Source organism: Paramacrobiotus metropolitanus, unplaced genomic scaffold, assembly GCF_019649055.1.
Source record: "Paramacrobiotus metropolitanus isolate TYO unplaced genomic scaffold, Prichtersi_v1.0 Parri_scaffold0000007, whole genome shotgun sequence".
Lineage (NCBI taxonomy): Eukaryota > Metazoa > Tardigrada > Eutardigrada > Parachela > Macrobiotidae > Paramacrobiotus > Paramacrobiotus metropolitanus.
Window position 1 is genome coordinate 2,397,322 of NW_026570227.1, and position 68,372 is coordinate 2,465,693.

Consider the following 68,372-nt stretch of genomic DNA (forward strand, 5'->3'; position numbering starts at 1 on the left):
GATGTTATAATAATTATGCCATGTAATTCGTTATGCCGTACCTATAAAACCCGTATAACAATGCGTTTTCTTGGCCAGAAGCCGAAGTCAACTGCAAGTTTTGCTTCTGTATGCTAACCAGTTGCAGAGTACTTCGTAACCGACATTAGAGTGCGTATGATGTACTAGCTACAGACCGTTTGGTGTGTGTTGATGAAAAAAACAGACCGAGGCCGGTATTCTTTTACACACAGCTTATGGAGCAAAAGCGATGAAATCATATGGCCGGCAGCTATGGTTCTACCAGGAAACTGAGGAAAGTGAATAAAAATTTCTACCATCGTCTGGTACATCCAACCGCATACCCATAACTCTAGTTTGACGACCAGATTAAGATTTGCAAACGAACCATAATATTGTGTGATGTTACATATAATTATTGGACAGAAGAACTGTTTCATTGTAGTTTACACTATCAGAGTGTGGATTAGCCGGAGTTTGTGCTTTTTCGGCTCGCCCATTATTGTTAAAAGCCTTGAATGTCTAGATGTACTAAAAGGCTGATTCTGCTCCGGTACACACGAAAACCTTGAGTACAAGTCTAGGATACGGGAAAAAATTTGAGATACCGAGCGGAGCAATGACCGGAATGGAAAACGTTATGTTCAGCGGGCAATACAAGATTTCTATCGAATCGGACGAGTTGTGCACGAGTTTTCTTTACTGCAAACGTCACTGTGTCGACGATCGTGTCCGTGAGTACTCTATACGCCGTTACATTAAGGAACTATTCATATACATACGTAGAGATGAAGGTCAGTGGCACTGTGCACCTCTGTATCCCTGTGCACAGGCCCGTCTTTATAGCGAGGGATGACGCGCCCTTCTAAGGGGAGGAGAAGACGAAAACTAGACGCCCCCTAAGTGGCGAGCCGGCAAAAAAATTTTTTTGGCTTCGAGCGCGCAAGCAAACAGTGAGAGACGGAGCTCCGCAACCCAAAGACGGGCCTGTTTATATTTGCAAATTAAATATAATCAGCAGCTTTCAGTAAAGATAGCGTAAAGGAAGACTAGTGCAAAAATACTTTCAGCTTACAGTAATGACTTTCCAAAATCATATGTTGTAAGTAATGTATATCCGCTCAGTTGGAGCAATTTTCCTGTTTCGAAAAAGGTTTAATTTGGCCAAGTGGGGCCAAATTTATTTACACAAATAAACTCTGCCGGTATCGCTTCCCTGTCGCCCAACGTTTCACTAATTTTTCTACAAACACTAACAAGCGAAAATATACTAATATGACATGGTAAGCAGGCATCTCAACAGGGCACATACGCAGTTCAATAGATTCCCCATTTCCAACAGATTCCATTAGGTTCCCAATCTCAAATGATTCCCGTTCCCAAAAGATTCTCAATTTTTTCGCTGACGACAATGTTTCCCATTCGAAGATATCTAGTGCGTCGGTGAAAGGTTCCAGTGCGGTACAGGCGATGGGTAACAAACCATTTCAGTCTAAATAAGAATATTAAGGATCGCTCATCTTCTCTGTAGAGTAGAAGTACGGGTATACATTTTAGAGAAACGATTGATTATGTGAGCGTAATATGGTTTGTAAACATTGTTCTGCAGATAGTCATTCGAGTAAACAATGCCGTCTCAAGGAACTAGTTCCTGAACCTCGACATTGGTTGTTTCACTCGCGACCAGACGGTCAATTACGGGCTGAACAAACCCCGGGGTACATTGTGGATTCAGCTGAATGCACCTGTTGATATGTGCCGATGGCGCAACGCTTCTGTTGTTGGTGCGAGACTCATTCTTCAAATGGTAGGTTGAAAAGCGTCAAGTTTCTGTAACACAGCAGCAAAATGTTTCAGTTTCAAGTTTTGACTACCGATCACTTCGACTGTTCTCATTTCGGCCACGTTTATTTCGGCCGAAGTTCTTCGGTCGCGATTTACTGCGGCCGCCATTCACTTCGGCTAACATTCATTTCGGCTTCAATTTACTCGGCCACAGTATATTTCTGCCGAAGTACGGCTTATAGATGTGCATAAACAATAAACAGGTATGTACATAAACATTCATTCTGCAGCGTGCGAGTTCTCGCTGAACATGCGTATTAGTTCTTTTTTCGATTACTTTTTGCACACACGATTTTGGGAGCAGTTTTTGACGGGTTACTCTCACCACCATATCTCCCTAACCCATTTATTAAAATGAACACCTCGTGCCGACCGTTACAAGGTTGATCAATAATGTCACAGGCCAGTGCTGCAAAGCTACGAAAACACAACCACAAGGCAACTAAAAATCCAAACAAAAATCCTAAAATAACCCAGGAAAACCTAAGAAATTGGACAAAAAGTAAAGAGACTTGACCAAAATAAACTTAAGAAATCTGAAGACACCTAAACATAGCACAAGCCAGTCCCACAGCAAATTTTCTTTACGAAAACAGGACTGATAAAATTAATTATAACAGAAGAAAGTTATTCGGTTTGTTAGGTTTTCTTTGTTTATTTTTATAAACATAAAAATAAACAAAGAAAGCCTAACAAAGCAAAGAAACCGAATAACTTTTTTCTGTTATAGACTATCATTCCTGTTTTCGTTAACAAAATTTGCTATGAGACTGGCTTGTGCTAATAAAATCATCCAGAAACCTTAAGAAATCCTAAGAAAACATAAGAAAACCTAATATGGCCGAAATTTCCGGTTACCAAAATGGGTGTTGGCCGAGGTGAGCCTGTGCGGCCGAAATGTAATGCGGCCGAAGTAATCGGACGCGAGCAAGGATTAAGTATCGGCTGGTTACTACCTGATAAATGGAAGGCAATCACTCCGTTCGCAACCTCGGTTCACAACCTTTCGCCCAACCTTTCACTCGGTCCCCCATCTTTTTACACACTAACTTTAGCTCCATTCAGAACCTTTTTCCACACTTTTCACTCCGCCCACTACCTTTTCAGACACTACGATTCACTCCGTTCACAAAAGTTTTTGAATACAACATAACATGTTGTACCTAGTAACATCCTCCTCCATAACGCATCTTATATGTCCCTATTTACGATAGCTTTGGAAAGATTCTTACGTGGTAGGAAAAATTGGAGCTTTTCAAGTGTTGCGGCGCACAAAATAACGAAAGCAAAGTAAAAACGCTTTGCTATCCAAGGCCAAATAAACCGCAGAGATGCAGATTTCCTGCGTTCAAATTCGCAGCAGAATTAGGTATTTACGGAAAGGATTCAGCGGTGACATCATGTACTGGAAGAGACTTAAGGAGGCCGTTAGGGAGTAATAGCATGCTGAGATCATTAGAGTAATATCAGGAAAGGTTCTAAGCAGTGTCAAGGGTAATGTCCAGAGGTCGTACACAACGAAAGGGTGTGCCTGAAAAGGTCTTGAACGGAGTACAAGGTTGTGTAAAAAGATAGTGGACCGAGTGATAGGTTGTACGAAAGAATGTGAGTCGAGTGGCCACCTAACTAAAAAAAATGCACTGCAATTATAGCAACGAGCTCGTATCGTAGATCCTGACAAGACATTTCCGGTGAAAGCGTTCATTCGTCTGGCGGTGGATAAACCATGGGAATGGCATTCCGGCACGATGGTTATGACGAATTTTACTGGATTTACCGACGCATGCTGTTTTGTCATGGTTGCAGTGGATGGTGGGGGTACCACGAAATTATTTGTTCTCCCGAAAGACCGTGTTCGCGTACCGGTTTCCACGGCCAAACCCATTGAATCGCTTTTAGAGAAAATGGAGTTGCGGTTGAATTTGCGAAAACTTCGGATGTGGAATAACGTAAGTTCGCACATCGTACAATTAATGAAATTATGTTGGATTATCGGTGAGCCCTTCCCATGTCATGCATAATGCAAAAACCAAGTGAAAACCGATTTTTCCACGAAATTACCGTCGTTCGGATAAGCAAAGCGATTTCGAGCAAAATCGTTATTGTAGAGCGGATATACAGTTACAGTACATGGAAAACGCCAGGTTTTGTATTTCTTTTTCAGATAAAATCCTTGCATTTGATAAACCATTCGAAGAATTCACTAACGCAGAAAGACTTCTGCGATCCCTGTACCCAGGAAAAGAAGTATTGGGAACATGTTAAAAAAGAAGAAAACGATTTACCGGTGCTCTCTTCCCTTGTTGATGTAGACATCCAGTGTTTACCGGGTGAAATTATGAAGGAAGTGTTCACCTGCATAGAGACCAGGATACAGAGTAGGCTCCGTTCCGTGTGCAGCGGTTGGAATTCCATTCTCACGTGCCATCCGGTTAGAAGATCACTGATTTTCACCGGGCCGCTGGCTGTTTACTATCACCGCTACTCTACTGCTGCCCGTTTGCATGCATGTTGGAGTCCGCTGATTGTGTTTTCTGGTTGGTGGGTTTCGCACTTTCCAAAAAGTGACAGTATCTTACACGGACCATTTCTTCGCCAAATCATGGAGAAAGGTGGCCATTCGTCTGCCGAGGCTTTGATACTGGGCAGAGTCGTATGGAGTGTGTACCCGAGCCAGGCCATGATGACGTCGAGTTCAGAAGGGTTGATGATGAACTTTTGTGAAAGTTTGTGCCTATTGACAGCTGTATGCCAAACTCTGATCATCAGAGATGGTCATGTAACGAGCGTATACTTTAATATCGAAACTTATCGAGATTTTAGACCGCCGTTCACGAACTTCCATTTGGGACTGAATATTCGAGATGGTCGCTTCCGAGGGCGGCACCTGACCATCGAGGATTGGTGGAATCTGATCGGAAATAGCTGCCCCACATTGAATGCGCCGGAACTTCGGTCACTTACCGATTGGATCGATGACTGGTTACAGTTGGATGAAACGTCTACCGACCGTTGGCAATGGAATGCAAGTTACGATCACAAAAAAAATGGCGCTATTCCTATTGTAAGCATGTGTATTTACAAAGTATATTCGAATTCACGGTTTCACGGTCAGCGATAGTATTGTCCTATCTCCAAAATGTAAAAGTTGCTGTTAAGTGTAGTTACTGTAAATGAGCGACTATTTAAAACAACTTCCCCGCTTTCTCTTCACTTCCCACGTAGACGATCGAAATTCAAGCAATCGCGCAGTACTACGAATCTGGTATTTACGGGTTACTATATCGTTAACTTGGTATCGTTCACTTTTGTTCGCATGTCGTTCGGTTTCAGATATTACAGGAATTTCAAAGGATGGACCCACGTTCTGGTAACCAGCATCGCAATGTGAATGTGGATAAGTGGAAAGCAGTTAGTCCGAAGCTGACGACACTCAACAAGCTCACGCTGCATGCCTTGCGTACGCTACAACTGCAATCGAGGTCACTCAATGCGTTTTCTTTTGATGTGAATGTAGAAATTAACTCGATTTCTAATTAAGTCATGAGCGGCTCTATCAATTTTGCTCATAATTATGTCATGAACATTCTGGAAGCAAAAATGTACGATTCAAGCAGCATTATTTGATTGATGACCGAAGGTTTGGGTGCAAAATACATGACTGAGACATCGGCTGCTGAAGGGAACTCCAAACTTCAAAGCAAGTACGATACTACAAAAAATATAACTTTCATAGCGAATCCGCCCTCGCCAAACGTGCGCACCTGGCGCTAAGGGAAGTGACCCGGTACAGTATATGGTGACAAATCCTGGTACATACACAAAAACTTCCACTTTCGAGCACTCCTTAACGCTTTTTTGGATCGTTTTACTACATTCTGTAAATTATTTACATATGTTGGTCTGAAAACCATTTATGCGCGCAAGCATCCGGTTGGGAAGTTAGGAAATTAGGAGTGAAATAAAATTTCGAAAAGTTTAAAAGCAATAAGCTGCAGCAAACGTCTCATCCTAAACGGCAGGGTGTAAAACCTGGCAGTGGCACCTGCCAATGGCACTGCCAGTGGCATGGCAAGCAATATAACCTGGAGGCTCTGGCAGCCGGCAAATGATAAAATCTGGCAGATGCCGCATAAAATGTGGCACGGTCGCACAATTAAAAAGCGGGTTTTGGAGTTTGGTCAACTGCATAATTCCTGAAAAGCTTGCCAGTGTACCGTCAGTTCTACATATATAGTGTTAACACCCTTACTAGCCATGTACGAAGTTCGAAAGTATGCGCCGGCATAAACAGTTTCAAAAGGTCACATCGCATGTTGCCGTTTGCGCGAAGTATCGCAATTAAGCAGAATCGCAAGGCGAGTTGCAAAAAATACAATCGCGGCACTACCAGATTTAGAAAGCAAACCGCTGGAAAATGATTTGCGGTTGAGCGTGAAGCTGCCTGAATCGGATCGGCTAAGTAAATGGATCTCAGATAAAAATACATGAAATTTGAATCAAATGATAACAACCGGACTCGGTGATCTTCCGGGAAATTGGTATTTCCAGGCAAAATTTTTAAGACAGTCGATCTGCTTTGCTTTGCGTTGCTTATTGTTTATTGTACGGTAGGCAGGTAACCCATTAAAGGCTAGGATCGACATCTAGCATGGGAATTTAAACCTGGCTAAACAACAGGCATTGTAATGAAATTGTAGCAAAAGTCACTAATACTAGAGAGGTACTAAGAAAAGAAAGGCATCTAGTGATGGTTACATGCTTCAGCGCATTACGAAAACAGCAAAGCGAACTGCTAATAAAAATATCGTTTCCGGCCAGGTTTAGCTGGCTCATAACGTTGTTCAGCCTCCACGCCAACAACGTTATAAGCCAGCTAAACCAGGCCAGAACATATTGTAAACCCTTTATGTGCGTTGCACATAAAGGGTTTTCAGGCCACTGTATACGAATTATTTGACTACAGAATGACTAAAAACTAGGAAAAAAAGGTTAAGGGTGCCGGGGTGCGCGAAAGCGAAAGTGTTCGTTTATATACACCAATGTTGCACCATGTACCGGCATACCTTAAATTTCAGTGACACTGCTTTTGTTTTTTTTTTGCCGGAGGTACAAAGGGCGTACCAAAAGTAAGTTTCCCTATTTTGTATCTCCCGGCCTGAACGCTTGTAACTCTTATGAACCATATTTTTAGAACCCTCCTTTATTAACGTACCGAAATAAAATACATATAACTGTACTTAACTACAATTAAATGGAGAAGGACTGCCAAGAAAACCGTCCGAGGTTATCCGCTCCTTGCCACGTGTTTTACCCAGACAGTTTTTGATTTTTTTCTCAGTCTTCTTGCTCATTTTTCTTAAAACACTAAATTTCATCAGATTAGGATTTCTTTTCTGTCCTAATTCCAAGTACGAAACAAAATAACTTTTTCATACTGCTTTTCCAGAAAATTAAAAACTCTCGATGACTAGGTGGGAAAACCACAAATCTGCTCAAGGTTCCAGACGGTAAAAAACTGAAAACTTCTTGTAAAACATTATTGCTGTCGGTAAGACTTCGAAGTGATTGGTGTCTAAGATGAGTATAACTGCTCATAAAATTTCTTTTTCATTGATGCAAAGAACTCTGGATTCATATCAGCAAGAAGGCTGTAAAGGGGAATTCTGGTGTCTTGGAGAAAAAAATGTTTGCTCTACTCTGTAAATTTTTCAAAACATTCTGACATCGCAGTAATATTGAGAATAGTTTCTCAAGCTGTTACTTTAAATTTTCTGTAGAAATTGTAAGAGGGACGGAAGTGGCAATAAAAAGAACGAGCTCCGAAAAAACCCGTGGAAAATGCTGCAAAAGTAGCAATCGCTATTCTATTTTCCGTTTCCCCATTTCTTCATGGAATCTTTTGATTCTTATTTCTTTAGTTAGCTTACATAATTGCTTATACAACAAAAAAATATCAGATGTCTATTACTTCAAATGGCAGAGAGGCAAAAATAGGGAAACCTACTTTTGGTACGCCTTTTGTATAAGGAACGCAACGAAAGTCGAGTAAAAGCAGGACCCAGGTAGTGTGCCAGCTGCAGCGCCTATCGTGCTGGTAGCCTGTTACTGAACTGATCCGTTTGGGTTCAGTCAACAGTCAACACTGCAGCCTACTTTCACTGTTGTTAACTGATTACAGCACCGCGTTCAACCGCAAACCGTATTTCAGCGGCGTGCTTGCTAGATCTGGACGTACTGCGATTATATTTTTAGCGCCTCTTGTCATTCTTTTTTTGTTGAACTCTGCGCCAACGGCGAAGCAGAATGTGACCTTACAAAATTCTGTATGTCGGCTCTTACTTACGCACTTCGTGCATGGCCAGTAATGTGTTAACACTTTATATGAAAAATTCACTATATACTGACAACATTTTAAAGAAGTGTACGGTTCAACCCCGCTTATTAAGTGTGCCATCTTTTATGCGGCATCTGCCAGATTTTATCGTTTGCCAGTTGCCAGAGTCTCCAGGTTTTATCGCTCGCCATGCCATTGGCAGTGCCAGTGGCAGGTGCCACTGCCAGGTTTTACACCCTGCCATCCTAAACCGATCTACTTTAGATTTTGCGCTAAAATGCACATGAGCATAAAAATCGTTTTTGCACGGAACCAGATTTCTCGCAATTTTTCACTTTTAAAATGAATATTCGCAATTTTTAAATGCATTTTAAAATTTGAAAAACATGATGCAAATCTGGTTTTGTCTGAAAACTATCCTTATGCTTATGTACCTGTTCAAAGTTTAAAGAAGTCTGAAAAAGATCGGTTTATAATAAGACTTTTGGTACTCAAAACTTTTTGCTAACGGCTGGAAATTATTTGGCCACAGAATGCAATAAAACGATGCAAAACAGCGTACGGGAGTGCGCGAGAGCGAAAGTTTTCGTGTCTATACTTGAATTTGCCACGATGTGCCAGCCGCCAGGTCACTTCCCCTGACCTGCTTGACGGGGAGTCTTACACCTATCTGTACCATTGCGTACCTATGGTTGTACACAGTACGGTTGCAGTCCACATTAAATTTGTATACAGTACTTCTCAAATTGTTTCTCTGTGCAGTGAGAATGATGGTTTCCATTCTGAAAAATAAATATTTCTGGGAACCAAAGATTCTTCTAGCTGGTAGAATCTTTTACCGGTTGCAGCAGGCAGTTAGAATTTGGCTAATCAAGATCGAAGACCTTATAGACAAAACCAGACTTCTTTTGTGATAATTAATAAGAACAAAGTCAATAATGTGTCCGGCCGTCACATTGTTGTGTTAGTTCATAACTATCAAGCTCATAATTAACGGTAAGCCGGCATCCAGTTCATGATGTATCATTTCGTTTAAAATTCAATCCTTTTAATTAGTGTAAATCTGCGCAGGCATATTGTCATTGTGCACTGGCCAACTAGCCGAATAAAATTATAATATCATTTCGTTGATTTACGAATACTGTACTGTACCGGGTGCGCATTCAGAATCTAGGTTAAAACAAACGTGGCGGTGTAATATCTATCACATCAGCGGTATTCATCGGTCGTGTAGCTTTTCCTCTAACGAAATTGATGTGAAATCGTAGAAGCACTCAGAGTACCTCTTAGCTGTTTGGCCTTATCTGTACTGTATATTGCAACAGCAGCCGGTTAAACTGCTGTTCTAGTGGGATGGTTAATCCACCGTACCACGATGTAGCGGCTGTTAAGGCTAACTGACAATCAAAAGGCTGGCACGGTCAGCAGCGATGCTGACCGGAAGTAAGGTGGCAATTACACAACTACACGGTGTGGGATGAGACGATTCATCTCAACGTGATTACAAACAACAACGCAAGACATGGCAGTTATGGCAAGATTCTTATTAGCAAGTACACAGGGCAAGAAGGCAAAAAGCAAGGTTAGCTAGCTGGCAAGAAGCAAATCCAAGAATGAATCTAGTGCGCAAAAGTAAAAGTCAAGAGCATCGAGATTGTAGCGGTAAAGCGTTAAGACAATGAGATGCTGATTCACATGATCTTAATGAGGAAGACAAGGAACGAATGAACCAATAACTGATGCAGAAAAGCAATTAACAATCCAAACTGGCAGTACTACAATTTTCTATCGTTACAATATGTAATTTCGTTTGTTGAAAAATAAATCAGTTCACTCCATTACTACAAAACAGTATTACATCCCGATAGATTTTTAAAAATTTCTTATGCAGTTTAAAGATTTTTTTTAAATCTCTGTCTTAATGATGCCAGAGGTGCAAGCCGCCAACGAGCTGCCGGTACCGATTAGCCGGATGAGCGCGTGTGTGGTGGCGCGTGCCAGCCAGACGTTGGTAACTGGATGGCGCCAGTCGCGTTGGATCACTGATTCCCACCATTCTCAGTCTATAGTCTTCTCAATTCACAGCTGTTTATGCGAGGTCATGTTTGCATATTCTTGATGAGAAGTGCTACAATACTGCATAAATGGAATGCAGTGATGGTTGAGTCTCGTGGGCTGTTGCAGCGAACGTTTACGTTACGTTTTATGCGTTAGTCAACGAGTATCGGTATGTTCGTTTGATTTGTATGGAAGGATACGTGAATTCTGTCGGTCATTATCATTTAATCGTTTGTAAATGCTTTGCTGCCACACATTACATTTCCTACATTGCACCAAATTTGAAGTCTGTCTGTTATCCGTTAACAACCAGTTATTGCGCAGTGCACTGTACAGATACGAGTCTATCAAAGCGTAATTATGTCAATATCCATAAGAAATTTCTGTTGTTGGGGCTAGCGCCCTGCGCGAGCGCCGAGCCGAGGCTCGGCTTGTGAAGGCTCGCGGCTCGCGAGCCGGAAGAGCGAGCTTTTACCGCTACTGGCGCGAGCCGAGTCGAGCCGAGCGGTCGTTTATCGATGGGTGAGCGAGCCGAGCGACCGGCAGTCCGAATTCGAGAGCAAGCTGAATATTGCTTTGTGTTTCGTACTATTTTTTATAGAATTTCTAGCGATTTTCTGTAGAAATGTGTGTTGGCTTCGCGCTTCGCGGGAAATAAACTTAATTTAAAAATAAACTTTTTAAATTCATGCAGCGGTGCTGGCATAAAAAACCGAACGTGCGTTTTTATAATAAATCCCCATATAATTTTGCTCGCGAGCGATTTGAGCAGGAAAACTTAAGATATTCTACGATCTGAGCAATACGGAATTCGGTGAGCTGAGAAAGATTTTACAATAGCAATAAGGAATCCGGTGAGCTGAGAAAAATTTTACAATAGTTAAAAAGACACGAGCCAAACATCTGACGCTTGCAAATTGCACAGGGCCCTAGTTGGAGCTCGTTTGCCGTTGTTGATCGTTCACTGACAGATTATAATGTTTACAAGCACAGCGCGCGGCGCTTACGCGCCGCGCTGCAGTGCAAAGGCGGTTCTTGTTGGCTGGGCTCTTTTTGCTAAACGAATCAAAGTGAAACGGTTTTATATGCTAAATAAGTCTTACTGAAAAGGGAATACAGTTACTGTATAAAAAACGGGTTAAACCGAAATTCTTCTGTTACAGAACGCTTAAAAGCGTGGACAAATAATGCGTAACCTTCGGTTACCAAAGCTTTAAAAGAGCGGGTACCGCACGCGCGGCCTTCGGTGACCAAAGGCTCAAAAAGGCGGGTACCGCACGCGTGGCTTTCGGTGACCAAAACCTCAAAAAAGCGGGTACCGCACGCGGTGCCTTCGGTGACCAAAGGCTTAAAAAGGCGGGTACCGCACGCGTGGCCTTCGGTGACCAAAGGCTCAAAAAGGCGGGTACCGCACGTGTGGCTTTTGGTGACCAAAACCTCAAAAAAGCGTTACACGCGGTGCCTTCGGTGACCAAAGGCTTAAAGGCGGGTACCGCACGCGTATTCAGTGACCAAAGGCTCAAAAGGCAGGTACCGCACGTGGCTTTGGTGACCAAAGGCTCAAAAAAAGATACCGCACCCGTATTCGATGATAAAGGCTCAAAGACGTGGGTACCGCACGCCTGGCCTTCGGTGACGAAAGATTTGAAAGGGCAGGTAAAGCACTCGGGGCTTTCGGTTACTAAACGCTTAAAAGGTGGGACTTAAAGTTATCAGGTTTGTTAAAGTCAATAAAGATAAAGAACTATGGTTTTGAAGCTTAGTAAGTAGGAAAGATAAGGGTGGGATCCGGTTTATCAGGTGAAGGTTTTACTGGTGAATGCAATAAGTTTCGGGAGCTTAGTAAGGACAAAGGCGTAAAAGCGCAGGTTTAAGGGGATGCAAAAGCTTAAAAGTTGTTGAGCGGGTTCCGGCCAATCACAAACGTAAGGTTTTTTCTGGCCAATCAGGAAACTTTGGAGGCGGGAGCGTCACGGAATCACGGTTCTGCTTTAATATATAGGATTGTTTTCTAATCGTGTAGCAAAAAACAACGTAATGTCAGGCCCTGTGAACGCGATTTTGTCACGTCCCGCTCATCTGGCTTTTACGTGCGCTAATGCTGAATTTTCAGTGCAGTAATACGCCGTAGGCCCGTACGTCAGCCGCGCGCCCAATCACAGCTGTCGTCCTTTGTCTTGGCTGTATGTGCGGCTGCAGTGTGAGTCAGCTTGATAACACGCGGCAGAGCGTTTTATCCTGCCTCTGCTGCAATTTTCCCATGCCGAGCGACGGTTTGACAGTCGATGTTTTGGGGATGAAGGCGTCGCGACTTTCTTCAGCTGAACAGTGGATGACTTTAGAAATTTCGGATTTTTGTGCTCGTGCATTTTAACGCAAAAAGTTTCCTTTAATTATCCACAGTGTTGCCATCTGGCAGTCAGTTTTCAGTTTTAAAACCCTTCGCTTGTTCAGTGCGTCGCTTTGAATCGGGTCGGCAATTACCGAGGCAGTCTGCGTGTTTGTAAACGAAAGGTGAGTACGGTACGATCAATGCTACAACGTTTTACGCGTTTTACAATGAAGAACTTTACAATTTACACGACATTTAGAGCCTCTTCTACTCGTAACTGCAGACACCAAGTGCTGGAAAAAATGTTTGAGCCGTTGATTAAGAACCCCGTCGACGCGCGATATCGCCGCTATTCCAACCGGCCATGTGGCATACTGATCGGGCAAACCGGAGTCGGGAAAACCACCTTGAAGAACCGGCTGTGTAATACCAACCATTTAGCTGGCGCATCCGAAGGCAGCGTAACCCATCAACTGATGAAGAACGATGTCAGCGTCGGAACGAATTCCTTCTCCTTGATCGATACTCCGGGAACCGATAGCAACACTGACACGTTCAAGCACGCCCATCTGCTGCGCGCCGGACTGACCGCCACGGAGCTGAACACGCTCTTCATCGTCGTGAAATACGAGAACAAGTATTTCAAGATGGTCGACAACTATCTGCAGGCGCAACAGCCGGTGGTGAATTTCATCCGGAAAATCGTCATTCTCGTCTCGCATATGGACCATGCCGGGGATCCCGGAGCAGAGTTTCCTATCATCTGTCAAGCGCTGATGGAAGGCAGTCCGCAGGTGGCCAACATTGTTTTCTTCTCAGATCGCGGCGATCCCAATGCTGTTGCGGATTTAATGTACGCTTGTATGTCTAACATGGAACCGCAGTGGCTGGCGATCTCTGAGGAAGATTTCCATTACAATTTCACCTTGTATCAAGTGCGGATTAACATGCGCAAATCGTTTGAGCTGTACAAGAAGCAGGTGGAGGCTTTCTTGGGTGGTTACTCGCGACTCCGTGACCGCGTCGAAAAGGAGCTCGACGAAGACAAGGACGAGCTGTTTCACGTCATGATTGTCCAGTTCAAGTACGATCTGGATGATCTGTACGATGAGTTTGTGGGGAAGCATGGTGCTGCCATGGGGGAGATGGACTACTACGCTCTGTGCATTGAGATGCAGCGGGAGAATGTCAAGATCTGCGATCGCTTCGTCAACTCCGTCACCCCGCTGATGACGTACAATCTGTTCGATAACACGGATCCGCGGAATCTGATTAAGGCGTGCCCATTTTGTGGGCTGGTGTGGTGGAAGACGGAGGGCTGTGATGGTGTGACCACCTGCGGTAATCGAGTTAGTACGCGGTTTGACTTTCGACCTAGAGCCATGTTTCGCTACGCTTTGAAATGGATCAACGGCGAACTGGTCCACAGTAAGAAGGCAGTGGCCAGACCTTCGGTCGGAACTGCCCAAGCGCCACAGTCAGCCGTCGGGAAGGGATGTGGCCGATCTATTACCTGGAGCGAAATTCCCAAACTGAACGACGAAGTCCTGTACAAAATCTTCGAAGTGAAAACCATGGATGAAGTGAAGAGCATCATGCAGAATGACGGATACAAGAAAGCCAGAGACAGTTATGTCAGCAGCATCGACACAACCTTCCATTCCTGAATCGTCTCCTATCCGTTGGTTTATGGACATCCGATTTGGCCTTTAATCATTTCAAATTGGTTTAGCGTCCATCGTCATTGCAGAATTTAATGTGGTTTGAAATCGTTTCTAAAGACTAAATCCTATGAGTCCTGTCCAATATTGTCATAAACGTTTTGCTTTATCAATTTTTGTCATCCTGTATAGCAGTTCTTCTATTTGCTAGTAGGTTAAGCGCATCTGCTCAAAATAGTGGAACTTTTATTTGGGCATTTTACCAGAAAAGACTGCGACTGTTTGTTTTCCACTGAACTATAATCCATTCATTTCATTCCGTTCCCGAAGCATTGCAAAACGCTAATGTCAAATCATAGCAACGCCTGTTGCAGTATAGTACTTAACTGTAAAAACCAGACGGCCGTTGTTCTGTTGAAACGGCTGTTGAAAAACAACTGGCACGTTAGTATGTAATTATTATATGGGTACTAATAGTCGTAATAGATAGTAATCATACAAAACAAAACGGTTTCGGATGCGGTACAGAAACATGATTTCATAGCTGTGGCTTTAACAACTGAATGCAAAAATGCCGGCTGCATTCCGAGCTTATATTGGCAACGCAAATGATAACACATAGTTAAGGATTTAACACTTGTTTCAGTCAAAACCAGAACTGGCAGACTGCCACTGCGCGCTGCCAATGTGAAAGCTGGTCGTGGTTATGGTAGCCCATATGCAGTGTCACGGGATAGACAAGGAGCGCCAGTGAAACCGGGCAGTTGGCGATGTGGATGGCATTGCACGGCAAAAAAATCATCATTCGCCGACTAATTCTCACTTGCCGTTCGTTGGAAGGGTATTTATAACGCGGCAGTCGTTCTTTTTCTGTTCACTTCATGCAGACACCCAGTCGTAGCCAGCCAGAAAACCGGTTTCGGTGGTAAAGTCAGTCAGCTACGTGGAAGTCACGGTACGTCGGTACCATCAGGCGTGCCGAAGGTTACGTGACGCGAGCGCGCCTAGAGCTTGTCATGTGGAATGAGAGAATTGTACTTTTTATTGGTCAATTAAAAACGCAATACATAAATAGAAGAAGTAAAAAAAGCACGATAAACTATATGAGAGAATCCGTTCGATATCCGTAAGATTGTTATGGAATGTTTATCGGTTATATCCGCAGCAAGCGGCAAATTATGTACCCGTAGAGCCAGCTACTACCGCGCTTACTATCCGATCAGAATATGGGTGGTACAGCTAATTTATGAAAATTCCTCCACAACCAAATCGTATGAGAAAACACATAATATTGACTGCATTGTTCGATCTGCAAATAGAATTACAACCCCGGTCATATCGCAAAGCACGCAGCAAAAAAGGAAAGAGATGTCGATTTCGTGAAGAAAATAATCAAGAAAAAAACAACCCCATGAAACTGCGGCAGTTCCAGCCACTGGAAATTCTACAGCGCTAACTACAATCTGATCCACATAATTATTATGACGGTGTACGATGAGAAATCCGTGCAGCTGAATCGCGCAAGTTCTCCGTACAGGCTAGCAGAGCTGATGGCAAAAAAGGAAATGGCGGGCAATGCGCGGCAAGGTGTCCCACTGCAGTTGCAGCTCTCGCAGACCGTCCACGCACCACTTCTTCCCGCGGTAGGGGGAGGATGGACGCGGATCGGCCGATGTCAGTACAAGCTTGTCCCGTAATTTCCATCGCATCAGAACAGCGAACATTACAAATTTACGTGTTGCGCGTAAATCCGTACTACGGCGCGCCACGCCACACTGTTTAAACACGTAACATGCATTTGGCTGGCTGGTGGCTTGGTACACGCCATATAATTCAATGAGAATAACAGTAACTGCCTGGCGTAAGATGGCTAAGAAACAGTCGGTGTGGTAATGGACCATCTAACTACGGAGCGGATTTAGGCAATCAGATAAGCGTAGTGACGTGGCCATCGTTTCAAGCGCAAATTTCGTGCTAGCTGTACCTTTACGATGGAAATTACGGGACAAGCTTGTACACATAGTATCTGCAGAAGAAAAAATTTGCGCAAGTGTTATTCCAAGTACTTATGTACCGCCATCGAATGACTGTGACTGCATTCCTACATGGCAGGTGACAATAGACAGCTGGCTCTTCGGATCCCGGTCCAGGCTGCGTTTCAGCCGTCGGATTAGCGCGTGCCCTTCTTTATCACGCACCAACGGCAGCGCCGTCTCGAAAGCATCACACAATGCGCAGCCGTAACCGTCAGTCAGCGGCAGCTGCGCTGTGCCGATGGTGAATTCGATCGCCGTTGCCGATATCCTCTGCACCCCGTTGAGGCGCGTAGCGCAGCCCAACCAAATACACGTCGCAGTTGGTCAGGTGAATGGCATCACACGGCACACTGCGGCACGTGGCCATCAAGTCTTCCAACCAGAGACATTCGTGTGGCGCATTGGACTCCGGCTGCGCCGGATCCGACGGATGCAGGCCGCATTCGCTATCTTGAACGTCCGCGGCAGTGCGGTTAATCAGCAGTTTCATGCGGACGCCGTGCAGGTACACGGTGCGCAGGTGGATGCCGGTTCGCTGCTCAGCTACGTAGCGGATGATGTCGCAAAGCAACATCGGGTGTTGAGCGTAATCCCAGACTCCCTTCGCGTATGTTATGGCAACCCGCTGCGTGTCGGAACGTAGGCACTTGCCCACCGTCGCCAAGCAGAGAAAATAGTCAACTTCTCGGCGGATGACGATGGTGGAACGCAGCGCGGGAGCATCCATGATCCGGTTCCATGTTGGGCACCCGGTGCGCAGCTGCGTCTGCGTCAGGGTGTCCAGATGGGAAAAGACCTCCTGCCACAATTCCACCGGGAGCGCCATCTGCGCCATGCTGTTATCTGCGGCCGAAGCCGGTTCGTCAGGGATTGACTTGATCAGACTGACCAGTCTCTCGTTAAGGGAGTTCATGAGTTCCTACAAACAGTCCCATTGCACAGCACAAATACCTGCCTGCAGAAAAACGTTCTCTTACCGACACGTTGCCTTCGGACACTTGACATTTCTCTGCATCACGGCGATTGTGAATGTATGTCAACTCGCCGTCCACGAAGTCTATCACGACAACTTGCGTTTCAACACGTCGGGAGGCGCCGTTCAGTCGGTTGACGAGCGCCGTGGTTGCTTCGGTAGACAGCGAGCGGAATTCCTCGCCCAACTGCACATGGCCTTTGATAAAGATGCCTGGTCCGATGGTATCTCCGAGGACGGCATCCGTAACGGGGCGAAGGCGCTTTGTGGGGACGAAATCGGTGCACGGTACTCCGGAATGCGGACAGTGCCAACGGACATAGCCCCCTCCCAACAGATATCCCATGCTCCCTACCACCATCTCCCCGGCGGACCACATCCACGGGCCCGCTGGCGTTTCCGGCACGAGCACCCGCACCGGGACGACCGATCCTTGCTGGGCATGGAAATCTTTTAGATCGATGGTGTCGATCACTCGGGTCAACGCGACACTACCAAACGGTGCATATTCACGTCGCCGATGGGGACCGAGCAGATCGACGAAGAGACGATCGTCGGCCACGTCCACAACGTGTCCGAAGCGCAGCCGCTGATCCTTACCCAGAACGTTCACAGCGGTGTCGAGGTCCATTCGGCTGGGCATGGTGGACAGTGTTGAGCAGAAAATGTCCAACGGAGTTACTGCGGAATGAGATAATGAAAACGGATTGTCATGAACGGAAAAGTATTCGTCCAAAACTATCCCACATAGTTCAGAAGCGCAGTAATAATTATTACTAATAGCCGAATGATTTTACGAGTTAAACAAAATTTAGTCGGCTATCTTGAAGTCTCTCCTACTGTCCATTCCGTGATCGCCGCTGTCCAGGATAGATATCACGCAAAATATAGCGTCTGCAGAGCCTTTTATATTCAGTACTTGTACAGACTCTGTATATTTATACAGTACTTGCACTGGTACTTACACTTTTATACAGTACTTGCATTTAGGCGTTAAAGCTTTAACCGGTTTCCTGGGGAAAGCCAGTTGTGTTTGTTGCCCGAGCGAACGGAAAAGTAGTCAAATGCGATATACTGATACCGCTCACTGAGCGCTAAATGCGGAAAGTGGATTCGACGACACACAAACTGGACTAGTTTTCATGCCTGTCAACTAAAATTTGTATTGGTTGCTATCAAAAGTAATGTCTTTCTGACTTGTGTGCTAAGAGGTGCATCCAAATTCTGTTAACTGCAATGGGAATTCGTACCCTTGCCATCTTAAATGCATCAGAATTATGCTACTACAGTATTAAGCTGTTGTTTTGTGTCTGATACAAGTGCGTTCGAATTCTGTTCGGTGCAGTCCGTCGCTATCGTCAGCTCTTGCATACCTGTCAGTGATCGTTCGAAATCGCCCGCGGAATGTTCCCGACGCGTCGTAGATGTGGTCGACGATGGTCTGTTCATTTATCTGCGCTGTCCGATTGACAACCCGAATTTGCACCATTCGACAGTCTTCTTTCCATCTTCAGTGGAGTCTTACGATCTAGACCGTTTATACAGCAGAGAATGGTTAAGCGCCCGCCCTGGAGGTTTCGGTGCAGACGCCGTCGGGTCCCTGGATTTGGAAGACAGGGGAAGTCATCTCCGCCCACCGTCTGCGCCAAGTGGCCGTTGCTCAGAGTGGCGAATTTTCTGGAAGGTCAGTTATAATCCCTCTGGAAATGACCACTACCCCATCCTCGTTTTAACCGGTTGGCTACTTACTACCCCACCCAGCATTTCAAATTTTAGCATATTCAGATCCGCAATAAAAAGTTACTCCAGAAAAGTTGCAAAATAAAAAGTAAAAACCAGTACAGAAATATTTTTAAATTTAATTTGCGCAACTGTCCGAACTTGTCGCGGCACCCCTGTAATATAGGCCATTTTAAGTCCATAATTAATAAGTTTCACGTCTCACCAAGTAAGACTGCTTCTCTAATGCAGTGTAAATGGTGGTTTCCAAGTGGTTAAATAAATATTGCTGCCGGCCGCAGCTTCTCTCAGTGAGCAATTAGATTTGGGAAACAGGGATCGAAGACCTTAGAAATTAGAGACAAAACTTCTTCTGTGATGAACTTATGAAAAAGAGGCCCATAAAAAAGGTATTGTATCAAGTGACAACTGTCATTCTAAAAAAATGCGAGGCTCCTAATTATTAATCACGTAAACTACGTATCTCGGTATCCGGTTCCATGTGACGGAACCATTCCTTCACTGTATCGCACCCGTGAAACATGCATTGACCGCGATGCGATTATAGCTCATCAAGCTGCCTGACGCTGTTTTCGCCTTAAAAATGTCCTCGTTGGAGTGAAAATACAGAGCACCGAATTTTGTTAGATTAGAATGTGTTTCAGCATCGATTAAATAACGTTTTACAAATGATTGCATGGATGTTGCTGTAACAACTGATTGTGAAATGTGCCGGGGTGAAACCATAGTCACTAACAAACATTTAAAAAAATCCACGGCTTATTCACGAATCACAATAACAAAAAAATCACAAGATGTACCCTTGTAAGCATCAGTTCGACAGGGTTTTCCGCATAATATTCGCCAAGGTTCACCCGAAAGTTAAGTCACAGTAAAAATGCTGCACTGCAGCACAAAAACTGCTTGGTGAGCATCGTCACGTAAGGCTAGCACTGGTTGAGTGAGCACGAGCCAGTGGAAATCAAATTTGTTACTGTGTAATAAATTATCACTTGGACAATATTGTTCCCGTCCACTAATTCGGCGAGACCCTAGCGCTTTAGCCATCGTTAGAAGGTTCGGTTGTTACCGGTGTATTATTCCGGTTTACGAATGGTTTGACATCAGCCAAAGCCCGCTTTCTCACTCATTGTCAGTATAATTTTCCGCTAAAAGTCTTCGGCAAGCGAGCAAATTATGTCTATCTTGAAAGTAAAATCTCAAATTCTGGCCTAATTAAAAATTGAATGAATGTACACATCCACAGGATATACAGGCAACCAACTAGGTGGACATGGTGGTTGGAGCTGCAGCGTACGTAATGCATATAGCGTCAGCTTGTTGAGTTTGTTCACTTGCAAATTGACCGTTTTCCAATCATCCAGACCCACAGGCTGATACCGATTTTTCGGACGTGGATCCATCGCTTGAAATTCCCGCAGTATCTCAAAAGGAATGAAATAGGGTTAACATACAGTACGTAAACAGGTAAACCTTATCCGAAATGGCTTTAATAAATACTGCACGGCAATCGAAATTAAAATGCGTATAAGAAGGCAGTATTCATTACGTTTTTCCGCGGTGCGAGTATGCAGGCTACCAATTTGTAGCAACGCTTTCGCGATTTTCCTAGCTACACTCATGGCACGTTTCGCATGTGTTAAAATTTAAATATTTTCGTATAAGTATATATAAATATTTCCGTACACGTAAAATTTGTATAAGGGGCCTTCAAAGGCAAGCAGCCCCTGTACTTGCTGCCGTCACCCGGCTGGAGTTTTTACGTTATGGCTAAACATGGCGCTTATGTAACGCGCCTTATTTAACCATATTTAACCAAAGCCGTAACGTCGCACTCGACGTCGCACTCGTGACCGCAGGAAGTGCTTGCCTCGGCCGTTGAATTCCTCTTATATCTTCTTTGATTTGGATTGACTGTATCAAACCGCTTTTTACAGTAAGTATCCTTCGCGTTTTACCTCATGTTTCCCTTCAGTTTTCTAACCCTCTTTTTTTCACTGCCATATCCCAACGTATTTGTGGGGTATCCTTTATGTATCCCGGATACCAAAGAATACTGCTAAAATATGGCGAGGTACGGCAGTGGGGAAAGGGAATGAAAAATTACGAGAATACGTGAAAGATACGTAGAGTTTACTGTGCGATGTAAGTCCAAACAGGTAGTCCATATCTTTCTCCGCAAGGATAGCTTGGTTCGTTATCAAAAACATTGCTTGCACTAACCTGGTGCTCATTTTACCGCAAGAGAGTTCAGGAGACTGCTTTCGTTTTGTTGGATGCGGATTACAGAAAACGGTGGAGAAACTTTTTTTTCTTACGGAAATAAGGGTTAAAGCTTATCCTTACAATGGGAATGGCGCCATTCCTAGTGGGGTCGTAATACTGGTTCCGTGGATCGGGATCCGGCATGTCCATAGAAGTTTGATCGGGTTGTAGCCAATCATCGATCCAGTCAGAGAGTGACTGGATTTCCCATGCATCCAATGTGGGACAACTGCTTTCGATCAAATCCCACCAATCTCCAGTGCTCAGGTGCCGACCTTGGATGCGTCCATTTCGAATCTTTAGCCGCACAAGGTATTGCGAGAACCACGGTTTGTCGGTATCTTGTTGAGGTTCGGAAACTGATATGATCTGATGAAGATTCGTTGCTAGGATATCTTTGAGAATCAGAGTCTGGCATACAACGGCCATTGCGGAAAAACTTCTGCAGAAAGGCCGTATCAACCCCTCTGGGTAATCCGTTACCCAGGGAGAGCCGTTATTGCTAAAGTCCCAAACGACCTTGCCCAGTATTAGCGTATCGGCGCAGGGATGGCCGCCCTTCATCATGATTTGACGAAGAAATGGCCCGTACAAAATGGTTTTGTCGGATAAGTCGCACGACGCCTTACAGCAAGAAAATACAATCGCCGGTCTCCAGCATGCATGCAGACATGCCGCGTTATAGTAGCGCTGATTAGGTTTAATCAACGAACCGGCGAAAATCAGGAAGCGCTTAATCGGATATGTCGTGAGAATGGCATTCCAGCAGCTGCATACCGAACGGAGAACGCTCTGTTGTATCTTGGTTTCTATACAGCCAAACACTTCGCTCATAATTTCAGCCGGCAACCACTGAATGCCCACTTCAACATTGGCCGGGATTCCCGGGAAGAAGTTGCTTTCTTCCTGTTTGGAATGACACCCCCAAAGCTTCCTTGCCAGGGCAATGGGATTACAGAGAGGTTGCGGTAACTGCGAATTCTTCGGCAGGGTGCGTTGGCGCAATGATTTCATCTGCAATGCAATTACAGTACAAAAGTAAGAAAAACAACAACTTTTCCACATTCCCAACAAGATTTACAAGTAGAACACCGGTTTTTTTGATTTTTTATTTTTCTCGCGTTGTCCCATAACATGCACATATGGAATGGAATCGCTAAATATTGCACTATAATGGCTATAAAGTAAGTAACTATGGACGTACTCTATTCAGTATATCGAGCTTGCGCAAATCCAACTGCAAATCAATCTTCTCGTCACGGGAAGCAACGCAGCGGCTTATGCGATCCCGTACACAAACACGTTCATTGGGGACAATAAACAGGGCTGTGGCTCCGCTACCATCCACGGCGACCATGACAAATCTGCATGCGCCGGCAAATTCCTCAAAATTCGTCATGACCGTCTTGCCGTGATGCCACTTCCATGGTTCATCGGAATTTAAACGAAGAAAAACATCCACCAAGAATGCTCTGTCAGGATCTACAGTAACGACACAACTGTGATGCTTGATTTTAGTGTCACATCAATCATGTAGAATTCAACTAGACAAATAAAATTTATCAAGGTGAAATAACGATAATAAAAAGTTTATTTAACTGATTTTGTTTGAATATTACATAATTGTAATTACTAACACATACAGGGCAATTTTCATTATTTTTTGTTAAAGTAAATATAGAATTTAGGTACTAATAATAAATAAGCGATTAACATAATTTACGCACGTATCTACATTGATGAAAATTCGATTAAGCTGGTTGCCGGCAATTGCGTTCTACGGTACAGCGATCTTTTGCAGCGACTGACTATAAGAATGTCGTCGCAGTGCAATTTTAAGCTCATAATTATTAGTAGAGAATTCCTCCAGCTAACCAGTAATGTGACCGCCGCGATTAGGGAAACATTCCCTGGAATCGCGCCAATGGCATATCTCAAAGGGTGTATCAAACGGTATCCACGTTTTCATCGGTCTGCGCGGAGATCCGAAGTCCACAATAAACCCAGGAATTTGCTGGCTCTAACGCACACCGACAGCTTTCCCGTAGTGCTACAATCCATCTTTCATTTTGACATGCACAGCAAATCGCTCCGGCTGACGGTATTCTAAGTTAGTGTAGATACTGTCTTCGTAAATACATTCGTGAACAGCAGCCATATTGCTTTCAGGGACCGTACTAAAATTTCTGTGTAGACGAAGCGTTCGTGCCAAACATAAATCACAAAATGTATTATGCCGTTAAAACAGCTCACCGCTCATACTGTATCACCATGTGGAAGTCACCGTCACAGATAAATGAATTGTTTGCGCCCCTTTACGATATGCGGTCTGTGCCACGTTCACAGTAGATCAGGCATGTCTCGTTTCACGGAATTGCAAGTAAAAAAACATTGGTGGTATTCAAAACTGAAAAAGCGACTGAATACGCGGCGAATGCATGGAGGCGCGAAAGCTGAGTGAGCGCGCAGGAGATAAGATAACGCGCACATGTACGTGCCGTTGTATGAAGATTCACGCGATACGCGGCCAGAAAAGCTACTCCGGAGTAGCTATTCTGGCCGCGAATCGCGGGAAACGGCGATTTCTCTCATACAGCGTCACGTATATGCGCGCGTTATCTTATCTCCTGCGCGCTCACTCAGCTTTCGCGCCTCCATGCATTCGCCGCGTATTCAGTCGCTTTTTCAGTTTCGAATACCCTTATTACGAAAATTCAGACATCTTTCTCTGTTGGCTGGTATACGGCCAGTGCAGCGCACTATGGTGCATAAGTTATGATTCATAGAGATAAGGACGGGTATGTTAGAAAACGGAGCTGTGCAGCGCGGTATCTTGAATACGTGCGGTATAGTTGTTTTGACCATTCGGAGCGCAGATAAGCTCCGGATCGTGATGACACACGTTACCCGTCGTTATCTACTGCGCATTATGCACAAAAAACCTACATAGGCGTTGGAAGATACCCGAATGTCTGAATCTGAGCATTATTTATATTTTCTTTGAGTCTTGTGAGTGTGCGCTTTCACGATATACGAGTATTTGTGCATTCACCTTCTTGATAGCGCGGACCACCAGCTGCTGGCGATATGATTTCATTGATATTGCTTTAACAACTGAATGTAAAAAATGCCGGCTACGATTCCGACTTCCGAGCATATCAATGCATCCTTCAGGTTTCTACATTATTGTGATGAGAACGAGAGGCAATAGTGCATTGGCGTTGCTACTTGTACTAGTATGTATACAAATCACGCATACGGTATATCTATGCAAGTAGCGCTAGCCAGCCAATGGCAATTGCGAAAGCGCCTAGTTGCGGAAATTTTTAGCTCAAACTCACTGTAGTGATTGTGGTTGTACGGCCCGTACTACCAGTAAGAGTCGGTTTGCGATCAGTCCAGAACGGTAATGCGTGCTTAGTGTGTGTACCAGTGTGCATCGCAGAGTATTGTGGGCTCAGAAGATATACTTCCTTTGGGCGTAGCGAAGACCAAGACAGTAGCTCTGACCGACATACAACAAAACAGTGCGGCTTTAAGCCAACAACAGCAGCAAAATAAAAAGTTATGAAAGCAAACGTGATTAGTGGAAGTCTGGCCAAATGGCTTTATATAGCAACCTACTATTAAAAAAACTAGGACACGAAGCAATCAGGATGTTATTTACGGCTGTCCATCTCCTTTCGAGGAAGAGTGAGGCAGCTATTGTCCACATCGAGCAGGCAGGAATCCGATGGCCATTGTCCAGCAAGAAAGTAGGACACGCTACCGTTATAGTTGGATTTCATCAGAAATCATTTTCATTAAGTTTAAGTTAATATTTATAATTAAATTGACGCAAGGGTTAGTTTGCGGGAGTAGTTGCACTGTGCGTAAGGTGTGCAATGTAAGCTTGTTAAGTTTTGCAAAGTTTAGATTAGTTGTTTTCCACTGTTCCCGAGACAGCTGGCCATACGGATTGCTAGCACGAGGATCCATCCTTTGAAATTCGTAGAGCACCTTAAAATGAAAGGCTGTTAGTTCTCAAATACGAGTAAATCAAACCATGTAAATAAAGACCGTATTAATAAAGTTTGTAACCGATCTCTGTTGTTATTTATGGTGGGTTCGACTCAAAAGAGCTTGAAATCTTTGCAACGGCGCAACAGTTATTGGCACAAATTTGCAGTCTATAGGGTGTTTCGTTGCAAATGCACTGTGCGTCCTATTTTTCACACTACAAAACCACTCTTGTGCCTTTCCGAATTTTTTTCCACAGTCTTCTTACTGTGTAAATAAGCTGGCTTTTTCGACGGAAATTAACTGGGTCCGATCGTGTGTCCATCAGCTGCCAGCAGGTAATATAACTGGATAAAGACTGGAGCTCGCTGAGCGTCAGCGTCGGACAACAATGATCTAACCAATTCCACCACGTTTCGTAGTCACACACGCTCTTGATTCGCGCCGCATATATCCTCAGCTGGCATGTCCACGTCCACTTGACATATCCGGGAGCGCAGGGTGTGGAAATATTGTCAATATCATATTCGTCAATGACGCTGCAGTCCTTGATAACCAAAGTCTCACACACCGCTGCAATAGCGGATAACTCCGTGAAGAATGCCAGCATCAACCCTCTGGGATGTAACCTGACCTCTTGGTAGTATGAGCATTCGTAAAGTTTCCAGCAGACATTAGCCAGCAGTATGGTAGCTGGACGGACGTAACTGCCGGCGATCACGACTTGTTGCAGAAACCGTCCATCTACGATGGTTCGCCGACCGTCCTGAAAACCGCTAATTCTGAAATGAGCGAACACTATCATCGGCCTCCAACAAGCCAGCAGACAGGCTACGTCCGCGTAACGACAGGATTCGCGGAAACACAGTAAGCGTGTAACAGCCGGCAACGATGTGAGAAGGACATTCCAACTGCTGCACACACGACGCAGAACGCTTTGCCGGGGTGTATCCAGACAGCCGAGCACTTCCGTCATAATTTCATTTGGCAGAAACTGGATGCCTTTTAACCTGGCAGCGGGGGAATAGTACCATCTTGTCGTTTTTTCTGTGTGCGACTTCCGTCTAGCAAAACGGAGTTTTCTCCACTGGGCGGGACGGCTTTTGAGTGTTGACAACGACAGTTGGTTTTTTGATAGAAGATATTCATCCCAGACATCTTTCTACAAATTACAGGCGCATTGGTGAACATTGTGCAATTTCCAAACAAAACAAGGGAACGATAACTAGATGACTGCATTTATGTCTTCGGCGGAAACTGTTAACTTGGGCTTCGAATCGAAATTTACAGCAGAAAAACCACAGCGACCAAACAGGTTTTCCCGACTCACCATACTCCATTTTGTAGAACGTATTTCTTCATATAAATTAAGCTTTTCTTGGTATGTGGCATAAGTAATGCAAGGAAGGCGGATGCAGTTCCCGGGTAGAGCCAAAAGGACTAAGGTGGCATCCAATGAAACCGTGGCAAAGCCGCAACTGTCGATACACACTCCGAAGCCAGTTAACCGAAGCTTTCCGAGACGCCAATTCGGCGGTCCACTGGGTGTTAAACGAGTGAAAACTTGCACGGGCAACCCTTCATTACGACGATCTGAAAAAAACTGGAAACTGTAAAGACTGATAGATTGTCCCGATGTATACGGTAGCCTCCCGTATAGCTTTCTATGGTCAGATTTTTTTATAGATAGGTTTAACCACTGCTCGCTGATTAAACTAAACGTTTCTTAGTATTTCTACTAAGTTGTTATTACAACAATTCGGTCGGGATGTCATATGGCTGGGCCGTATGGGCCATGACCAAAAAGGGGTAAGGTGTGGAAGTAATGGGAGAAAGCAGAAATGGGCGGAGGCGAGGCCGAATGGCTCGCACTCGTGGCTATCTTTGGCAAGAACCTTCGCAAATGCCGGCGCACCATAAATCAACGACATGAAGGATAAAAAAATACATACAATACAGTATACTCAAGACGTACATACAACAATATACTTATACAAGAAACAGCCTCGGCTTCGCCTCCGCGTTTCTTGGGTTCTAAACTCCTAGGCCGGTTTACGGATTGTTAACTTAGAACGGATAAATCTGAAGAGCCCGATAACAAAAATTGTATAAAAAAATGGATGTTTTGGTTTCGTGCAGGCGAACGCAATTACTTTGACTTTACAGGTCATTTTTTGTTAAATTTTCTTAGCGAAAAACCATCCGAATCTAATCACCCACGAGAGTACCACATTACAAACTAAAAGGATGCTAAGACTGGACAGTGGTGCTAGATAGGTCACCCATTAAGAACTTAGCGGGCCCTGCTCTAATTTGCTCAGTAATATTGCAGTTTGGTCATACGCTCACCTAACGGGCTCTGTGCAATGGATAGCATTGTTAGCTTGGTCACCCATCTACTTAACGGGATCTATGCAAAGGACAGTACTGGTAACTCGGTCACTAGATCACTTAACGGAGTTTATGCGCTGGACAGTAGTGCTAGCTCGCTCATCAGATCACTTAACGGAGTTTGTGCACTGGACAGTAGTGGTACCTCGGTCACTAGATCACTTAACGGAGTTCGTGCACTGGACAGTAGTGGTAGCTCGGTCACGCGTTCACCTAACGGGCTCTGTGCACTGGACAGTATTGGTAGCTTGGTCACCCATCTACCTAACGGGATCTATGCACTGGACAGTATTGGTAGCTCGGTCACCCATCTACCTAACGGGATCTATGCACTGGACAGTAGTGGTAGCTCGGTCACTAGATCACTTAACGGAGTTTATGCGCTGGGCAGTAGTGGTAGCTCGGTCACGCGTTCACCTAACGGGCTCTGTGCGCTGGACAGTATTGGTAGCTCGGTCACCCATCTACCTAACGGGATCTATGCACTGGACAGTATCGGTAGCTCGGTCACCCATCTACCTAACGGGATCTATGCACTGGACAGTATTGGTAGCTCGGTCACCCATCTACCTAACGAGATCTATGCATTGGACAGTATTGGTAGCTCGGTCACCCATCTACCTAACGGGATCTATGCGCTGGACAGTAGTGGTAGCTCGGTCACTAGATCGCTTAACTGAGTTCGTGCACTGGACAGTAATGGTAGCTCGGTCACCCATCTACCTAACGGGATCTATGCACTGGACAGTATCGGTAGCTCGGTCACCCATCTACCTAACGGGACCTATGCATTGGACAGTATTGGTAGCTCGGCCACCCATCTACCTAACGGGATCTATGCGCTGGACATTAGTGGTAGCTCGGTCACTAGATCACTTAACGGAGTTCGTGCACTGGACAGTAATGGTAGCTCGGTCACCCATCTACCTAACGGGATCTATGCACTGGACAGTAGTGGTAGCTCGGTCACGCGTTTACCTAACGGGCTCTGTGCGCTGGACAGTATTGGTAGCTCGGTCACTAGATTACTTAACGGAGTTTGTGCACTGGACAGTAGTAGTATCTCGGTCACTCTTTCACCTAACGGGTTCTGGGCACTGGACAGTGGTGGTAGCTCGGTCACTTACTCAGCTAGCGATTTTTTGACGCACTCAATCACTAGGTGAGTGACTGACCGAGCTCCACCTGTCCAGTAAAAAATATCGCTTGGTAAGGAGAAAAATCGCTAGGTGAGGATGTGACCCTGCTACAACTACTGTCCAGTGCACAGAGCCCGTTAGGTGAGCAAGAGCAAAGCCGCTCGATGACTCACTCACCTAGAAATTCCGCTCATTGGGCAGTAATAGTGTTTCGGTCACTCACTTGTCTAGTGATTTTTCTTACTGGTCAGTGGTAGTAGCTCGGTCACCCACTTTTGTAGAGATCCCGCTCAGTGGTCGGTGATAGTGTTTCGGTCACTCACTCGTCCAGTGATTTTTCGTATTGATTTTATATTTGATATTTTTACATTTTATATCGGTTGATTTTAAACGTGTTTCGAGCTCGGCAACACCGGCAGCAATGTTTTGAATAACGCGAGTGTTTGAATAAGTACAATAATTTATTTATTTTTCGGTTTAATTAGTGTAATAATTATGTCAATTGGTATTTTGTATTGTATCTAGGCAAATATTTCTAAGTTTCAAGGTGACCTTTAAGATGGGTTGGATCAATCTGGTCTTGATGCCGGCTTGATGCCGGCTCGATATTTTCATAAAAAAACACATGCCGGCCACTTCTGAACTATCCCGGATCTAATGGCGTTGTCCGTTTTTCCAGAAGTTTTATGGTTATAGAGATCTCAAAACTATGGGGCGCCGCGCGTAGTATAGATCTTGTACTTAATATTCGTTAAAAATATAAAAGGTCTGACTCGCTTTACCATAAGTAATATGCAAAAGCTGCTCAGCTTGTCAACATACTGTACTGCAAGCAAATTCGTTCACGATTTCTAGCATAAGTAAAAAGTCAGCGCCGCTGTTCGGCATGAGGTTGGTTGTGGTGATAACCGGAGCGGAGCAAAGATTTTATAAGCTGCCGGTCCAACTGGCTACAACGGCCGGAAAGGGAGAATATAATCGTCCCCACCTATGGACGCCCCTATACGGATCAAGTTCAACGTACCGTTAAGAAGATTATTGTAATTATAGCCCGGCGGCTGATTATCGTAGCAACAAATAACGTCGATTTCGTTCAAGGAAATCCAGGTCTTCATCGGTTTATGCGGAAACCCGAAGTCGACGAGAAAGCCCAGCGATTGGACAATTCGACGTATCCCGGTCACTATTCCGCAGCGCGACATTTGATCACTGCTTCCTTGAGTGCATACAACCGGAAATTCATGATTGTGACGGCGTACCGTATACATGGTCGACGACATAATGCCGTTTGCAGTAAACAAGATTTGTGCATAACTTTCCTGATTCGAGAAAATGCTTAGAGCGCTCACTGCACTGAACTTTTTCCATTGTAGTTATCGCATCGCTCGGTCCGATAGAAACTTTGTGGCACCCAGACTCCCGGTTTTCTGGTGTATCGATGCAGGATTTGCATCATAAAGCCACTGATACAAGTAACCGGTCCAACATCAAGAGCGGTGATACCGGTCCAACATCAAGAGCGGTAACATTCAGTCATCGTTAACTGGCAGCGAAGAAAACAAACGATTCTCCAATTAACAATGCGCTCATTTTCATGTGTCGTGGTTAGTACTGACTGTACTCGCAAAGAGTCATACACATTTTAAACATGTTACCGACATACATTCATGAAGACGACGATCGTATTTTTGTTTGTTCACCTTCTTGGCGGAATTTTAGCTGCTGGCGATATGACTTCATCGATGTGGCTGAATTTTAGCTGCTGGCGATATGACTTCATCGATGTGGCTGTACTTAACAAGTGAACAGCAGATTGCAAAAATACCGGCTCCGTTCCGAGCCTGCACTAACGCAAATAATAATTCAGCGCCTTTAGAACTTGTCGTTAGCAATAATTATATACAATACTGAACTGTGGTACCAGCGATGAAGCGGCATGCATAAGAAGGAGGCAGGTCAGTCATTTAGAGACTTTTGACGTATTTACAGTTAACGTTAACTCCGCGTTGAAATGTGGCAAAGAGCGGGGAATCGACCATATAATTCAATTTGCTCACCTGGAAATCTTAAGGTAACACCTTGATAATAAAATTTCAAGCCGTATAATTAATTGGTTCAAAGCCCAGGAAACTTTATTGTAATTATTAGTTACGGATTGCCTGATTATTATTCCGTTTTTGATGATCATCCATTATACAGGCTTCTGCTGCAGATTGGTTGATCCGACATCGGTAACCCAAACAACCGTGAGTCTGGCTTGTTGAAACTGCGAGAAATTGTTGGGTTACCAAGTGAAGCGACCGTTGGAATGGAAGATATCAAGTACAGTATGCAGCACAGCTGTTTTGTCGATCGCGATCCAAAAGCTGCGGAAAGATTATGATCACAGCAAACGAAATGTTTTTCAACGACCATAAACACAAAGCAGTCTGTCACCTAAGTGAAAGACTGCTCGTACATTTGAAAGGAGAAGATGGACTGGAACACTGCGGAATGGTGACAGGTGCTTGTCGAGTTTTTCAACTGCCGGGATTTATTGTCGACTTTGGGTTTCCGGGAAAACCACTGAAAAAATGGATCTCCTTGTAAGGATGTTATGATACTTCTCGCTGTGCGAATCAGGCGTTTGCTCATCTTAACCGCAATAGTCTAAAAGGTATGTTAAAAATGCACCTAACATCAAAATTGTTGGTCTGTTTTTATAGTGTATAATTTTATCATCGCCTCGGAACGTGTAAACCAACTGGAAACCGTCGCTCTTGTGACATTTGAAGCAGTGATATTCGACACAGATATCCATTCACGGCTTTTACAGTGCCCGGTAGATATTGAAGTTTTTAATGTATAATTAAATCACTGTATTTAATTATGGTTAATTTCCATGAGCGGAAGTTGTATAGAAGTACTGCATATATACAATCCCGGTGCCTGTCACCTTAGTAACAGTTACCTCGCTGGTTATAATCAGAAATGTCTCATTATGCAAGCGATTGGTTTTCAAAGTTTCTTCCAGCTGCGGCTGCATTTGTCATTTTGATGCTTAAACTGAATTGTTCTGAATGGTTCTGATGGTTCTGAGTTCTGAACTGTTGAATTTTACAAATCGGACATTTTACGATAATCGGTTAACTATTGACCAGTTAATTTTCATCATCACTCTCAATCATGGGACCGCCGTCTATACGTGGCAGTTCGAATCGTGGACGTGGACGCGGACGACCTCGAGGAACCAGCCGTGCCAGTTCCAGTAGGCCGGGCGTTAACACCCGCAGCATACCTAATAATACCGGAACAACTAAAAAGAAATCGGTAGCAGATGAACTCGCTCAGTTGAAGAAACAAATCGCAGACCTTTCGGCTTCTGTTGCTACAGTAATCCCTGCAACAGATCAAAGTACCCGTTCATTTTCACCAGCAACGCGCCGGGTTCGAATTCATGATGCCGGGAAATCCGACTTACCACATTCACAAGACCAACACCTTTCCCCAGTTTCAGAGCCAGGTAAAGATTTCACTTTAGACGGCACTAAAGGCATTGACTTTAGTAGTAATAATACTACTGCCGCTCTTAACCGTAAGGCCGTTGTTATCCTGGAATCGTTGCCGGAAAACGTTAAGACTTTATTACCACCGGTTGATGATAATGCGCTCCTGTTCAAGTTATTCAGTAAAAAGGAATTCGTGAATCTTAACGACCTTTTATTGAACAACCGCACCCCGCATGCTTCCTCCAGTTCCAAGAGCAATGCCTCAAAAATTGAGCAGATTCGCGATCACCACCAGTGGTCGAGAGCTTTTAATGTGCTGAAGATGTACCGTTGCGCCATATACCCGGAACTGTGGCTACCGATGACCAAGTATATGGACCACATCGCCCAAATTGCGGCGCCTAAAGGAATTACACCTGAACAGTGGCTTGCTTATGACCGCCAGTTCCGTTTAGCGATTTGTCGCAACCCAGACGACGCCATGCAGTGGTCTCGTAAAAATGATGACGCTTATGCTGAGTACTTGTCACAACCACTCGGGCTTGATTTTGATCAACCTGCAGTCGGTGTGGGCAAAACTATTATTCAGTGTTTTCACTGCCTTGAATACGGACACATCCGGCCGGAATGTCCATTGCTGCGTAGTGCTACCAGCAATCGTCGGACTTCATGGGTTGGGCAGTCGTTTCTCAACTTCCCCGCCGGCAACGGGGGACCTAAACCTGACGAAATCTGCCAGTTGTGGAATAAAGGACAATGTACTACCGGCTTGCTCTGCCGATACGGCCGCCAACATCGGTGTGCAAACTGCGGTCAACGCGAACATCGAGAGCCACAGTGCAAAGCGAAAGTGCACAGCAGTAATTCCTAAAAATATCGCAACCCCGCTGAAGGCAGATGCATTCGCTCATTTCCTTAAAGAACATCCTGATCAACAGTTCGTATCATATTTACTGAACATCTTACGATATGGCGCCGACATTGGTTATCGTGGTCCGAAGCGTAGTATGCGCACACCAAATGCTGCATCTGCTCGTATTTATGCTACGCATCTTCAGTCGCAAATTGATTCAGAAGTGTCGCTATTACACTCTGTCGGTCCATTCAGCAGCCCGCCTTTTCCTACATTTGTTATAAATTCGCTCGGAGTAAGACCTAAACCGGATGGGAAATTTCGCATTCTCATGGATATGTCGCGCCCAGCCGGACACAGTGTGAACGATTATATTAGTAAAGAGGATTATTCCTTAGCTTTCTGCAATGTCGACGATGCTGTGAATATTCTCCTGCAATTGGGTAAAGGTGCTCTTATGTCTAAATTTGATATTCAGCATGCGTTGCGTTTTGTGCCAGTCAGACCGGCTATTGGTATCTGCTTGGCTACCAGTGCAATGACCTTTTTTACTTCGACATTGTTCTACCTTTCGGCTCGCGTTTTTCACCTTTTTTATTCTGTTTAATTTCGGATGCAGTTCATTTGGTGTTTGTGCATCTTACTGGGCATAAGTTCATGTTACACTATGTTGATGATTTTTTCCTTGCAACACATTCTAATCAGCAACTCTGCTCTGAACTCATGGATAAATTCTCCGAACTTTGCGTTTCGCTAGGAGTTCCGCTTGCTACTAAAAAAACAGAAGGCCCGTCAACAAAACTAAAATTTCTCGGCATTGTACTTGATTCAGTTGCTCAGACTTTAAGCTTACCGCATGGCAAGTTGAACGATATCATTTTGCTATTTGGTGTGTGGAAACAAAAGACTGTTTGCAACCGTACTGAACTTCAAAGTTTGATCGGTTCCCTTATGTTCGCTTCTAAATGTGTACCTGTCGGACGACTCTTTACAAGACGGTTAATTGCAAGTTTGTCTCTGAGTAAGAGCACAACCGACTTTGAGATTGACCTCGACGACGATTTCCAAAAAGACATTGACTGGTGGCTGGAATTCCTTCCTAAATGGAATGGCACTGCACAATTTTTAGAAATTAACTGGACACGCTGTGATGCGATCCAGTTGTTTACCGACGCATCAGCCACGCGCGGGTGTGGGGGCTATTTTAATGGTCACTGGTTTCGGTTACGCTGGCCAGTTTACATTAATGATGCACATTTTTCCATTGAGTGCTTAGAAATGATACCCATACTTGTCGCGTTGACATTATGGGGAGCACAACTGGTCGGTAAAAAAGTTATCTTTCATTGCGATAACCTCCGTGCTTCACAAGCTTGGGAAAGCTACAGGTCACGCAGCAGGATTGTTTTGGAATTAATGCGGCGCATGGTGGCCATTGCAGCACGGCTTAATTTCACTATGACAATTAAGCACATATCGCGTATTAATAACAATATTGCTGACGCTTTATCGCGTTTTCAGATGGAGCGGTTTATCAGTCTAGCGCCAAATGCAGATTCCGTGCCGCAACTGGTATCCGAAAGTGTGCTTCTAGATCTGTACAATTATCACCTCATGCATCCTTAGCATCTCTTGATATTGTTGTTGACAATTTGCGCTTTAATCATATAGCGCCTTCGTCGAGGAAAACTTATCGAAGTGGAATCAATAAATTCTTTGAGTTTTGTGTAAAATTCCGTTTATCCCTTTCTCGTATAACTCAGTCTACAGTCTCACGTTATATTGCGTATCTGTTTGAGAGAGGTCTACCTTATTCATCCGCGAAAGTTTATCTGTCAGCGGTTCTTAATTTACTTAAAGAAAGTGGTTCCACTTTTGACTCTAATTCACTTAGTTTAAGACATTGTCTTACTGGATATAAGCGTCTACGAGGTACAACGGTAGATCGCAGATTGCCAATCACCATTGACCACATGCGAATCATTAAAATTAACATCGCTAATTCTCAGACGCTATCATCCTACGATAGGCGACTTTACTGGAGCATGTTTACCCTGTGCTTTTTTGGTTTCTTACGCATTGGCGAAATTATCCCGACAACTAGCACCCATTTTTTATTTTTATCCGATGTCTCACTATTCAGAGGGAAAGTGATCATTAATCTGCGATCATCGAAATGCGACCAATTTCATGAAGGATGCCGAATTTCTCTGCTAGCCACCGGGCGATCGGTCTGCGCAGTACGGGCATTGCGACAATATTTAACACTGAGAAAAAGTCTAAAATATTCGCACACCGCGCTTTGTTCGTTTCCTCAAACGGTTTGCCTGTATCCAGATCAGCTTTTGTTCGCATGCTGACTTCAGCATTAAGTGGAGTTTCGAACATCCATTTATACACACCGCACAGTTTTAGGATCGGAGCAGCCTCTTGCGCAGCTGCTAACGCTACTTCGCTTGAAGATATTCAGCGTGCTGGTCGCTGGACATCAAATGCAAATGCTTCGTACATTCGCACGGACGTTCCTCTGACTGGCATATCCCTTTATCCCAAGGATTAATTTGGGGCCGTTGTTTGGGGAGGTTCGGCTTGCACGGGATCGGTCTGATAGCCAGCTCCCGCACACCCGGCCGCGGGCATTCGGGGCTGCTACTCAGAAAGGCTGAGTGCACGGGATGTACCTCAGTGACCGCTTCCCATACAACCGGCATCTCAAAACCCCAAAAGTCATTTTGTTCACCTGGTTCACTACTAGCGAAATGGAAATTAATGTATAATTAAATCATTGTATTTAATTATGGTTAATTTCCATGAGCGGAAGTTGTATAGAAGTACTGCATATATACAATCCCGGTGCCTGTCACCTTAGTAACAGTTACCTCGCTGGTTTAATCAGAAATGTCTCATTATGCAAGCGATTGGTTTTCAAAGTTTCTTCCAGCTGCGGCTGCATTTGTCATTTTGATGCTTAAACTGAATTGTTCTCCCGTCCCGCCCGCCCTTTGCGCGGAGGCTTTGTCAAGCGGTGTCTGCTTTACTTGTTAAATAAAGGGGAGGTTCGGCTTGCACGGGATCGGTCTGATAGCCAGCTCCCGCACACCCGGCCGCGGGCATTCGGGGCTGCTACTCAGAAAGGCTGAGTGCACGGGATGTACCTCAGTGACCGCTTCCCATACAACCGGCATCTCAAAAACGCCCAAAAGTCATTTTGTTCACCTGGTTCACTACTAGCGAAATGGAAATTAATGTACGGTAATTATTATTTACTACATGGACGGCAACACCGGACCTCTGCAGTTACTGTCGGTACAATTTTTGACTAGTATTCACTGTTTTCCAGTTTATGAAGAAGGGATGTCCGTGGAAGTTCTCCTTCGTTTGAGTTCTAAAGAACCGTGGAAATGGCATCCCGGAGAACTACTGATGACCGATTTCTCGGTTTATCTCGACAGTTACCGCATCGTTAGAGTTCGAGTGTATGCCACTTCGACTCTAATCGTACTCCCTGAAAATCGCATTCGCCGAATGCCTGTCCACTGCCTCATATCAGGAAAAGCTTAATTTGTATAACCAAATAGACACGACATGGAGTTATGTGAGTCGACAAACCGCGAAATCGTTGTAGGGTAATATTTGTTGTTTTGTACTGAAAACCACTTATACAGCATACTCGTGTTAATTTTTGTTTGTTACTTATTAAAAGTCGCTTCGAGAATTACCAAACTAATGTGCATAGTGAAGACTGAAGCCATACAGAAATTGATTTCTGGTTTGTTGGAGAACAGAAATGTTGCTGTAACAATGCTCATCAAATTACTTAAGGGATGCGACCCGGTATATTGTACCAAATTGGCAGTGCATGCACGAAAACTCACTTTCGCGCAGTCCCTTACACTGTTGCATATTGTGTTATCATTGTTATGAGAATCTCTAACCAAAAGATTTGTATAGGTTGCCGTGTGCGCGCAAAATCCGGTTCTGCCGTTGCGGCAGTGATGGTGTTCAAAAGTTAAAACGCGTTCAGGTGTACGAAAAGTCTCAGTATAAACCGATCACTTTCATATTATGCACAAAAACTCACATCGGCATGAAAATCGTTTTTAAACCGAACCGAGTTTCCACCATGTTTTTGAAATTTTGAAATGACTTTCGATGATTTCAAAATTTAGTTCGGTGTACAAACGGTCCTCATGCTAAGGTGCGCCTTTACTCAAAATTTGAAGAAAATCGATAATAATGAGACTTTTAGGTACACCGCTGCGCGTTAAACTTTTAGATTATAGTACTTCAGCTATATCTGTCTCCTCAACCAGATGCTGCTCACGCAAATGGTTTTATCGCCCATGTATACAAATCATTTGGCTATAGAATGGCATAAAACAATGCAAAAAAGATTTTGGGACTCCAAAGCGAAAGTTTTCATGCATGTACTGATGTACATATGTAGCCGTACAAATGAGATCTGTAGTGAAGATGTACATCTCATTGGTGCTAGTTCAACCGGAAACATCTGAATGTGTACTTGTACGAAATGACCAGTTCTAACGTGGATTTTCTAGACTTCTGAGACTGTCTGAATGTTCTGAAATCATTCTTGTTCTTGCCCTTGCCCTTGCTCTTCCCCAATGACTTTTCGGCTGATTAAAAATGTTTGTGCACTTTGACAATCGCGCCGGTATCGGTTAACATGTTCGCAATTGCATAACTGACTTTTGGGTAATTCGCTAACTCGTAACATCAGCGACGGTCACCGACGAACCATCAAACCTCGTTTTATCGTGGTACGGGTGGATTAACCCACTCCACTAGTGGCAGCTTAGAAGTTGCCGTTGCAATACACTAATTAGGTGCGATGTACCTGTCGCTTTCCTTAACTGCAGCAGTGTGCAATTTTGTTGCAGAAAGGTGTCTTGAATGAGAGTGACCTTTTGGAAAATCGGTTGTGGTTACCAGAGCCGCAGATGCACGCCAATCGTACCTTACAGCCGACAAAGCAATTTTTGGCTAGATTGAAGATGCACATAAGAATAACGAAACGCCGGAAAAATTCCCTCGCGGAAATAATAAGCAGCATCCAGCATCTGCCCGTTGAAATTATGGCAGAAATATTCGGCTGTCAGGAGACGCGCAGTCACAGCGTTCTTCGTAGCGTATGCAGCAGCTGGAATATACTTCTCACATCGCTGCCGGTTGTAAACCGCTTGCTGTGTTTCCGCAGCTCATTTGGTTATGCGGACGCGGCGTGCCTGTTGGCTTGTTGGAGACCGATGATCGTGTTCACTCGCTACACAGTTATCGGTTACCCGAACGGCAGAAGAACAATCGATTGACGGTTTTTACAGCATGTTATGATCGCCGGGAATTATCCCCGTCCCACTACCATACTGCTGTCTAATATTTGTAGGAAACTGTATGAGCACAATCCATCCATGAAAACTGTTCGCTTGCAACCCAGAGGATTAATGATGGCATTCTTTACGGAGTTATCAACGCTTGCGTCGGTGGGAAAGACGTTGGGTATCAGAAACTGCAGCGTCAGCGACGAGTACTACAGCAACAACGAAGGAATGCTGGAGACGTTCACACCAGGATGTGACAGGTGGGCGGTGCAACTGCAGCTTTCGGAGGCGCGAATCAAAACTCTCGATGACTATGAAGTGTGGTGGAATTTGGTAGATAACAGCTGTCCGACGCTGACGGTCGAGGAGCTCCATTCCTGATCCGACTGGACTATGTGCTGGCGGCTGTTTGATACAAGAACGGTGGACGCAGCAAGTTTCCATCACCAAAGCCGGCTTATTCCCACCGTAAGAAGTCTGCGAAAGTTTGTACATAGTTAACGTTGAAGTGACTATCGGTGCCTATTCGCTTGCCGCTTTGTGTTTACAACATTTCATTCGCATCCACCATTTTATTGTCAGGTACTGCATGAATTTCAACGGATAGATCCACGTGCTGGAAATTCTTATGACCAGGTATCTTGGGAACAATGGAAAATGATTGATCTGGATTTGGCGAGGCTGAGCAGGCTTACTTTGTTTGCTTTACGCACTGTACAGTTGCTGCCTACAAGTAACCTTTGTATCAATGTAACTGTGGAAGTTCATGTGAAGTTTGCATATTTAATGTAACCATGTTTGTACCGTATTTATTGCAAAATAGTCGCTAGTAGTCAGTTCGGGGTTTTGTATTCCGTGTATTCATTACAGTTTTCGTATGCTGCTTTGTCCACATGTGTTTTATCATGAGCGGCAGTTTACAGGCAGTTTACCTCGAAACTTGACGACGGTTATGTTTCTGCAGACAACGGCTTCCATTAACGACTGCATAAACCTTTGCGCTACAGAACGTTAAAATCACTGAAATATCTCGTTAAGTGTGTTATTATTTTTTGCACGCTGGCATTTTAGAGATTTATTTTCGTCTTTTAGCAGCTTATTGTGCGCCGACGCGCCGTTATATGTATATCGAGCAAATCGAATAAAATTATCAACGATACCGCCAACAACAACTGTTTTCCCGACTTATACAGTAACAGAAGAACAACCTAAGTAAAGATGTAAACCATTAAACTCTTTTCCGTGCATGAGTGCCGGCTGCAACGCGCTTGACTTGTGTAGCATCGCCTGTTTCAGTCTTAGATTTGTGTGGTTAATTCGACGAACAACGTGGTCCAGCTTTGAACAGTGTTGACAATCCATTTAGCAGCAAATTTTGAAATGTTAACACGTTTCAAGCGGGTCGGCCTACTTTACCTTTGCCGCCCCTTTGCCTTTTCACTTTACCTTTTTCAAGTTTACCTTTACCTTTGCCTTTGCCGCCATGAATACCTTTACCGTCTCAATTTACCGTTGAAAAATGTCGTTCGAAAAACCTTTACCGTTAATTAACCGTGGAAAAATAAATTACCGTCGACACTTTGCCGTTTCTAAAATTTCGCACCACTATTTGTGTGGTATATGTACGACCTTCGTATATATGTACGACCTGTATATATATATACGACCTGGTCGCGTGTAGTCCTTAATTTAATTCCAGACTCATTTGGTTAACGATATGTGCTCCGTACAAATGCCCCGTACAAATGCACGTATATACCCCGTATTGTACACATGCACGTAGCAGGCAGTACGCATACTGGCTGCTTACGGTTAACATAAAGTGTTAAATAGAAAGGATGCGCACAGTCAAAACGCGGACTTACATCGAGTATCTGCGACTTACATCGAAGCGAAAAATAGGCGTACCAAGTCTCAATTGGCTGGGCTTCGTTGTAAGTCGCTTTTCGCTCGATGTCTGTCGGTGGGCGTCGACGAAAACCGTTACCAACATGGGCGTACCTTGTAACGGGTCTAAGCGACGCCCAGCGACTTACAAACTTCGTGTTTCTGCGATCTTGATTGGTGGGTCTGCATTTTGAGTTAGATCGAGGCTGCCCACCGCCAATAGCAAAATTCCAAACCACGTGATCGTTTCTCTGTACTTTGAGCTTACGGCGACGGTTAAACGATAAAATGGTAGGGCTTTATATCTTTTTTTGAGTTTTGGTTCTTTCCTTCTTGTTTGTTTTTGAATTTAGGATTGTAAAAACTGATAATTTTTGTGGCATTACTGATGCATCTATAGTGCAGGGATGCCTGCATTTTGGGAATCCAGATTGGACTGCGCAAGATCAGTGTTGGGCCAGGTGCGCCCCTGTTTACTGATTACTTGTTGTATGATAATTGCTCAATTTATTTTTGATCCCATTACAGCTGACTAGCGTATTACAAATTGATTTCGACTTGCCAAAAGGTTCACAAATTCTTGTGGCTGTCTCTAACAATTTGTGGTATACTTGTCATGTAGACCTGTATCGCAGGGAACCCTGCGCGCTGGCTACCCAGCTGCTGGTGCTGTTTACAATACACCCCGTTCTGTGCTTGATTTCTTAATCTAATTTAATATCCGAACTTCGACTAATACTGCTGGACAGCCTTCCATCGTAAGTCAGAAATTATTTTTTGATACCATGTTAATTTAACGAAGTATGAGTTGAATGATTTGTTGGTCGCATAAATTTAATTTAATTTATTTTAATTTCTGATTTTTCGTCTGTATTTTACGAAAGAAGATTGTATACTTGTTTAACATTGTGGCGGGGTTCCCGCTTTGGTCTGGCTACCCAGAAGTATTGTTAACCGCAGTCTTTTTATTCATTTTTAACTGAAAAGAATATTGCGCAGCAATACTCAAGTGCATCTTGCTTTGATACTTTTCAACAGGTTATATTTTTAGAAATTCAAATGTGGTGATACAATTTAGTAGCATAATGTCTGCACGCATAATGTCAGTCTGTATGTCATAACAGTTATGCGCATGCGGTCGAGTTTAGCCCGTACATACATACATGCAAGACGTGTAAAAGGGCGCGGTTTTGCGTTCGATGTCTGTATGTCAAGGGTAAAAAACGTTGTAAGTCCGCGTTTGAACTTTGCGCATTTTATATAATGTACGTAACATTAAACATACATACTGCAATTCTTCACAATTTGGCTATTCGCACCACCTTTGGGTCCTTCATAAAATGAGCTTCAGTTCACCTTTTGACTGTTGCCACCGCGTTTGAACACCTATTTGGCTTAGTTCTGATCCTTCATCGTCACTCTCATCATCGCCTGACATATGATTTAAATTATCTTGGGATGGTAACGGGAAATAGTAACGGTATTGGTTCCGCATTTTTTTTTGTATCAGATAAGTATATGAGTATAAAATAAGCAAGAAGTTTTAGAAACGGCAAAGTGTCGACGGTAATTTATTTGTCAACGGTTAATTAACGGTAAAGGCATTTTGAGCGGCATTTTTCAACGCTAAATTGAGACGGTAAAGGTATTCACGGCGGCAAAGGCAAAGGTAAACGTAAACTTGAAAAAGGTAAAGTGAAAAGGCAAAGGCAAAGGGGCGGCAAAGGTAAAGTAGGCCGACCCCTTCAAGCGGAGAACTTGTTCTAACTTGCCGTTGTTGCAACAAATTAACTTTCTGCTGCCTGGGTGATATGAATCGCAAATCGGTACATATACAGAGCGGATGTTTTTATAAGTACAGTAATAAAACAAATTAGGCGCAGTATGATTTTCGGGGAGGAAATTTGCGAAGAAACCCGTCAGACCACTAAGGGAAAATATCCAAAGGGAAGATGGATTGTGGCATTATGGAAAAGCTGTCTGTGTGCGTCGTATTGCACACACTCCTGGATTCATGGTGGACTTTGGGCTTCCACGCAGGCCGATGAAGAAGGGGATTCCGTCGGATGCACGCTTTGATATTATGCGTCACTGGCGCGATGCTGGTCCTGCTAGTCGGCCCATTTGGAGAGATTAAAGTTTCGACTGCCACGATATGCGAATAACCGGAAGATTGGCAAGAAAGAAGAAAGAAGAGTTTTATTATTTTCATACTTCTATTAATTTGTGAGAGCTAGCAGAGACTGATTTGGCTTTCCATCCGCAACCGTTGTTCTTTTACTGGTACTCTGCACTTCTGTAGCCGGCAAAAATGTTGACATGTTCACGGTTCACGGCGTAAGCATATTAAATGACTATACAGATAAATTATATATACAGATGTACTTGACATAATATTATGTCAAGTATTGTTACTGTACATAGAACTACTCACCAGGTTTTGTCATTTGCGTATGACAGAATTTCAAATAAACGTCACGATTCTTTAGTATTCGTGACAGCAGATAGTTCCCAGATGAAGCGTTCCTTCGTCTGAATTTTGATGAACCGTTCAACTGGCACCCCGCAAAGCTGGTCATGAGTCATGACGGACTTTTTCGAATTCGAAATGAGATTTGTCAAAGTTCCCGTTGATGATAGCGGTACTACTGTCCTCTTTGTCATCCGTTGTAATCGCTTTCGTCACCGTGTTCCACATCTCAGCCTGTTGCTTCCCATCAAGAGAAAGCTGACTTGAAGCGAAAATTGCGAATATTCTGGATGTTCCACTGCGTAAGGGCGCACGTATCCTGTAATTTTCGGCTTGCATCTTCAGTCTAACCCAAAGATCTTCTGCCTGTACAGAGTACGAGAGAAAAATGGATGTTTTAAGCGATACGCCGCAAGTAATAGTTTGCACAAGGTTCCACTTGCGCCAGTTGAATATGTGAAAAGCTTTGTAATGAGATTATTTTGTTTTATACTCTAAATCTACATTTTGATATGATATTGATAGAACACCCAATTATTAACGCATTCATTAATTGATTTATTGTACTTTCAGATAGAGCATTTAGCAAGTTGCGGAAACATCACAGTTTCAAAAACAGTAAATCATAATAACAAAATCTCATTTAATGCTGCCGCTCCTTCCATTGTCCCTAGCAGCGTTGCCTCGCTGGATTTCCAGTGACAGTCGTTGCCGGAGAAACTCGTGAGAACGAGGCTCTCCCATGTGCTGCTGTAGCCGCTTGCCGATTTCTTTCGCTAATAAGGTAGCTGACTTTCCCCATGGCCCAAGCGTTTCAAAAGCCTACCCTACGGTGCGAAGATGTATCTACCCTCAAGATATGCATAGAAACGAACTTTCTTCTCTTCGGCTTGTGTTGCGGCAGATCCCGCGGTCGCGGATGTTGATCGCAGGTGCGACTTGGTAACAGTGACCACACACGTCACGTCCCATGCTAAGCACATCCCCCGTTTCCAGGCGAAGGTGGTGCAGCCATCTGGACGCCGGTCGGACGTGTGGGAAGTTCCCCTGGGTTCCACTTTTGCTGGGATGCCTGCTGACACTAACGCTCTACAAACGATGTTGTTTAAGCCGCCGTGACGTGCGTGTCTCCCAGCTGAAAAAGAGCAGGACAATCCGTGGTGGCCGTACACATCGACCGGCTTGTTGCATTTGGTACAGAGGTGAGGTTCACAAATTACTGCGCCCAGTCTCAATCCGACGGATATCTTTACGGTGTCAGCGTCGAGAAAGTTACCGACGTGCGCCTAGGGCAGGGCATTCAGGCATAGGCCAGCTTCTGGAGTTGACTGAGCCAGGAGTCGGGCGTGGATAACGATGCGTTACACAGCGGCAGGTCCCATGACCGTTGTGACTTCCGAAAGTTAGACTCGGGAAGATCGCTTAGGCGCGCGTTAGCTAGTTGCGGAATAAGCGAGAAGAAACCTTAATGGTACGAGTTAACGACTACAGAATACCACCGAAGTACTCGTATTTGTCGTGCTAACTGGGCCTCCCGTATGAAAAATTTGCCGGTTGATGTTATCAGGAAAGTACGTATTTAGTTGTGTAGAAACGCCGGTACATACAGTTCTTCGTTCCGTATGCAGTGGCTGAAATTTCATTCTTACGTCAGCACCATTTAACCGCTTACTGATTTTGTCCTCACCCGGCCGGAAATGTTACTGTAAAGGTCGTTATTGGGACAAATTATGTCTCTTTTGTGGCGCGTTATGTCTGAACGTATGCTGGAGATCGACGATTGCATTTTCGAACTTCACACTCCATGGCTATTCGAGCGGCTCAAAAATCTTAAACGGGCAATTTGTATATGATTTAATGAAAAATGGTGGTCATACACGTGAAGATGCCTTCCTGCTCAATAATGTCACGCGGATTTTGAATGAAGAGACTGGAGAGTATCGTTTACGGCCAAGGGATCTAGGTCTGATGACGGCCTTCTAATCAGGAGTTGGCTTCGTTTGGGGCTGTGTGCGAGACTTTTATTATGAAAGATATCCGCATCGAAGGAAACACTACATTGACAAGAACTTGCAAAAAACATTCTGATTCACAGTATATCAAGCTTGTGCCCAGTGCGGTTTTGACTTTGCGCATTCGCTATGGCCGCATCAGTGGTCCCAGATTGGTCAGCCTTTCTATTTAGGACTGGTGGGATTTAATCGACAACAGCTGTCCATCGGCAGATCCTCAAGAATTTCCTTCGATGTCTAACTTGATTAATTGTAGCTCACAACGGAAAGAAAACTTGGCGGATGAAGATCTGCTGCAGACTTTCCAGCGTAAGGCTATTCCCATGGTAAGAATTTGTACTAAAACTAAAATAATGAGAATTCGTAAGGAGTACTAACGACTCGTAATCTGCGAGTTACGAGTACGTATCCCGCTTCGTTCGTAACCTTTCAATGTTGATTGTTATATGTGAACCGATCTATACTCGTAGTCATTGTTCCATAAGTCATTTGCTTCAAAGTGCAAGTAATCAGATTAAATTTTACTCAATTTTATCAGCTCACACGGGTGAATCGGACGTCTTGCATATTCAGACTTTACATCGGGCTTTTTGCATTTCAGATTTCACATCTTTTTCAAAAAATGGATCCCCGTCCGGGTAATCGTTTCAGTCCAGTGGATTTCGAAAACTGGACAGCGGTTCAGCTGGAGCTGATGACCCTTAACAATCTCACTCTCTACGCTTGGCGGACATTACAGCTGCTGCCAGCAGCTCTCGGATATCCGTATTTCTCTGTAAATATGTACATTAACTTGATTCTTGTTTAATGCTGAGTTGAGTACACATTTTGCAGACTTCATCATAATTTTTTTACAAGTGACCTTTAAGTGCAAAGGGCTGCAAAGCGAGCCTTTTGAATGCGATGGTCAGGGGAAAGGAAGACAAACCAGATAGTGCTGTTTCCTAGAGGAATTGTCGTGAAGGAACATTCCTCGTAATAGCTCATATAAAATCGCATGTCACTCCCACTGTGCACATTATTTCAACTGGGGTCAACAGTTCGTCAAGCGCCACATGGGGGCCGGTTATTCAAAATGGCTACTTCGTAGTATAAGTGACCGGCTGTTGAGAAATGCCAAAGTATTGCTGGAGACGGAGCTTTGATTTCGCAGTTGCAATTCAAAATGATTCCGCATTACAGTGAGATTAATGTACTGTAGATCGGTGGCAAAGAGACAGTCACGAACTCACGGTGCTTCTTGAGAAATAAGTACCTAAAGCAAGAGCCCACAACCGCTACCCGTAGCGATTATAATACAAAGTAATAATGAAGTTCATTGTCCTTAATTGCAACGGAGCGGTTGCCCACTCAGGGCTTGCGATACCAGAACGAGCTTGCAAAAAAAGCTGTTTTACAAATCAAAGAAACCGCTTAGTACACTGGAAATCTTATCAAGCTATTAACAGGATTAAGGCGTCTGCATGTGCATCCGACAAAACAACACTTCCATTCCTTTTGCACACGCATTACGTACTAACAGAAAAATTCATAAAGCAGAAAGGCGATGATTTCGAGGACTTTTCGGCATAACATACCAGCATAGTGAGCATACTAAGTAATCTGTACAGTAATGGCGATGAACGGTTGAACCAGTTTGACATAATCCCGCGTTACCCGGTTACCAAGGAAAAACGGAGGTGAGGCCATTCAGGAATGGAAGGTTGTATCGATGCTGCTGACATAATTAGCTCTGGCTTTCTTGTACCCGTCATTCTGCATGATGCTCTTCACTTCATCCATGGTTTTCACTTCGAAAATTTTGAACAGAACTTCATCCTTCAGTTTGGGCAACTCGCTCCAAGTAATTGGTCGGCCACATCCAACTCCATCGGCCCACTGAGACGCCTGTGCAGGTCCGACGAAAGGCCTGGCCACTGGCTTCTTGCTGTGGACCAGTTCGCCATTGATCCATTCCAAGGCATACCGAAACCAGGATCTGCGATTTGGTCGCGAGTCAAAGGCGGCGCTAACGCGGCTACCGCACCTGGCGACGAAAATCAAACAGTTTTAGTTCCGTTAGTGAAATGCAATTTTTGAAATCAAACATTCAGCATTTTCTGAATTTTATTCAACAATTTCGTACGTTAAAAATTATGCATTATTCACAAAACTTGTTAAATAAAAAATTCAAAAAAAGCTTGCGTTATTTTTTCGATTCTGGTTCTTATTTTTTTCGTCCTAGATGTTAATTTTAATTATTAAGATTTACCTTACGAAAAAGCCGCTCTTTTTCTTTCAAACCGCTTCACGTGCAAGGCGCGCCGTGACTGCGAACTGATTTAAAGTAAAAATCGAATCTAAAACTGCGATGCCACTCTAACCGCACCTGGTTTCACCGTCGCAACCCTCCGTCTTCCACCACACCAGACCACAGAAGGGGCACGCCTTAATCAGATTCCGTGGATCTGTCTTATCGAATAGGTTGTACGTCATCAGCGGGGTGACGGAGCTGACGAACCGATCGCATATCTTGACATTCTCCCGCTGCATTTCAATGCACAGAGCGAAGTACTCCATCTCCACCATGTCAGTACCATACTTCCCCACAAACTCGTCGTACAGTTCATCCAGATCGTACTTGAACTGCACAATCATGACGTGGAACAACTCGTCCTTGTCTTCATCGGACTCCTTTTTGGTTCGATCACGGAGTCGCGAAAAACCGCCCAACAGGGCCTGCACTTGCTTCTTATACTGCTCGAACGATTTGCGCATGTTAATCCGGACTTGATACAGCGTGAAATTGTAATGGAAATCGTCGTCCGAGATCGTCAACCGCTGCGGTTCCATGTTGGACATGCAGGCGTACAGTAGCTCAGCAACAGAATTTGGATTGCTTCGCTCCGAGAAGAAAATCACGTTGGCGACATTCGGACTGGCTTCCATGAGCGACTGGCAGATTTTTGCGAACTCAGCTCCCGGATCCCCGGCATTGTCCATGTGCGAGATGAGGATGACGATTTTCCGGGTGAAGTTCGCCACCGGCTGTTCCGCTTGCAGATAATTGTCGATCATCTTGTAGTACCGGTTCTCGTATTTCACGACGATAAAGAGCGTGGCCAGGTCCGTGGCGGTCAGTCCGGCACGCAGCAGAACAGCATGCTTGTACGTGTGAGTTTGGCTGTCGGTTCCTGGTGTGTCGATCAAGGAGAAGGCATTCGTCCCGACACTGACATCGTTCTTCACCAGCTGCTGGGTTACGCTGCCTTCGGATGCACCAGCCAAATGGTTGGTGTTACACAGACGGTTCTTCAAGGTGGTTTTCCCGACGCCCGTTTGCCCGATCAGTATGCCACATGGTCGGTTGGTGTAACGGCGATATCGTGCGGTACCGGGGTTCTTAATCAAAGGTCGAAACATTTTCTGGCACGGATTCCCTGCAATTAGAGGGCGCTCTAGAGTTCTCATCTCGCAAATACTCAACGCTTAATAAGATCCTAAAAATCCTAAAACCCACTGTACTCACTCACTTTTCTTTCACAGAAACACTGTATGCAATAATAATCGGTGCAGACTGATTTCACAACGACGCACTCAACAACCAACTCCCAACAGATGCAACACTAGCGCTTTAAAGGGAAGTTTACTGCGTTAAAATATGAAAATAATGTAATAAGCACAGAGATCTGAAATGGTTAACAGACGACTACTGGCCAACTGGAGAAAGCAGCGATGAGTCGTCTTCATCGGCCAAACATCGACTGTCGATCCGCATGGGAAACCTGCGGCAGCGGCAAGACGAAACGGTCTTGGCGTGAGAACGCGCTGGCTCATACTGCAGCGCACGCCCATACAACTTGACAACAAAAGCCGGCAGCGGCGATTGGACGAGGCTGACGTTCGTGTCCTTACCGTGCTGACTAGTGTACGGCTGAACCTGCCCCCGAAAGTTCAGCCAACGCATTTGCAGGGCGTTAGCGTTGCAGGAAGGTAAATGGGTTGATGGTCACAGGAGCCGCGTCAACTTTTTGCAAATTTTTCAACCGTTCTGCCGGGATTATGACAAGCAACGCATAACGAAGCCTCATCCACAGGGTGACAGGGCCTAACATAACGAACCTTTTCGATGCGCGACTGGAACACCGCGAATTTCGTTTGTGGACCCAGTGCGATTAGCTTTCATAATTTTGAAAAGTGTTTTGGAAGTTTCTTTGAGGAATATGCGAAACCTTTGCTTAATTTTCCGTCTTCCTGCTTGAGTCTAAACATAGTGTGTGCTAGTATCGTGGTTTAAACTTTTAAAGTACGTCGTAAGTAAAATAAATGGGATTAGATATAAAATAAGGAGACGTCTTAATTTGAAGCTCCTCAGGTCATGTGGTGGCCTCGAGAACTAAAAAAATAAAAATGGTACAATAACTTTCTTTTATTTGCTATCCACTGTCTGAGTTCTTACATTTTACGGCGTGCCAGAACCATGATGTTTATAAGTTTAAAAATCCGGTCAGGTATGATTCAGCACTGGTCTATCGAAAAGTGATCATAAGAAAAGTGAACGGTTGGACATAAGAAAATTAATTGCAGTGCAAATTCCGAAAGTCCGGCATCAACAACCGCATCTGCCAACGTTATTCCTTGGCTTTTGCGCACCATTACAGCCCACGATAGTGCAACTGCAAACTGAAAATCATAAAATCTATTCACGAATTCCATATTATGGTGTAATATTTAAATGATATGTAATTATTTTAAAGAAATCAGCCAAGTAATACCATAATAATAATATGATCTTTAGTTTAAGTGTGGTCAGCTGTACCGATAATCTGTATAGACAATTTTGCATTTCTATACAGAAGGTTTCAAGCCATTCAAGGTACGCAAAAATGTTAAGTAATCCTGCGCGTATACTTAATGTTTTTAGAGAGCCAAAACATGGCTCCACATGCGTGTTAGTTCGATACGGCACACGGGCACATAATCACGCCAAATCAATAAAGCACCTATGTAATTATCTTATCCAAATTTGGACATTCCTGCAAATCGTCAAAATAAGCGATCATCTGAAAATTATCAGTTATTCTCCAACCAGAAGTACTTGTACCGGATGTTGCGCGCCCAAGCTGTTTTCACGCCAATAAATACACATCAGCGTGGCTGCAGGCTGCAGAACACCATAAAGCAAGAGGCGCACGAAAGCAAATTTGGTATACGAATTTGGTACGTCCCATATACCGGCACGCTTCCCATTGATGATACCGCAGGCAACAGCCATTCTTCCCAGCAGCAGAACCCGCACGTAAGGCATCAAAAACAATCAACCGCTTTTTGTTATGTTGGTGGCCATTGCCTAATAATAAAAAAAATCAACCGCTTACATGTTTGCACCGCTGCCGGCTACAACGCACATGGCTCGAACATCTTGTAGCATTTAATTTTGTTTAATCGTACAGTTTTATTTAGCTTTACTCAGAAGTAGACAACGACAAAGCGCAAAACGGTACAGACATTCATTCTTTCATAACGGTTACTTTCCGCTGATCATTAATGATTATGTGTACAACTAAAACAATATTTTAGCTTTCTACCGAAAATACGGCCGCGTCCACTTTTATTTTGGTCAGGTCTACGCGCGAGAGTACTCACGCGCGTAGAATTTGTCTACGCGCGAGAGCTCCTGCGCGTAGTAGTTTGACTACGCGCCAGAGCTCTCGCCGGTAGTAAAAACTGTACAGAATCAGCTACGCGCGATAGATTTTGTTCCTTTTTATGCGGATAGACAAAGCAGTAATCTACGCAGCAATACTAAATTACAATTTTGATGCAGCAGCGTCACGGATATTATTTCTCAATAACAATTCGAATTTAAATAACAGTGTCTCTCCGCTTAGCCGGCAGTTTCACTGCTTTCTCCAACGCTTCGGCATCTTTTGCGGAAACGCGAATGCTTTGAAAGGTGATCACTGTCTTAGTACGGGCATTTCGTCCCTGAGCTCTTGGCGGTGGCTTTAAGACTCCCGTGACAATGATTTCGCGAAACCATTCCCGAAATTCTCGGTCAGGGCTGTAATTCGCAGTCTGGATGGTTTTCCGTAGCATCAAATCATAAGCAAATGCAAACGCATAAATTAAGCAATTGTTGCTTGCTGGCGACTGTCCATAAACAGGGACGTATTCGATTTCGACCTGTCCATTTGAGTCCGGGAAGCAAAACAATCGAAACAGCCGTAACTTCAGCAGATCTGTTGGCTGTTGTCCCGTTGAGCAGTAGATCCGTACGACGCCAGGTTTCATACAATCGTATAGCGCGCAGACATAGTGATTTACGCCGTTAAAAGTGGCTGCACAATATCTTTGTCCATGTTTCGTTGGAAGCGTGTTCGCGGTTGGCCAAATCCGTTTTCGTCCTGCGCGAGCATGGCGTACAAGGTGTAGTGCTCGATGTTAATCCGATAAGTGCTGTCGAGAAACAGTACCTGAAAAGCACACATCTATGCAAAATTTTACAAAGATGGACCGATGGTTGTTCAAACGTGTTATTCGAACAGACCTGTGGGTTACGAGCAAAGGTTTCTTTCATGGTTGTTGTTTGTAAGAAAACGAGACGTAGGGAATTGCTTTCTTCCTCTGCTACGGAAACGTCGTAAGTACCGGTTGGATCGTTTTGACGAAGTTGAACCAGGAACTGGGTAAGAATCTCGTCCTCCCGACGTCCCTGTCGTTTTTCCTTGCGAATTTTGGTCCCTTGGTTGAATATGTCCTTTGTTATGACTGTCCCGAACATTCCCGTCGACCGACGCGTCGCGTTGATGGTGCCCGTGATGATCCGGGGCGGTACGCGATTGGTAAGGAGCTGTTCCACGGTGTCAACTTCCGTCGCGGACAGTCTTCTGTTTTCCGGGATGTGCTGGGCTACGATGCTTGAGAGCTCATGGTTATGATCCTCCGCGGCTGGTAGATGCACAATTTCCATCATGCCGTTGACAAGCTTGAGATGAACGTATGCTTTACAACCGCTTTTCAACGTCGTTGTGATGGACTTGTGGGTTATCTGCTCGTCCTTCCGGTGAGGACGATATTCGCCTCCCTTCTTGCAGATAAGTCGGGCGGAGCTGTACGGGAAACTTACATGGTGCGGATGAGATTTCGATGTCCGGGCATTGCCTCCAGGGTTTACGAAGACCTGATTAGTCAGTATTCCCCAGTCTTTGACAGCTTTTACAGCTGCTTCGTAGGACATAAAGCAGTCGCCAGTTTTGAGCAGGGTGGAGTCCATTTCAGAGGAGTAAATAGTACAAAATTTACAGCTATAACCGTTACGAACACCGGTAGGTAGCTTAACTCTGCCGGCTAGTACTGTAATACGAAATTATGCCGGCTAATACACAGTACCGGTATAATACACAGTTTTACGTCCTAGAAATTATTCGGACAATTGACCTTGGTTGTTATGGTATTGATTTTGCTTGACACATTACTGTTTATTCATAAATCGATTATATTTTTCTAATTTCGCTAACTCGCGCGCGTAGTCATTTGACTGTGCGCGAGAAACTCTCGCGCGTAGTCAAAGTACTACGCGCGCGATACTCTCGCGCGTAGCCATTTCGTTTTATTTCTTTGTGACGCCCGGATGTCATAAATGATTCATCTGTCGGAAATTTGTTGTAGCCGACCCGCTTGAGCGGAGTATGGATGTTGTTAAGGAGTACTGTTATGAAACACGCAGTTCGGCTAAAGTTTATCCACTGCCACAAGCCTCTGATGGCAACTGTAAGCGCAAAAAGGAATATTGTTGCAAAGAAAATCATTCAACCGAATATGCGAGATTTGCTGTACATGTCCAACTGGAGGATGGATTGTGGCACTACGGAAAAGCTGTCGGTGTACATCGCATTCACCAAGCACCGGGATTTGTTGTGGATTTTCGATCCACCGGCACGCCGATGAAAAAGTGGATTCCATTTGATGCCCGTTTGGATGTTTGGATATAGGCCACTGGCGCAAATCGAGGCAGTATTTCCGGAGCCCAGACAATCGCTCCGCTGGTAAGTCCGAAATACCAGCATTAAAGTTAGACGGCTGTTGTGATTTCACGAGCTTGCTGCTTTCGAATTTCTCTGCAATGGCGTCCTTACAGCCGGCCGGCTCGTAGGTTCGCATTATGCAGTAGTGTTGTGGCGCTTTTGCTGGTTATCTAATGAACGAAGCATACGGTTCGGTTGGTAACAGTCATAGTGACAACTACAAAGTACAGCGGTATAACGTGCGCAGCGGCAAACAGTTCGTGCTGTCCTGCATAGCATAGTGGCGATTACGCATCGGGGTTTTGTCGTAGGCCCTGACGAGGAATTCCCGGTGGAAGCATTCCTTCGTCTGAATTTGGATAAACCCTGGAAATGGCATCCCGCCATAATGGTCATGGAGAACTTCATCGCATTTGCCGGCACATGTCATTTCGTCATGGTGGCTTCTCATGGTGCTGGTACCACGGCACTGTTTGTTCTCCCGAAAGAGCGTGTCCGGTCACCGTTGTCCTCAACCAAGCCCGTTGCTTGCTTTCGTGAGAAGATGAAACTGCAGCTGGAATTGCGAACGCGCGGGATACTTAATAGCGTAAGTTCAACTACAATTAACCGCATACATACAAGTAACAGTTACGAAAAGCCGAAGAACGATTACGTTACAACTAACAGTCATCGGTTAACACTAACATAGCTGCGCGGTTCTGCGCAGCTATGTTACTTCGCTTAGTGCTAACACTGCAGTAGCGCTGTACAAACTGAATTTTACTTCTGAATGTCGAACTCAACGCCGTAACAAAGCGGGCTTTAGAACATGCGGGGTATCCATGTCAAAGCGAGCCACTGGGACTGTCCGGTAAAGATAATACGCGGCCAGACGGTGTGACTCTCGTGCCTGTACGTGATGGCAAAGCGCTCGTTTGAGACGCTACATGCTGGGACGCGGTAGCCGTATGGCATGTGCGGGCAAGCGCGAGTGCATCCGGTAGTGTTGCACATTTGGCCGAAGACATTAAACGTCGTGAATACGCCTTTGTGGAAAGAATGGAATATCTCTTTTATCCCATGACGGTCGAGACCTTTGGCACTTCTGGTTCGGAATTTGCGGAACTTGTTCGTTTCGTTGGCAGAAAGATTCGCGACCTGACAAGGGAGTCTCGTTCTATTGCATTTTTTGAAGCAGAGATTAAGTCTAGCTGTTGTGAAAGGAAATGCTGCTGTTTTGGGCACTTTCGGTATGCGTCCTGAAAAGACTGACAGACCTAAACGATTTTGGTTGTGGTTTTAACGTTTAATTTTAAATCATTTTGTGTAGTATTTCGCGAACGCACTTTTTGTTTTACAGTATTGATGGCTTTTGCCCAATAAAGAGAGACATCTTACTTTCATGTATGGTGCGAACAAAGCGACTGCTGCACATTTGAAATCACTCTTCAACTCCTTATGTTTCAATAAATTATTAAGTTTGCTGAGTAGAAGTATGAAGTTTCAAGGGTTTAAATGGCTTGGGGTTAAGGTAACTAACTGGCTTATGCTGATAAAGGTTGTTTCAAGGGTTTAAATTCTTGCATTCTGGTATTTACATATTTTCTAATATCGCACTACGTATAACTTATAACTTACAAGCATATTAGCTGCTTCAATGAGAAACATCTATCAGAACCACTGTTACCTCTACCCGTAATCGCTGTGCTGATTCTGCGCACATTCGCATTAAAACTGTGAGTCACTGACAATATGCAGACCATAAACCGGTCCGCATGCCTGCCGGCACTAGCGCACATGATTTGGGTATCATCGAATGTCTGATTATATCTCTACGCTTGTACTCGTAGTTGCGCATATTACTGCAAAACACCTTTACTGGCATCCTGGCTTAGCGTAAAGCACTGAATACAATTGGCGTTTATTTTGAAACAGTGACGTTTAATCCGTAATACATGTCTTTCGTCTTCTCATCGAATTCTCATTTCAGCTTTCTGATGTGCGGATGGGGTGAAATTTTTTTATCTGTAGTCTGTAAATAAAATTTGTGGTAGCTGAGCCCTTTATTGATGCTGTTTAGAAGAATTAGTATGAGGCCACTGATTCGACTAAAATGAATCGCAATTCGGAGCGATTTGCCGTGCATGTCCAAATGGAGTATGGGCTGTGGCATTACGGAACAGCTGTCGGTGTGCGTCAGATTTCACAGAATCCTGGATTTCTTGTGGATTTTGGATCCCCGCGCATACCGATGATCAAATGCATTCCGTTTGATGCACGCTTTGATATTTGCCACTGGCGCCACGCCGGAGAACGTTTCCGTCGTCCCAACAGTCGTTTCACTGGTAAGCTACACCCTGTAGAGCCAAGCTTCCTGAAGCAGCGTGTGCTTACTGCTTTGATACTTTGTATAAATTTCCTGCCACGGAATTTGGAAAACCGCCCAGTTTACTAAACATAGCAGCTATGATCGTTCGAGCTTGTTTTCTAATGTCATTGCAAAATTTGCAGTTATCTGGCTCCGATTGCATGAAGCCTCTATGTAATAACTGTTACAAAAAAATAAATAAGTACACATAATTTGGCAATTGGCACCAAGGTTTAGTCATGGGCCCTGAAGATGAATACCCGGTGGAAGCGTTCCTGCGTCTGAATGTGGACGAACCGTGGAAATGGCACCCCGGCATGATGATTATGCTGAACTTCACAGGATTTGCCGATGCATGCTGTTTTGTCATGGTTACAGCTTACCTTAACGGTACCTCAAACCTTTTTGTCCTCCCAAAGGAGCGTGTTCGTTCACCGGTTTCCACAACCCGCCCCGTTGCTTCCCCTTTCGAAAAGACCGAGCTGCGCTTTAAATTGCGAATGCTTGGGATGCGGAATACAGTAAGTTAAACATGCTTTAATTTATGATACCAGAGATACGATTGACTAATGGTACTGGTTTGTCCACGGAAACGAAAAACCTGGCTCACTACCCGACGTGAAACAGTATTTGTACACCGCAAATGTAACGGCGACGTTTCGATGCTCACGTATTTGGTACCATGTAGGCATGTACAGGGTCACTTCCCTTCCATATGTCTCGAAGTGTCTCGCGCAAAATTTGTTGTTATGTACGAACATTCGAAACTGAGAGGGGACTGGGCGATGCTTTTGCAATGTCCTATTTTTCTGAGTATTATGGTACACAGATTCAGTATGTGTTTAAGAGCTTTTTGGTATTTGAAATCATGGAGCATGGACGCCGTGGAAGCCCACAGACGGTCTTGTGATTATATACCGAACGCAGGATGCAATATTGGTTTTGTAATTATTTTGCACTTACAATATTTTGGCAGATACAATCCTGGCGCAAGCTGAACCTTCCGAATAATTCGCGATCGCCGCAACAAGACGCCCAGAATAATGGAAAGCAGTTGCTCTTGTCTCGTGTCAAAATCCAGAACCTTCCGGCTGAAGTTATGATGGAAGTATTTATTTGTATAGAGACCACTGCACAAAGCCGGCTTCGCTCTGTGTACAGCGGTTGGAACAGCCTTCTGACGTCATCTCCCCTTCAACGGTTCCTCCTTTTCACCGGGTCGACAGACGATCCTAGTCATCGCTATTCAAACATAGCTTGCCTGCATGCCTGCTGGCGACCCATAATTATATTTGCTGGCTGTAGTGCTTCGCGTTCTCCATCCGACACGACCATCTTATCCGGGCCATTACTCCGCCAAATCATGGAGAGAGGCGGTCATCGGTGCGCAGAGACGCTGATACTGAGCGGGGTCGCATGGAACTGGTCGGCGCCCAGTCGTCCGCGGACCACATCGGGTCGCCGAGATTTTGTGATGACGGCATGCCTCAGCCTGTCCGTACTGGCCGCTGTATGCCATACTCTGCTTATCAAGGATATCCACATGATCGACTTGTTCTACTCGTACAGTAAGCCGTGCTTTCCAGCGTGCGAAGATTATAAACCGGAATTCACGCGGTGTATTCTGCGATTGAGAATTCGCGATGGCCGCATCCGTGGTCGAGGCTTGACCATTGAGGATTGGTGGAATTTGCTAGAAAGCAGTTGTCCCTCGCTGAAGGCCTCGCAGGTCCAGTCGCTCTCGAACTGGATGGAGGAATGCTTGCAAACAGATGCAACGTCTGTGCTTCGTGATCAATGGAGCGATGCTGACGACCGCAACAGAAGTGGCGCAATTCCCATTGTAAGGATACATGTAATAGTCACAGGCATGGTTTTACCGTCGCCTGAAAAACTTGGACCCTTCCGTCAAATTGTAACTCATAAACGAACATTTGGATATACCCATACGGCTACCAACTATTTTCGAAGCACAGAGCCACGTAAAAAATTACAAGTTACTGCCGTCAGATAATTACTGCAGTCTTTATTACGATGGACGCCGAAGTTCTCTTTACGCTGAAACCGCGCACCCAACTACACATCCCCCGATTCTTTATTCCTTCACATTATTCTATACTAACCGCGTGCCATTTGCTTCTAGATATTACAGGAATTCCAAAGAATGGATCCCCGTGCTGGTAATCAGTATCCCCATGTGAGACTGGATGAGTGGACGGAAATTAAACCGCCGTTGGCGACACTCAGCAAACTCACGGTGTACGCCTTACGTACGCTACAGCTGCAACCAAAATCCCCCGCTACGCGTTCTTTCTGTATAAATTTAGATATACCTTTAATTTCAAACGAAGCTTCCTAACTTAATTTGAAGAAATTGCTGCTTTTGTTTATTTATTCGGAGACGCTGGGCACGAACTAAGAACTACCCGTTGAAGATAAAATCATCGTCAACATCATTTGTTCGCTAACCGGAAGCACATTGATGAGATTAATAAGTTTGACGCTTAGAATTTTATTTATAATGATGGTAAAACCGGAGTATTTTGTGACGGAGGTCACGGAGCTGATATAATCAAATGACGTAACGCTGCAATGCAGGAAGAATTTTTGTTCTGCTTTGACTTTGCTGCGAAGCGGCGCGATCGTCGTACCAAAACGAGAAGTCAGAAGCAAACTCTGTCATATTCTTATAGAGTATTCGATCAGTTCGTACGAAAATTTTTCGACACGACGTTGTCTCGAAAAAACAATAATTTCAATAACGATTCGAATCAGCTGTTCGGACTTTTCGGTTTGACTCTCACTATAATAACACTGGCCAAAAGCAAATGCACACTCCACCAAGGCCTTCTAAATGCAAATTTTACCATCCATCCGTCCTGGTGAAGATCTGGTACCTCTAGATCTGGACTAATGACGATATCGAAAGCGGCGAAGAATGGGCATTTGTCGGTCCGGTGTTACCGGTTTTGTAACCGGTATACATACTATACTTAAACGTTTTGCGGAAAGGTTTGTCCAGTTATTTGGAGGGAACGTATGCCACGTACCCGTCGTACCGCAACGATGGATCGATAATGTGGCTACGGAAATATCCGGACGATTAGTTGTCATCATCGAACAACTGTTGTCTGATGACAGCCAACTGTCCGCAAACTTCCGTGATCACATTATCGCAGCTCCTGCATGTCCTCAAGGAACTGGTTACAAAATCTACACGCACTCCTTAAAGCGTGAAGCCGTCGCCAAATTCCATCGGGCGGCCCTTTATTCTGTGGAGCTGTTAAAACTAATGTTTACCCAGCATCGTGTTTAGAAAGGTTAAAGTGCAGTAATCAAGCGAGCGAGCGAGCGTTTTTAAGTTGTAGTGCGTCACGCGAAGAGCTGGGTCCCCGGGGTCCAGGGGCGAAGCCCCTGGCCGGGGTTTGGGGCGGAGCCCCAATAAGCAGGGGGTGCGGGGGGCGCAGCCCCCCGCTGAAACAATTGAGAAGGTACAACAAAATTTATCAGTACTTACCGGCCCAGGCGTAGTGTTTTGGAAGAACCGTCACACGGAGAACCACCCGGGCATTATTGACGAACCCGCCGTACGAATGTATGGCGGGGGCGTAAATTTTGACCCGGTCCGGAAATTTTCACCGGTCCAGGTGGGGTGTTTTGGAAGAACCGTCAAGCAGAGAACCATCCGGGCATTATTGACGAACCCGCCGTACTAATGTACTAATGTATGGCAGGGCCGTAAATTTTGACCCGGTCCCAAAGTTTTGACCGGCCCAGGTGGCGTATTTTGGAAGAACCGTCAAGCAGAGAACCACCCGGGCATTACTGACGAACCCGCCGTACTAAAGTATGGCAGGGCCGTAAATTTTGACCCGGTCCGGAAATTGTGATCGGTCCAGGTGCCGTGTTTTGGAAGAACCGTCACGCAGAGAACCACCCGGGCATTATTAACGAACCCGCCGTACTAAAGTATGGCAGGGCCGTAAATTTTGACTCGGTCTAAAAATTTTGACCGGCCCAGGTGGCGTGTTTTGGAAGAACCGTCACGCAGTGGACCACCCGGGCATTATTGACGAACCCGCCGTACTAAAGGATGGCAGGGCCGTAAATTTTGACCCGGTCCGGAAATTGTGACCAGTCCAGGTGGCGTGTTTTGGAAGAACCGTCACGCAGAGAACTACCCGGGCATTATTGACGAACCCGCCTTACTAATGTACTAATGTATGGCAGGGCCGTAAATTTTGACCCGGTCCGAAAAGTTTGACCGGCCCAGGTGGCGTGTTTTGGAAGAACCTGGCAGGGCCGTAAATTTTGACTCGGTCTAAAATTTTTGACCGGCCCAGGTGGCGTGTTTTGGAAGAACCGTCACACGGAGAACCACCCGGGCATTATTGACGAACCCGCCGTACTAATGTATGGCAGGGCCGTAAATTTTGACCACGTCCAAAAATTTTGACCGGCCCAGGTGGCGTGTTTTGAAAGAACCGTCACGCAGAGAACCATCCGGGCATTATTAACGAACCCGCCGCACTAAAATATGGCAGGGCCGTAAATTTTGACTCGAACTAAAAATTTTGACCGGCCTAGGTGGCGTGTTTTGGAAGAACCGTCACACAGAGGACCACTCAGGCATTATTGACGAACATGCCGTACTAAAGGATGGCAGGGCCGTAAATTTTGACCCGGTCTAAAAATTTTGACCGGCCCAGGTGGCGTGTTTTGGTAGAACCGTCACGCAGAGAACCACCCGGGCACTATTGACGAACCCGCCGTACTAATGTATGGCGGGGGCGTAAATTTGGACTTGGTCCGGAAATTTTGACCGGTCCAGGTGGCGTGTTTTGGAAGAACCATTACGCAGAGAACCACCCGGGCATTATTGACGAACCCGCCGTACTAAAGTATGGCAGGGCCGTAAATTTTGACCCGGTCCCAAAGTTTTGACCGGCCCAGGTGGCGTGTTTTAAAAGAACCGTCACGCAGAGAAATACCCGGGCATTATTGACGAACCCGCCGTACTAATGTATGGCGGGGGCGTAAATTTTGACCCGGTCCGGAAATTGTGATCGGTCCAGGTGGCGTGTTTTGGAAGAACCGTCACGCAGAGAACCACCCGGGCATTATTAACGAACCCGCCGTACTAAAGTATGGCAGGGCCGTAAATTTTGACTCGGTCTAAAAATTTTGACCGGCCCAGGTGGCGTGTTTTGGAAGAACCGTCACGCAGTGGACCACCCGGGCATTATTGACGAACCCGCCGTACTAAAGGATGGCAGGGCCGTAAATTTTGACCCGGTCCGGAAATTGTGACCAGTCCAGGTGGCGTGTTTTGGAAGAACCGTCACGCAGAGAACTACCCGGGCATTATTGACGAACCCGCCTTACTAATGTACTAATGTATGGCAGGGCCGTAAATTTTGACCCGGTCCGAAAAGTTTGACCGGCCCAGGTGGCGTGTTTGGAAGAACCTGGCAGGGCCGTAAATTTTGACTCGGTCTAAAATTTTGACCGGCCCAGGTGGCGTGTTTTGGAAGAACCGTCACACGGAGAACCACCCGGGCATTATTGACGAACCCGCCGTACGAATGTATGGCGGGGGCGTAAATTTTGACCCGGTCCCAAAGTTTTGACCGGCCCAGGTGGCGTATTTTGGAAGAACCGTCAAGCAGAGAACCACCCGGGCATTACTGACGAACCCGCCGTACTAAAGTATGGCAGGTCCGTAAATTTTGACCCGGTCCGGAAATTTTGACCGGTCCAGGTGGGGTGTTTTGGAAGAACCGTCAAGCAGAGAACCATCCGGGCATTATTGACGAACCCGCCGTACTAATGTATGGCAGGGCCGTAAATTTTGACCCGGTCCCGAAGTTTTGACCGGCCCAGGTGGCGTGTTTGGAAGAACCGTCACGCAGAGAACCACCCGGGCATTATTGACGAACCCGCCGTACTAATGTATGGCAGGGCCGTAAATTTTGACCCAGTCCCGAAGTTTTGACCGGCCCAGGTGGCGTGTTTTGGAAGAACCGTCACGCAGAAAACCACGCGGGCATTATTGACGAACCTGCCGTACTAATGTATGGCGGGGGCGTAAATTTTGACCCGGTCCGGAAATTGTGACCGGTCCAGGTGGCGTGTTTTAAAAGAACCGTCACGCAGAGAACCACCGGGCATTATTAACGAACCCGCCGTACTAAAGTATGGCAGGGCCGTAAATTTGACCCGGTCCAAAATTTTGACCGGCCTAGGTGGCGTGTTTTGGAAGAACCGTCACGCAGAGAACCATCCGGGCATTATTAACGAACCCGCCGCCCTAAAATATGGCAGGGCCGTAAATTTTGACTCGAACTGAAAATTCTGACCGGCCTAGGTGGCGTGTTTTGGAAGAACCGTCACACAGAGGACCACTCAGGCATTATTGACGAACATGCCGTACTAAAGGATGGCAGGGCCGTAAATTTTGACCCGGTCTAAAAATTTTGACCGGCCCAGGTGGCGTGTTTTGGAAGAACCGTCACGCAGAGAACCACCCGGGCATTATTGACGAACCCGCCGTACTAATGTATGGCGGGGCGTAAATTGGACTTGGTCCGGAAATTTTGACCGGTCCAGGTGGCGTGTTTTGGAAGAACCATTACGCAGAGAACCACCCGGGCATTATTAACGAACCCGCCGTACTAAAGTATGGCAGGGCCGTAATTTTGACCCGGTCCAAAATTTTGACCGGCCTAGGTGGCGTGTTTTGGAAGAACCGTCACGCAGAGAACCACCGGGCATTATTGACGAACCCGCCGTACTAATGTATGGCAGGGCCGTAAATTTGACCCGGTCCCGAAGTTTTGACCGGCCCAGGTGGCGTGTTTTGGAAGAACCGTCACGCAGAGAACCACGCGGGCATTATTGACGAACCTGCCGTACTAATGTATGGCGGGGCGTAAATTCTGACCCGGTCCGGAAATTGTGACCGGTCCAGGTGGCGTGTTTTAAAGAACCGTCACGCAGAGAACCACCCGGGCATTATTAACGAACCCGCCGTACTAAAGTATGGCAGGGCCGTAAATTTTGACCCGGTCCAAAAATTTTGACCGGCCTAGGTGGCGTGTTTTGGAAGAACCGTCACGCAGAGAACCACCCGGGCATTATTAACGAACCCGCCGCCCTAAAATATGGCAGGGCCGTAAATTTTGACTCGAACTGAAAATTCTGACCGGCCTAGGTGGCGTGTTTTGGAAGAACCGTCACACAGAGGACCACTCAGGCATTATTGACGAACATGCCGTACTAAAGGATGGCAGGGCCGTAAATTTTGACCCGGTCTAAAAATTTTGACCGGCCCAGGTGGCGTGTTTTGGAAGAACCGTCACGCAGAGAACCACCCGGGCATTATTGACGAACCCGCCGTACTAATGTATGGCGGGGGCGTAAATTTGGACTTGGTCCGGAAATTTTGACCGGTCCAGGTGGCGTGTTTTGGAAGAACCATTACGCAGAGAACCACCCGGGCATTATTAACGAACCCGCCGTACTAAAGTATGGCAGGGCCGTAAATTTTGACCCGGTCCAAAAATTTTGACCGGCCTAGGTGGCGTGTTTTGGAAGAACCGTCACGCAGAGAACCACCCGGGCATTATTGACGAACCCGCCGTACTAATGTATGGCAGGGCCGTAAATTTTGACCCGGTCCCGAAGTTTTGACCGGCCCAGGTGGCGTGTTTTGGAAGAACCGTCACGCAGAGAACCACGCGGGCATTATTGACGAACCTGCCGTACTAATGTATGGCGGGGGCGTAAATTTTGACCCGGTCCGGAAATTGTGACCGGTCCAGGTGGCGTGTTTTAAAAGAACCGTCACGCAGAGAACCACCGGGCATTATTAACGAACCCGCCGTACTAAAGTATGGCAGGGCCGTAAATTTTGACCCGGTCCAAAATTTTGACCGGCCTAGGTGGCGTGTTTTGGAAGAACCGTCACGCAGAGAACCACCGGGCATTATTGACGAACCCGCCGTACTAATGTATGGCGGGGGCGTAAATTATCTGGTCCGGAAATTTTGACCGGTCCAGGTGGCGTGTTTTGGAAGAACCATTACGCAGAGAACCACCCGGGCATTATTGACGAACCCGCCGTACTAAAATATGGCAGGGCCGTAAATTTTGACCCGGTCCCAAAGTTTTGAACGGCCCAGGTGGCGTGTTTTAAAAGAACCGTCACGCAGAGAAATACCCGGGCATTATTGACGAACCCGCCTTACTAATGTACTAATGTATGGCAGGGCCGTAAATTTTGACCCGGTCCGAAAAGTTTGACCGGCCCAGGTGGCGTGTTGTGGAAGAACCTGGCAGGGCCGTAAATTTTGACTCGGTCTAAAATTTTTGACCGGCCCAGGTGGCGTGTTTTGGAAGAACCGTCACACGGAGAACCACCCGGGCATTATTGACGAACCCGCCGTACGAATGTATGGCGGGGGCGTAAATTTTGACCCGGTCCCAAAGTTTTGACCGGCCCAGGTGGCGTATTTTGGAAGAACCGTCAAGCAGAGAACCACCCGGGCATTACTGACGAACCCGCCGTACTAAAGTATGGCAGGTCCGTAAATTTTGACCCGGTCCGGAAATTTTGACCGGTCCAGGTGGGGTGTTTTGGAAGAACCGTCAAGCAGAGAACCATCCGGGCATTATTGACGAACCCGCCGTACTAATGTATGGCAGGGCCGTAAATTTTGACCCGGTCCCGAAGTTTTGACCGGCCCAGGTGGCGTGTTTTGGAAGAACCGTCACGCAGAGAACCACCCGGGCATTATTGACGAACCCGCCGTACTAATGTATGGCAGGGCCGTAAATTTTGACCCGGTCCCGAAGTTTTGACCGGCCCAGGTGGCGTGTTTTGGAAGAACCGTCACGCAGAGAACCACGCGGGCATTATTGACGAACCTGCCGTACTAATGTATGGCGGGGGCGTAAATTTTGACCCGGTCCGGAAATTGTGACCGGTCCAGGTGGCGTGTTTTAAAAGAACCGTCACGCAGAGAACCACCCGGGCATTATTAACGAACCCGCCGTACTAAAGTATGGCAGGGCCGTAAATTTTGACCCGGTCCAAAAATTTTGACCGGCCTAGGTGGCGTGTTTTGGAAGAACCGTCACGCAGAGAACCATCCGGGCATTATTAACGAACCCGCCGCACTAAAATATGGCAGGGCCGTAAATTTTGACTCGAACTGAAAATTTTGACCGGCCTAGGTGGCGTGTTTTGGAAGAACCGTCACACAGAGGACCACTCAGGCATTATTGACGAACATGCCGTACTAAAGGATGGCAGGGCCGTAAATTTGACCCGGTCTAAAAATTTTGACCGGCCCAGGTGGCGTGTTTTGGAAGAACCGTCACGCAGAGAACCACCCGGGCATTATTGACGAACCCGCCGTACTAATGTATGGCGGGGGAGTAAATTTGGACTTGGTCCGGAAATTTTGACCGGTCCAGGTGGCGTGTTTTGGAAGAACCGTCACGCAGAGAACCACGCGGGCATTATTGACGAACCCGCCGTACTAATGTATGGCAGGGCCGTAAATTTTGACCCGGTCCCGAAGTTTTGACCGGCCCAGGTGGCGTGTTTTGGAAGAACCGTCACGCAGAGAACCACGCGGGCATTATTGACGAACCTGCCGTACTAATGTATGGCGGGGGCGTAAATTTTGACCCGGTCCGGAAATTGTGACCGGTCCAGGTGGCGTGTTTTAAAAGAACCGTCACGCAGAGAACCACCCGGGCATTATTAACGAACCCGCCGTACTAAAGTATGGCAGGGCCGTAAATTTTGACCCGGTCCAAAAATTTTGACCGGCCTAGGTGGCGTGTTTTGGAAGAACCGTCACGCAGAGAACCACCCGGGCATTATTGACGAACCCGCCGTACTAATGTATGGCAGGGCCGTAAATTTTGACCCGGTCCCGAAGTTTTGACCGGCCCAGGTGGCGTGTTTTGGAAGAACCGTCACGCAGAGAACCACGCGGGCATTATTGACGAACCTGCCGTACTAATGTATGGCGGGGCGTAAATTCTGACCAGTCCGGAAATTGTGACCGGTCCAGGTGGCGTGTTTTAAAGAACCGTCACGCAGAGAACCACCCGGGCATTATTAACGAACCCGCCGTACTAAAGTATGGCAGGGCCGTAAATTTTGACCCGGTCCAAAAATTTTGACCGGCCTAGGTGGCGTGTTTTGGAAGAACCGTCACGCAGAGAACCACCCGGGCATTATTGACGAACCCGCCGTACTAATGTATGGCGGGGGCGTAAATTTGGACTTGGTCCGGAAATTTTGACCGGTCCAGGTGGCGTGTTTTGGAAGAACCATTACGCAGAGAACCACCCGGGCATTATTGACGAACCCGCCGTACTAAAATATGGCAGGGCCGTAAATTTTGACCCGGTCCCAAAGTTTTGAACGGCCCAGGTGGCGTGTTTTAAAAGAACCGTCACGCAGAGAAATACCCGGGCATTATTGACGAACCCGCCTTACTAATGTACTAATGTATGGCAGGGCCGTAAATTTTGACCCGGTCCGAAAAGATTGACCGGCCCAGGTGGCGTGTTGTGGAAGAACCTGGCAGGGCCGTAAATTTTGACTCGGTCTAAAATTTTGACCGGCCCAGGTGGCGTGTTTTGGAAGAACCGTCACACGGAGAACCACCGGGCATTATTGACGAACCCGCCGTACGAATGTATGGCGGGGGCGTAAACCCTGACCCGGTCCCAAAGTTTTGACCGGCCCAGGTGGCGTATTTTGGAAGAACCGTCAAGCAGAGAACCACCCGGGCATTACTGACGAACCCGCCGTACTAAAGTATGGCAGGTCCGTAAATTTTGACCCGGTCCGGAAATTTGACCGGTCCAGGTGGGGTGTTTTGGAAGAACCGTCAAGCAGAGAACCATCCGGGCATTATTGACGAACCCGCCGTACTAATGTATGGCAGGGCCGTAAATTTTGACCCGGTCCCGAAGTTTTGACCGGCCCAGGTGGCGTGTTTTGGAAGAACCGTCACGCAGAGAACCACCCGGGCATTATTGACGAACCCGCCGTACTAATGTATGGCAGGGCCGTAAATTTTGACCCGGTCCCGAAGTTTTGACCGGCCCAGGTGGCGTGTTTTGGAAGAACCGTCACGCAGAGAACCACGCGGGCATTATTGACGAACCTGCCGTACTAATGTATGGCGGGGGCGTAAATTTGACCCGGTCCGGAAATTGTGACCGGTCCAGGTGGCGTGTTTTAAAGAACCGTCACGCAGAGAACCACCGGGCATTATTAACGAACCCGCCGTACTAAAGTATGGCAGGGCCGTAAATTTGACCTGGTCCAAAAATTTTGACCGGCCTAGGTGGCGTGTTTTGGAAGAACCGTCACGCAGAGAACCATCCGGGCATTATTAACGAACCCGCCGCACTAAAATATGGCAGGGCCGTAAATTTTGACTCGAACTGAAAATTTTGACCGGCCTAGGTGGCGTGTTTTGGAAGAACCGTCACACAGAGGACCACTCAGGCATTATTGACGAACATGCCGTACTAAAGGATGGCAGGGCCGTAAATTTTGACCCGGTCTAAAAATTTTGACCGGCCCAGGTGGCGTGTTTTGGAAGAACCGTCACGCAGAGAACCACCCGGGCATTATTGACGAACCCGCCGTACTAATGTATGGCGGGGGAGTAAATTTGGACTTGGTCCGGAAATTTTGACCGGTCCAGGTGGCGTGTTTTGGAAGAACCGTCAAGCAGAGAACCACGCGGGCATTATTGACGAACCCGCCGTACTAATGTATGGCAGGGCCGTAAATTTTGACCCGGTCCCGAAGTTTTGACCGGCCCAGGTGGCGTGTTTTGGAAGAACCGTCACGCAGAGAACCACGCGGGCATTATTGACGAACCTGCCGTACTAATGTATGGCGGGGGCGTAAATTTTGACCCGGTCCGGAAATTGTGACCGGTCCAGGTGGCGTGTTTTAAAAGAACCGTCACGCAGAGAACCACCCGGGCATTATTAACGAACCCGCCGTACTAAAGTATGGCAGGGCCGTAAATTTTGACCCGGTCCAAAAATTTTGACCGGCCTAGGTGGCGTGTTTTGGAAGAACCGTCACGCAGAGAACCACCCGGGCATTATTGACGAACCCGCCGTACTAATGTATGGCAGGGCCGTAAATTTTGACCACGTCCAAAAATTTTGACCGGCCCAGGTGGCGTGTTTTGGAAGAACCGTCACACAGAGGACCACTCAGGCATTATTGACGAACATGCCGTACTAAAGGATGGCAGGGCCGTAAATTTTGACCCGGTCTAAAAATTTTGACCGGCCCAGGTGGCGTGTTTTGGAAGAACCGTCACGCAGAGAACCACCCGGGCATTATTGACGAACCCGCCGTACTAATGTATGGCGGGGGCGTAAATTTGGACTTGGTCCGGAAATTTTGACCGGTCCAGGTGGCGTGTTTTGGAAGAACCATTACGCAGAGAACCACCCGGGCATTATTGACGAACCCGCCGTACTAAAGGATGGCAGGGCCGTAAATTTTGACCCGGTCCGGAAATTGTGACCAGTCCAGGTGGCGTGTTTTGGAAGAACCGTCACGCAGAGAACTACCCGGGCATTATTGACGAACCCGCCTTACTAATGTACTAATGTATGGCAGGGCCGTAAATTTTGACCCGGTCCGAAAAGTTTGACCGGCCCAGGTGGCGTGTTTTGGAAGAACCTGGCAGGGCCGTAAATTTTGACTCGGTCTAAAATTTTTGACCGGCCCAGGTGGCGTGTTTTGGAAGAACCGTCACACGGAGAACCACCCGGGCATTATTGACGAACCCGCCGTACGAATGTATGGCGGGGGCGTAAATACCTGACCAGTCCCAAAGTTTTGACCGGCCCAGGTGGCGTATTTTGGAAGAACCGTCAAGCAGAGAACCACCCGGGCATTACTGACGAACCCGCCGTACTAAAGTATGGCAGGTCCGTAAATTTTGACCCGGTCCGGAAATTTTGACCGGTCCAGGTGGGGTGTTTTGGAAGAACCGTCAAGCAGAGAACCACCCGGGCATTACTGACGAACCCGCCGTACTAAAGTATGGCAGGTCCGTAAATTTTGACCCGGTCCGGAAATTTTGACCGGTCCAGGTGGGGTGTTTTGGAAGAACCGTCAAG

At 45.7% G+C, this 68,372-nt stretch overlaps 8 protein-coding genes and 1 long non-coding RNA gene across 17 annotated transcripts; 5 read left to right on the top strand and 4 right to left on the bottom strand.

The window, feature by feature from the left end:
• Positions 1-339: 339 nt before the first annotated feature.
• LOC129582302 (uncharacterized) lies at positions 340-5,452 on the top strand. 5 transcript variants are annotated; one of them, XR_008689611.1, is made up of 5 exons: positions 340-734; positions 3,517-3,794; positions 4,010-4,591; positions 4,669-4,909; positions 5,179-5,452. XR_008689611.1 is itself a non-coding variant. In XM_055473800.1 (5 exons), exons 2-5 carry the CDS (start codon positions 1,754-1,756, stop codon positions 5,383-5,385), a joined length of 1,458 nt encoding a protein of 485 aa, XP_055329775.1. In that variant the 5' UTR covers positions 340-734; positions 1,610-1,753; the 3' UTR covers positions 5,386-5,452. The 5 variants fall into 5 exon arrangements, 4 of the variants coding, with proteins under 4 accessions (XP_055329775.1, XP_055329776.1, XP_055329777.1 ...); XM_055473800.1 differs by adding an exon at positions 1,610-1,807 and having other exon boundaries at positions 3,498-3,794; positions 4,010-4,909; XM_055473801.1 differs by adding an exon at positions 1,610-1,807 and having other exon boundaries at positions 4,010-4,909.
• A 6,816-nt stretch (positions 5,453-12,268) lies between these two features.
• Positions 12,269-14,544, top strand: LOC129582292 (uncharacterized). Of its 2 annotated transcripts, none has more exons than XM_055473786.1 (2): positions 12,269-12,754; positions 12,832-14,544. In XM_055473786.1, exon 2 carries the CDS (start codon positions 12,875-12,877, stop codon positions 14,237-14,239), a length of 1,365 nt encoding a protein of 454 aa, XP_055329761.1. In that variant the 5' UTR covers positions 12,269-12,754; positions 12,832-12,874; the 3' UTR covers positions 14,240-14,544. The 2 variants fall into 2 exon arrangements, with proteins under 2 accessions (XP_055329761.1, XP_055329762.1); XM_055473787.1 differs by having other exon boundaries at positions 12,856-14,544.
• A 1,144-nt stretch (positions 14,545-15,688) lies between these two features.
• Positions 15,689-18,721, bottom strand: LOC129582338 (uncharacterized). 2 transcript variants are annotated; one of them, XR_008689619.1, is made up of 4 exons: positions 18,616-18,721; positions 17,247-17,923; positions 16,339-17,188; positions 15,689-16,259 (listed from the first exon to the last, which is right to left on the bottom strand). XR_008689619.1 is itself a non-coding variant. In XM_055473847.1 (3 exons), the coding sequence occupies exons 1-3, from the start codon at positions 18,689-18,691 to the stop codon at positions 16,481-16,483; spliced, it is 1,461 nt and encodes a 486-aa protein (XP_055329822.1). In that variant the 5' UTR covers positions 18,692-18,721; the 3' UTR covers positions 15,689-16,480. The 2 variants fall into 2 exon arrangements, 1 of the variants encoding a protein (XP_055329822.1); XM_055473847.1 differs by having other exon boundaries at positions 15,689-17,188.
• A 400-nt stretch (positions 18,722-19,121) lies between these two features.
• On the bottom strand, positions 19,122-23,697 carry LOC129582256 (uncharacterized). The gene is made up of 5 exons (XM_055473736.1): positions 23,501-23,697; positions 23,123-23,297; positions 22,452-22,729; positions 21,329-22,261; positions 19,122-20,406 (listed from the first exon to the last, which is right to left on the bottom strand). The coding sequence occupies exons 2-5, from the start codon at positions 23,214-23,216 to the stop codon at positions 20,194-20,196; spliced, it is 1,518 nt and encodes a 505-aa protein (XP_055329711.1). The 5' UTR covers positions 23,217-23,297; positions 23,501-23,697; the 3' UTR covers positions 19,122-20,193.
• Positions 23,698-24,731: 1,034 nt separating this feature from the next.
• On the bottom strand, positions 24,732-30,404 carry LOC129582275 (uncharacterized). The gene is made up of 4 exons (XM_055473764.1): positions 29,801-30,404; positions 26,577-26,839; positions 25,515-26,408; positions 24,732-25,246 (listed from the first exon to the last, which is right to left on the bottom strand). Exons 1-4 carry the CDS (start codon positions 30,054-30,056, stop codon positions 25,019-25,021), a joined length of 1,641 nt encoding a protein of 546 aa, XP_055329739.1. The 5' UTR covers positions 30,057-30,404; the 3' UTR covers positions 24,732-25,018.
• A 210-nt stretch (positions 30,405-30,614) lies between these two features.
• Positions 30,615-33,860, top strand: LOC129582223 (uncharacterized). Of its 3 annotated transcripts, XM_055473683.1 has the most exons (4): positions 30,615-30,847; positions 30,989-31,361; positions 31,482-32,278; positions 32,356-33,860. In XM_055473683.1, the coding sequence occupies exons 3-4, from the start codon at positions 32,213-32,215 to the stop codon at positions 33,133-33,135; spliced, it is 846 nt and encodes a 281-aa protein (XP_055329658.1). In that variant the 5' UTR covers positions 30,615-30,847; positions 30,989-31,361; positions 31,482-32,212; the 3' UTR covers positions 33,136-33,860. The 3 variants fall into 3 exon arrangements, with proteins under 3 accessions (XP_055329658.1, XP_055329657.1, XP_055329656.1); XM_055473682.1 differs by having other exon boundaries at positions 30,976-31,361; positions 31,482-33,860; XM_055473681.1 differs by having other exon boundaries at positions 31,482-33,860.
• Positions 33,861-37,939: 4,079 nt separating this feature from the next.
• LOC129582418 (uncharacterized) lies at positions 37,940-39,178 on the top strand. The gene is made up of 3 exons (XR_008689624.1): positions 37,940-38,716; positions 38,794-38,924; positions 39,039-39,178. It is a non-coding gene; the product is annotated as an uncharacterized LOC129582418 (long non-coding RNA).
• A 7,182-nt stretch (positions 39,179-46,360) lies between these two features.
• LOC129582356 (uncharacterized) lies at positions 46,361-48,477 on the bottom strand. Its single transcript, XM_055473870.1, has 3 exons — positions 48,338-48,477; positions 47,194-48,244; positions 46,361-46,851 (listed from the first exon to the last, which is right to left on the bottom strand). Exons 2-3 carry the CDS (start codon positions 48,225-48,227, stop codon positions 46,515-46,517), a joined length of 1,371 nt encoding a protein of 456 aa, XP_055329845.1. The 5' UTR covers positions 48,228-48,244; positions 48,338-48,477; the 3' UTR covers positions 46,361-46,514.
• Positions 48,478-54,684: 6,207 nt separating this feature from the next.
• Positions 54,685-57,833, top strand: LOC129582308 (uncharacterized). Its single transcript, XM_055473809.1, has 4 exons — positions 54,685-55,158; positions 55,413-55,702; positions 56,158-57,024; positions 57,325-57,833. Exons 1-4 carry the CDS (start codon positions 54,927-54,929, stop codon positions 57,538-57,540), a joined length of 1,605 nt encoding a protein of 534 aa, XP_055329784.1. The 5' UTR covers positions 54,685-54,926; the 3' UTR covers positions 57,541-57,833.
• The last annotated feature ends 10,539 nt before the right edge of the window (positions 57,834-68,372 follow it).

What these genes read in the sequence shown, in the direction of transcription:
- LOC129582292 (XM_055473786.1), top strand. Translation starts at nt 12,875, where the DNA reads ATGTTTGAGCCGTTGATTAAGAACCCCGTCGACGCGCGATATCGCCGC.
- LOC129582275 (XM_055473764.1), bottom strand. Translation starts at nt 30,056, where the DNA reads ATGTCGTCGACCATGTATACGGTACGCCGTCACAATCATGAATTTCCG. An exon ending in TTACAATAATCTTCTTAACG is followed by an intron (nt 26,840 to 29,800) that starts GTACGTTGAACT and finishes AGTTTTTTTCAG; the next exon opens with ATCGTCGTAATGAAGGGTTG. An exon ending in GTTCTACAAAATGGAGTATG is followed by an intron (nt 26,409 to 26,576) that starts GTGAGTCGGGAA and finishes TGTAATTTGTAG; the next exon opens with AAAGATGTCTGGGATGAATA.
- LOC129582356 (XM_055473870.1), bottom strand. Translation starts at nt 48,227, where the DNA reads ATGTTTCGACCTTTGATTAAGAACCCCGGTACCGCACGATATCGCCGT. An exon ending in GGTTGCGACGGTGAAACCAG is followed by an intron (nt 46,852 to 47,193) that starts GTGCGGTTAGAG and finishes TTTCGTCGCCAG; the next exon opens with GTGCGGTAGCCGCGTTAGCG.
- LOC129582338 (XM_055473847.1), bottom strand. Translation starts at nt 18,691, where the DNA reads ATGAACAGACCATCGTCGACCACATCTACGACGCGTCGGGAACATTCC. An exon ending in TTTCGAACGATCACTGACAG is followed by an intron (nt 17,924 to 18,615) that starts GTATGCAAGAGC and finishes CTCATTCCGCAG; the next exon opens with TAACTCCGTTGGACATTTTC. An exon ending in TGTCCGAAGGCAACGTGTCG is followed by an intron (nt 17,189 to 17,246) that starts GTAAGAGAACGT and finishes GACTGTTTGTAG; the next exon opens with GAACTCATGAACTCCCTTAA.
- LOC129582302 (XM_055473799.1), top strand. Translation starts at nt 620, where the DNA reads ATGACCGGAATGGAAAACGTTATGTTCAGCGGGCAATACAAGATTTCT. An exon ending in CTGTGTCGACGATCGTGTCC is followed by an intron (nt 735 to 3,516) that starts GTGAGTACTCTA and finishes CTCGTATCGTAG; the next exon opens with ATCCTGACAAGACATTTCCG. An exon ending in AAAATGGCGCTATTCCTATT is followed by an intron (nt 4,910 to 5,178) that starts GTAAGCATGTGT and finishes GTTCGGTTTCAG; the next exon opens with ATATTACAGGAATTTCAAAG.
- LOC129582308 (XM_055473809.1), top strand. Translation starts at nt 54,927, where the DNA reads ATGAATCGCAATTCGGAGCGATTTGCCGTGCATGTCCAAATGGAGTAT. An exon ending in TCCCAACAGTCGTTTCACTG is followed by an intron (nt 55,159 to 55,412) that starts GTAAGCTACACC and finishes ATTGGCACCAAG; the next exon opens with GTTTAGTCATGGGCCCTGAA. An exon ending in TGCTTGGGATGCGGAATACA is followed by an intron (nt 55,703 to 56,157) that starts GTAAGTTAAACA and finishes ATATTTTGGCAG; the next exon opens with ATACAATCCTGGCGCAAGCT.
- LOC129582223 (XM_055473682.1), top strand. Translation starts at nt 31,942, where the DNA reads ATGGGACCGCCGTCTATACGTGGCAGTTCGAATCGTGGACGTGGACGC.
- LOC129582256 (XM_055473736.1), bottom strand. Translation starts at nt 23,216, where the DNA reads ATGAAAACGTGGATACCGTTTGATACACCCTTTGAGATATGCCATTGG. An exon ending in AGCTCGATATACTGAATAGA is followed by an intron (nt 22,262 to 22,451) that starts GTACGTCCATAG and finishes ATTGCATTGCAG; the next exon opens with ATGAAATCATTGCGCCAACG. An exon ending in GGAATGGCGCCATTCCCATT is followed by an intron (nt 20,407 to 21,328) that starts GTAAGGATAAGC and finishes ATTCCTTTTGAG; the next exon opens with ATACTGCGGGAATTTCAAGC.